The 70804-nt window shown below is 44.5% G+C and overlaps 14 non-coding genes across 14 annotated transcripts; all 14 read left to right on the forward strand.

Annotated features, from left to right (window-relative positions):
* Window positions 1-503: 503 nt before the first annotated feature.
* On the forward strand, window positions 504-610 carry LOC138568629 (U6 spliceosomal RNA). Its single transcript, XR_011302947.1, has one exon. It is a non-coding gene; the product is annotated as a U6 spliceosomal RNA (small nuclear RNA).
* Window positions 611-9044: 8434 nt separating this feature from the next.
* On the forward strand, window positions 9045-9151 carry LOC138568630 (U6 spliceosomal RNA). The gene has a single exon (XR_011302948.1). It is a non-coding gene; the product is annotated as a U6 spliceosomal RNA (small nuclear RNA).
* Window positions 9152-14587: 5436 nt separating this feature from the next.
* LOC138568631 (U6 spliceosomal RNA) lies at window positions 14588-14694 on the forward strand. Its single transcript, XR_011302949.1, has one exon. It is a non-coding gene; the product is annotated as a U6 spliceosomal RNA (small nuclear RNA).
* A 2426-nt stretch (window positions 14695-17120) lies between these two features.
* Window positions 17121-17227, forward strand: LOC138568632 (U6 spliceosomal RNA). The gene has a single exon (XR_011302950.1). It is a non-coding gene; the product is annotated as a U6 spliceosomal RNA (small nuclear RNA).
* Window positions 17228-19653: 2426 nt separating this feature from the next.
* LOC138568633 (U6 spliceosomal RNA) lies at window positions 19654-19760 on the forward strand. Its single transcript, XR_011302951.1, has one exon. It is a non-coding gene; the product is annotated as a U6 spliceosomal RNA (small nuclear RNA).
* Window positions 19761-25192: 5432 nt separating this feature from the next.
* On the forward strand, window positions 25193-25299 carry LOC138568634 (U6 spliceosomal RNA). The gene has a single exon (XR_011302952.1). It is a non-coding gene; the product is annotated as a U6 spliceosomal RNA (small nuclear RNA).
* A 5428-nt stretch (window positions 25300-30727) lies between these two features.
* LOC138568635 (U6 spliceosomal RNA) lies at window positions 30728-30834 on the forward strand. Its single transcript, XR_011302953.1, has one exon. It is a non-coding gene; the product is annotated as a U6 spliceosomal RNA (small nuclear RNA).
* A 5424-nt stretch (window positions 30835-36258) lies between these two features.
* On the forward strand, window positions 36259-36365 carry LOC138567953 (U6 spliceosomal RNA). The gene has a single exon (XR_011302330.1). It is a non-coding gene; the product is annotated as a U6 spliceosomal RNA (small nuclear RNA).
* A 5432-nt stretch (window positions 36366-41797) lies between these two features.
* On the forward strand, window positions 41798-41904 carry LOC138568636 (U6 spliceosomal RNA). Its single transcript, XR_011302954.1, has one exon. It is a non-coding gene; the product is annotated as a U6 spliceosomal RNA (small nuclear RNA).
* Window positions 41905-47340: 5436 nt separating this feature from the next.
* Window positions 47341-47447, forward strand: LOC138568637 (U6 spliceosomal RNA). Its single transcript, XR_011302956.1, has one exon. It is a non-coding gene; the product is annotated as a U6 spliceosomal RNA (small nuclear RNA).
* A 5432-nt stretch (window positions 47448-52879) lies between these two features.
* Window positions 52880-52986, forward strand: LOC138568638 (U6 spliceosomal RNA). Its single transcript, XR_011302957.1, has one exon. It is a non-coding gene; the product is annotated as a U6 spliceosomal RNA (small nuclear RNA).
* A 5435-nt stretch (window positions 52987-58421) lies between these two features.
* On the forward strand, window positions 58422-58528 carry LOC138568639 (U6 spliceosomal RNA). Its single transcript, XR_011302958.1, has one exon. It is a non-coding gene; the product is annotated as a U6 spliceosomal RNA (small nuclear RNA).
* Window positions 58529-63968: 5440 nt separating this feature from the next.
* On the forward strand, window positions 63969-64075 carry LOC138568640 (U6 spliceosomal RNA). The gene has a single exon (XR_011302959.1). It is a non-coding gene; the product is annotated as a U6 spliceosomal RNA (small nuclear RNA).
* A 5438-nt stretch (window positions 64076-69513) lies between these two features.
* Window positions 69514-69620, forward strand: LOC138568641 (U6 spliceosomal RNA). Its single transcript, XR_011302960.1, has one exon. It is a non-coding gene; the product is annotated as a U6 spliceosomal RNA (small nuclear RNA).
* Window positions 69621-70804: the final 1184 nt, after the last annotated feature.

Raw genomic sequence — 70804 nt, forward strand, 5'->3', positions numbered from 1 at the left:
CTTAAATCAGCAGCAAAGTTAAAATTGAAATCAGCCTCAGAATCTTTTAAAGGACGGTCCAACATCTGTTGCTTACAGGGCTCAATCGGACACCCTCTGGTGCTGACGCCTTACCCACCTCCTGTTCTTGCCTTGTCCTTGATACAGCCATGGGCCCACATACACTCAGAGGTACAGAGTTTTTCTCATGTCTATGGGTCTATTGTGATGCTCTCAGGCTTGCATCACCCAGCCATTGTGATGGGGAGGGGGTGTCATTTTGCAAGCACCCTGGAGCATTAATCTTTCTATCTTTAAATATAATTGGCATTAAACTAAAACCCTTAAGGACCAGATCAATACAGCAGCAACGAATGCTTATTCATTGTTGTTTGCCTCTTCATTTCATACCACCCGATATCTAAATGGTGTTTGGACTTTCTGCCCTCTGACATAAGGACATTTGGAATGGCAAACCTTTGACCTGAGATCCTAATGAATGGTTTGATTGACTCTCCCTTTGCGCTTGCTTCTGCAACACATGTACTAATATTGGAATGATAATGGGAAAATTAAATTGGCCCCTGCTCTAAAGGATGACACGCACATTCGTAAAGCATTCACTATTTTTGGCACATGACAGGACAGAAACTTTCTTAATTTGCAAGTCTTTATTTTTTAATAGATCTTTTTTAATGAAGATTGAAATTGTATGTTCATTCATATTACACGACAACACAATACATTTTGCGCCAAATTCAACACTAATGCCTCAGGAGCCTTTTACTTGTGAATCCTCTTGACTGAATGAACAGCCACGTCCCCTTGAATTTCTTGACTTGTACTTTTAGAAGTGGCATGCTTCTTTTGTTTTTTTTATTCCATTCTACCAAACTCAGTATTATCACTTTCCCCCTTGTTCTGCACTCCAGCGTAAACTGCTTTGAGGTGATATTTGCAAAGATCGCTCTGAACTACAGCTTTACTTGCTTCTGGGCCTTAATCTTTAATTGGAGCTGAGCAGTGTACTCCGGACGTGGCTGCTTATAGTTGGTTGATTTCTTTTTTGATTTCTGTAACTTTCAAACAGTCCCATTGTGAAATACCATTGTCACAATGTGCTGCAGTGCATGAAAACTTAAAATTAATGGGAGGATTGAGGGAGAGGGAGAGGGGGGAAGAGAGAGGGCGGGAGGGTGGGAAGGAGTGAGGGAGGGAGGGAGGGAGGGAGGGAGGGAGGGAGGAGAGAGAGACAGAGAGAGAGAAAACAAAGAAAATATGGTATTCGGGGGCTATGTGTTTGCATGGAAAAGATTTTAGGCTTTTAATCAAGTGGAAAGGGGCTCTGTGGCTGGTATCTCAGCCTGTTGATGCTTTGTTGAGTTGCTTGGAACATGCAAGGAAGGAGACCTGAAGCACTCCCGACCAGGTTGCATGTCTCCAAGTTACTGAAATCCCACAGACCTCCTCCCTGTGCCACAAAGTTCTGGGCACTGAGCTCTGCAGTTGTTTCCCACAGGTCGCCAAGTGCCCCAGATTTACTTTCTCATAGTTGCTAGTTACTGCTACCCCACCTCGACCACTATATTTTCCCCAGATACTTGCTACTGTGGAGTAAGCAGGGCTAAGAGAGAGGGAGAGGGGGCGTGCCTATGCAAATCATCTGCCAGTATGCTTCCTGGGAGGTCATTCCATCTCACAAGCTGACACCTGGGCAGTGGCAGGTAATTTGGAGAACAGACATATTCGGACAGGCCACAGAGCAAAGGCTGGGCCGTTGATTGAGGATCCATTTAGCCATGTCTCCCTAAGTTACCGAGGTCCAGAAAAATTCCACCCTCAGCTCTTATAGAGAGGTCCTTGGCCGATCGTGGCCGATCAGGGCAGTGAAGGGTCAGGGGTGACTGCACACTGCCTCACTTTTTCACTGCTTTCTACAGCGGTAATGCCTTTGCAGAAGGGGCCTGTACAAGTGATGTTGTCCTGCGCTATGGGAAAGTGACATTTATCCACTGACATTAACCAAATTACTTGCGCTGTTCAACGCACATACATGCAGAGAAATAATTTTATATTTTTTGGGGAAGGTGTAGAGGGTTCTGCTGATGATTCTTTTAAGCTGTCTGCTACTCTTGTTTTTACATAGAGTCTTTCCTCCCCAGGAATGTTTTACGGCCTACTGTATGTCCCTCCCTTACAACGAAAAATCTGTTGAAAGCACAGAGGTACATAGGAATGGATCTGTTAAGAAATGAAACAAAAAGCCTGGAAAAATGTGGAAACGGGTAGGATTTGGACTTACAATTAACTAACAGTTAGATGTGCTATCCCTTGACCCACTGACCCCCTTTCCTTTTGTGTAATCCTTTTTTTCTCAGTAGGGTTTTCCAAAGTGGATTTCATATAAAAGATCCTAGACCTGCATTCTGTGGCACACATGCCTCATATCCCGTTGCCCTTGATAAACTCACTTCATCTCTCACCAATATAAGCTGTAAAAGATTTTCAGGGCTTAGCCAAGCAAACTAGACGCGGGTCGAAGGTTGAGCAATCCTTTAATCAGCAGCAAAGTTAACATTGAAATCAGCCTCAGAATCTCTTAAAGGATGGTCCAATATCTGTTGCTGGCAGCGCGCAATGGGGCAGCCTGGGTGCTGACACCTTAAGCCATCTCCTGTTCTTGCCTTGTCCTTGATCCAGCCATGGGCCCACATACACTCAGAGGTACAGAGTGTTTCTCATGTCTATGGGTCTTCTGTGATGCTCTTACGCTTGCATCACACAGCCATCGTGATGGGGAGGGGGTGTCGATTTGCAAGCACCCTTGAGCATGAATCTTTTTATCTTTAAATATAATTGGCATTAAACCAAACCCTTTAGGACCAGATCAATACAGCAGCAAAGAATGCTGATGAATTGCTGTTTGCCGCTTAATCCCATAACATCCGACTTCTAAATGGGGTTTGGTCAAATGTTTGCCATAACAAATGTCCTTATGTCAAAGAGCAGAAAGTCCAGAGGTCCTAATCAATGGTTTGGTTGGCTCTCCCTTTGCGCTTGCCTTAAGGCGTCAGCACCAGAGGCTGCCCGATTGCGCCCTGCAAGCAACCAGTGTTGGCCCATCCTTTAAGAGATTCTGAGGCTGATTTCAATGTTATTTTTGCTGCTGATTTAAGGATTGCTCAACCTTCAGCCCACGTTTAGTTTCCTTGGCTATGCCCTTGACATCTTTTACAGCTTGTATTGGTGGGAGATGATGTGAGTTTATCAAGAGCAACGGGATATGAGGCATGTGGGCCATAAAAAACAGGTCTAGGATCATTTTTATAAGAAAGTCTCTTTAAGTAGGGAACTTTGGACAACCCTGCTGAGAGCGAAAGGATTACACAAAAGGTAGGGGTGTCAGTGGGTCAAGGGATAGCACATCTGACTGTGAATCAGTTTATTGTAAGTCCAAATCCTACCTGTTTCAACATGTTTCCAGGCTTTTTGTTTCATTTCTTAACTGAACTTAACTTCCTATGTACCTCAGCAAAACATGTACTAATATTGGAATGAAAATGGCAAAATTGAATTGGCCCCTGCTTCAAAGGATGACACGCACATTCGTAAAGCATTCACTATTTTTGGCACACGACAGGACAGAAACTTTCTTAATCTGCAAGTCTTTATTTTTTAATACATCTTTTTTAATGAAGATTGAAATTGTATGTTCATACATATTACACGACAACACAATACATTTTGCGCCAAATTCAACACTAATGCCTCGGGAGCCGTTTACTTGTGAGTCCTATTGACTGAATGAACAGCCCCACCACCTTCAATTTCTTGACTTGTACTTTTAGAAGTGGCACGCTGCTTTTGTTTTTTTATCCCATTCTACCAAACTCGGTATTATCACTTTTCCCCCTTGTTGTGCACTCCAGCGTAAACTGCTTTAAGGTGCTATTTGCAAACATCGCTCTGAACTACAGCTTTACTTGCTTCTAGGCCTTAATCTTTAATTGTGGCTGAGCAGTGTACTCCGGATTTGGCTGCTTTTAGTTGGTTGATTCTTTTTTGATTTCTGTAACTTTCAAACAGTCCCATTGTGAATTACCATTGTCGCAATGTGCTGCAGTGCAGGGAAACTTAAAAGTAATGGTAGGGAGAGGACGAGGGAGAGGGAGGGGGGTTGTGGGTGGTGGAAAGGAGGGAGGGAGGGAGGGAGAGAGGGAGGGAGGGAGGGAGGGAGGGAGGAGAGAGAGACAGAGAGAGAGAAAACAAAGAAAATATGGTATTCGGGGGCTATGTGTTTGCATGGAAAAGATTTTAGGCTTTTAATCAAGTGGAAAGGGGCTCTGTGGCTGGTATCTCAGCCTGTTGATGCTTTGTTGAGTTGCTTGGAACATGCAAGGAAGGAGACCTGAAGCACTCCCGACCAGGTTGCATGTCTCCAAGTTACTGAAATCCCACAGACCTCCTCCCTGTGCCACAAAGTTCTGGGCACTGAGCTCTGCAGTTGTTTCCCACAGGTCGCCAAGTGCCCCAGATTTACTTTCTCATAGTTGCTAGTTACTGCTACCCCACCTCGACCACTATATTTTCCCCAGATACTTGCTACTGTGGAGTAAGCAGGGCTAAGAGAGAGGGAGAGGGGGTGTGCCTATGCAAATCATCTGCCAGTATGCTTCCTGGGAGGTCATTCCATCTCACAAGCTGACACCTGGGCAGTGGCAGGTAATTTGGAGAACAGACATATTCGGACAGGCCACAGAGCAAAGGCTGGGCCGTTGATTGAGGATCCATTTAGCCATGTCTCCCTAAGTTACCGAGGTCCAGAAAAATTCCACCCTCAGCTCTTATAGAGAGGTCCTTGGCCGATCGTGGCCGATCAGGGCAGTGAAGGGTCAGGGGTGACAGCACACTGCCTCACTTTTTCACTGCTTTCTACAGCGGTAATGCCTTTGCAGAAGGGGCCTGTACAAGTGATGTTGTCCTGCGCTATGGGAAAGTGACATTTATCCACTGACATTAACCAAATTACTTGCGCTGTTCAACGCACATACATGCAGAGAAATAATTTTATATTTTTTGGGGAAGGTGTAGAGGGTTCTGCTGATGATTCTTTTAAGCTGTCTGCTACTCTTGTTTTTACATAGAGTCTTTCCTCCCCAGGAATGTTTTACGGCCTACTGTATGTCCCTCCCTTACAACGAAAAATCTGTTGAAAGCACAGAGGTACATAGGAATGGATCTGTTAAGAAATGAAACAAAAAGCCTGGAAAAATGTGGAAACGGGTAGGATTTGGACTTACAATTAACTAACAGTTAGATGTGCTATCCCTTGACCCACTGACCCCCTTTCCTTTTGTGTAATCCTTTTTTTCTCAGTAGGGTTTTCCAAAGTGGATTTCATATAAAAGATCCTAGACCTGCATTCTGTGGCACACATGCCTCATATCCCGTTGCCCTTGATAAACTCACTTCATCTCTCACCAATATAAGCTGTAAAAGATTTTCAGGGCTTAGCCAAGCAAACTAGACGCGGGTCGAAGGTTGAGCAATCCTTTAATCAGCAGCAAAGTTAACATTGAAATCAGCCTCAGAATCTCTTAAAGGATGGTCCAATATCTGTTGCTGGCAGCGCGCAATGGGGCAGCCTGGGTGCTGACACCTTAAGCCATCTCCTGTTCTTGCCTTGTCCTTGATCCAGCCATGGGCCCACATACACTCAGAGGTACAGAGTGTTTCTCATGTCTATGGGTCTTCTGTGATGCTCTTACGCTTGCATCACACAGCCATCGTGATGGGGAGGGGGTGTCGATTTGCAAGCACCCTTGAGCATGAATCTTTTTATCTTTAAATATAATTGGCATTAAACCAAACCCTTTAGGACCAGATCAATACAGCAGCAAAGAATGCTGATGAATTGCTGTTTGCCGCTTAATCCCATAACATCCGACTTCTAAATGGGGTTTGGTCAAATGTTTGCCATAACAAATGTCCTTATGTCAAAGAGCAGAAAGTCCAGAGGTCCTAATCAATGGTTTGGTTGGCTCTCCCTTTGCGCTTGCCTTAAGGCGTCAGCACCAGAGGCTGCCCGATTGCGCCCTGCAAGCAACCAGTGTTGGCCCATCCTTTAAGAGATTCTGAGGCTGATTTCAATGTTATTTTTGCTGCTGATTTAAGGATTGCTCAACCTTCAGCCCACGTTTAGTTTCCTTGGCTATGCCCTTGACATCTTTTACAGCTTGTATTGGTGGGAGATGATGTGAGTTTATCAAGAGCAACGGGATATGAGGCATGTGGGCCATAAAAAACAGGTCTAGGATCATTTTTATAAGAAAGTCTCTTTAAGTAGGGAACTTTGGACAACCCTGCTGAGAGCGAAAGGATTACACAAAAGGTAGGGGTGTCAGTGGGTCAAGGGATAGCACATCTGACTGTGAATCAGTTTATTGTAAGTCCAAATCCTACCTGTTTCAACATGTTTCCAGGCTTTTTGTTTCATTTCTTAACTGAACTTAACTTCCTATGTACCTCAGCAAAACATGTACTAATATTGGAATGAAAATGGGAAAATTGAATTGGCCCCTGCTTCAAAGGATGACACGCACATTCGTAAAGCATTCACTATTTTTGGCACACGACAGGACAGAAACTTTCTTAATCTGCAAGTCTTTATTTTTTAATACATCTTTTTTAATGAAGATTGAAATTGTATGTTCATACATATTACACGACAACACAATACATTTTGCGCCAAATTCAACACTAATGCCTCGGGAGCCGTTTACTTGTGAGTCCTATTGACTGAATGAACAGCCCCACCACCTTCAATTTCTTGACTTGTACTTTTAGAAGTGGCACGCTGCTTTTGTTTTTTTATCCCATTCTACCAAACTCGGTATTATCACTTTTCCCCCTTGTTGTGCACTCCAGCGTAAACTGCTTTAAGGTGCTATTTGCAAACATCGCTCTGAACTACAGCTTTACTTGCTTCTAGGCCTTAATCTTTAATTGTGGCTGAGCAGTGTACTCCGGATTTGGCTGCTTTTAGTTGGTTGATTCTTTTTTGATTTCTGTAACTTTCAAACAGTCCCATTGTGAATTACCATTGTCGCAATGTGCTGCAGTGCAGGGAAACTTAAAAGTAATGGTAGGGAGAGGACGAGGGAGAGGGAGGGGGGTTGTGGGTGGTGGAAAGGAGGGAGGGAGGGAGGGAGAGAGGGAGGGAGGGAGGGAGGGAGGGAGGAGAGAGAGACAGAGAGAGAGAAAACAAAGAAAATATGGTATTCGGGGGCTATGTGTTTGCATGGAAAAGATTTTAGGCTTTTAATCAAGTGGAAAGGGGCTCTGTGGCTGGTATCTCAGCCTGTTGATGCTTTGTTGAGTTGCTTGGAACATGCAAGGAAGGAGACCTGAAGCACTCCCGACCAGGTTGCATGTCTCCAAGTTACTGAAATCCCACAGACCTCCTCCCTGTGCCACAAAGTTCTGGGCACTGAGCTCTGCAGTTGTTTCCCACAGGTCGCCAAGTGCCCCAGATTTACTTTCTCATAGTTGCTAGTTACTGCTACCCCACCTCGACCACTATATTTTCCCCAGATACTTGCTACTGTGGAGTAAGCAGGGCTAAGAGAGAGGGAGAGGGGGTGTGCCTATGCAAATCATCTGCCAGTATGCTTCCTGGGAGGTCATTCCATCTCACAAGCTGACACCTGGGCAGTGGCAGGTAATTTGGAGAACAGACATATTCGGACAGGCCACAGAGCAAAGGCTGGGCCGTTGATTGAGGATCCATTTAGCCATGTCTCCCTAAGTTACCGAGGTCCAGAAAAATTCCACCCTCAGCTCTTATAGAGAGGTCCTTGGCCGATCGTGGCCGATCAGGGCAGTGAAGGGTCAGGGGTGACTGCACACTGCCTCACTTTTTCACTGCTTTCTACAGCGGTAATGCCTTTGCAGAAGGGGCCTGTACAAGTGATGTTGTCCTGCGCTATGGGAAAGTGACATTTATCCACTGACATTAACCAAATTACTTGCGCTGTTCAACGCACATACATGCAGAGAAATAATTTTATATTTTTTGGGGAAGGTGTAGAGGGTTCTGCTGATGATTCTTTTAAGCTGTCTGCTACTCTTGCTTTTACATAGTCTTTCCTGCCCAGGAATGTTTTACGGCCTACTGTATGTCCCTCCCTTACAACGAAAAATCTGTTGAAAGCACAGAGGTACATAGGAATGGATCTGTTAAAAAATGAAACAGAAAGCCAGGAACATGTCGAAACTGGTAGTGTTTGGATTTAGCACATTTGACTGTGAGTCAGTTTATTGTATCAGTTGACCCACTGACCCCCTTACCTCCTGTGTAATACTTTTGCTCTCGGTAGGGTTGTCCAAAGTTCCCTTCTTAAGTGGCTTTCTTATAAAAAATACTAGACCTGCTTTTTGTGGCACACAAGCCTCATATCCCGTTGCAGTTGATAAACTCACATCATCTCCCACCAGTACAAGCTGTAAAGGAATTCCAGGGCTTATCCAAACAAACTAGACGTGGGTCAAGGTTGAGCAATCCTTAAATCAGCAGCAAAGTTAAAATTGAAATCAGCCTCAGAATCTTTTAAAGGACGGTCCAACATCTGTTGCTTACAGGGCTCAATCGGACACCCTCTGGTGCTGACGCCTTACCCACCTCCTGTTCTTGCCTTGTCCTTGATACAGCCATGGGCCCACATACACTCAGAGGTACAGAGTTTTTCTCATGTCTATGGGTCTATTGTGATGCTCTCAGGCTTGCATCACCCAGCCATTGTGATGGGGAGGGGGTGTCATTTTGCAAGCACCCTGGAGCATTAATCTTTCTATCTTTAAATATAATTGGCATTAAACTAAAACCCTTAAGGACCAGATCAATACAGCAGCAACGAATGCTTATTCATTGTTGTTTGCCTCTTCATTTCATACCACCCGATATCTAAATGGTGTTTGGACTTTCTGCCCTCTGACATAAGGACATTTGGAATGGCAAACCTTTGACCTGAGATCCTAATGAATGGTTTGATTGACTCTCCCTTTGCGCTTGCTTCTGCAACACATGTACTAATATTGGAATGATAATGGGAAAATTAAATTGGCCCCTGCTCTAAAGGATGACACGCACATTCGTAAAGCATTCACTATTTTTGGCACATGACAGGACAGAAACTTTCTTAATTTGCAAGTCTTTATTTTTTAATAGATCTTTTTTAATGAAGATTGAAATTGTATGTTCATTCATATTACACGACAACACAATACATTTTGCGCCAAATTCAACACTAATGCCTCAGGAGCCTTTTACTTGTGAATCCTCTTGACTGAATGAACAGCCACGTCCCCTTGAATTTCTTGACTTGTACTTTTAGAAGTGGCATGCTTCTTTTGTTTTTTTTATTCCATTCTACCAAACTCAGTATTATCACTTTCCCCCTTGTTCTGCACTCCAGCGTAAACTGCTTTGAGGTGATATTTGCAAAGATCGCTCTGAACTACAGCTTTACTTGCTTCTGGGCCTTAATCTTTAATTGGAGCTGAGCAGTGTACTCCGGACGTGGCTGCTTATAGTTGGTTGATTTCTTTTTTGATTTCTGTAACTTTCAAACAGTCCCATTGTGAAATACCATTGTCACAATGTGCTGCAGTGCATGAAAACTTAAAATTAATGGGAGGATTGAGGGAGAGGGAGAGGGGGGAAGAGAGAGGGCGGGAGGGTGGGAAGGAGTGAGGGAGGGAGGGAGGGAGGGAGGGAGGGAGGGAGGAGAGAGAGACAGAGAGAGAGAAAACAAAGAAAATATGGTATTCGGGGGCTATGTGTTTGCATGGAAAAGATTTTAGGCTTTTAATCAAGTGGAAAGGGGCTCTGTGGCTGGTATCTCAGCCTGTTGATGCTTTGTTGAGTTGCTTGGAACATGCAAGGAAGGAGACCTGAAGCACTCCCGACCAGGTTGCATGTCTCCAAGTTACTGAAATCCCACAGACCTCCTCCCTGTGCCACAAAGTTCTGGGCACTGAGCTCTGCAGTTGTTTCCCACAGGTCGCCAAGTGCCCCAGATTTACTTTCTCATAGTTGCTAGTTACTGCTACCCCACCTCGACCACTATATTTTCCCCAGATACTTGCTACTGTGGAGTAAGCAGGGCTAAGAGAGAGGGAGAGGGGGTGTGCCTATGCAAATCATCTGCCAGTATGCTTCCTGGGAGGTCATTCCATCTCACAAGCTGACACCTGGGCAGTGGCAGGTAATTTGGAGAACAGACATATTCGGACAGGCCACAGAGCAAAGGCTGGGCCGTTGATTGAGGATCCATTTAGCCATGTCTCCCTAAGTTACCGAGGTCCAGAAAAATTCCACCCTCAGCTCTTATAGAGAGGTCCTTGGCCGATCGTGGCCGATCAGGGCAGTGAAGGGTCAGGGGTGACTGCACACTGCCTCACTTTTTCACTGCTTTCTACAGCGGTAATGCCTTTGCAGAAGGGGCCTGTACAAGTGATGTTGTCCTGCGCTATGGGAAAGTGACATTTATCCACTGACATTAACCAAATTACTTGCGCTGTTCAACGCACATACATGCAGAGAAATAATTTTATATTTTTTGGGGAAGGTGTAGAGGGTTCTGCTGATGATTCTTTTAAGCTGTCTGCTACTCTTGTTTTTACATAGAGTCTTTCCTCCCCAGGAATGTTTTACGGCCTACTGTATGTCCCTCCCTTACAACGAAAAATCTGTTGAAAGCACAGAGGTACATAGGAATGGATCTGTTAAGAAATGAAACAAAAAGCCTGGAAAAATGTGGAAACGGGTAGGATTTGGACTTACAATTAACTAACAGTTAGATGTGCTATCCCTTGACCCACTGACCCCCTTTCCTTTTGTGTAATCCTTTTTTTCTCAGTAGGGTTTTCCAAAGTGGATTTCATATAAAAGATCCTAGACCTGCATTCTGTGGCACACATGCCTCATATCCCGTTGCCCTTGATAAACTCACTTCATCTCTCACCAATATAAGCTGTAAAAGATTTTCAGGGCTTAGCCAAGCAAACTAGACGCGGGTCGAAGGTTGAGCAATCCTTTAATCAGCAGCAAAGTTAACATTGAAATCAGCCTCAGAATCTCTTAAAGGATGGTCCAATATCTGTTGCTGGCAGCGCGCAATGGGGCAGCCTGGGTGCTGACACCTTAAGCCATCTCCTGTTCTTGCCTTGTCCTTGATCCAGCCATGGGCCCACATACACTCAGAGGTACAGAGTGTTTCTCATGTCTATGGGTCTTCTGTGATGCTCTTACGCTTGCATCACACAGCCATCGTGATGGGGAGGGGGTGTCGATTTGCAAGCACCCTTGAGCATGAATCTTTTTATCTTTAAATATAATTGGCATTAAACCAAACCCTTTAGGACCAGATCAATACAGCAGCAAAGAATGCTGATGAATTGCTGTTTGCCGCTTAATCCCATAACATCCGACTTCTAAATGGGGTTTGGTCAAATGTTTGCCATAACAAATGTCCTTATGTCAAAGAGCAGAAAGTCCAGAGGTCCTAATCAATGGTTTGGTTGGCTCTCCCTTTGCGCTTGCCTTAAGGCGTCAGCACCAGAGGCTGCCCGATTGCGCCCTGCAAGCAACCAGTGTTGGCCCATCCTTTAAGAGATTCTGAGGCTGATTTCAATGTTATTTTTGCTGCTGATTTAAGGATTGCTCAACCTTCAGCCCACGTTTAGTTTCCTTGGCTATGCCCTTGACATCTTTTACAGCTTGTATTGGTGGGAGATGATGTGAGTTTATCAAGAGCAACGGGATATGAGGCATGTGGGCCATAAAAAACAGGTCTAGGATCATTTTTATAAGAAAGTCTCTTTAAGTAGGGAACTTTGGACAACCCTGCTGAGAGCGAAAGGATTACACAAAAGGTAGGGGTGTCAGTGGGTCAAGGGATAGCACATCTGACTGTGAATCAGTTTATTGTAAGTCCAAATCCTACCTGTTTCAACATGTTTCCAGGCTTTTTGTTTCATTTCTTAACTGAACTTAACTTCCTATGTACCTCAGCAAAACATGTACTAATATTGGAATGAAAATGGGAAAATTGAATTGGCCCCTGCTTCAAAGGATGACACGCACATTCGTAAAGCATTCACTATTTTTGGCACACGACAGGACAGAAACTTTCTTAATCTGCAAGTCTTTATTTTTTAATACATCTTTTTTAATGAAGATTGAAATTGTATGTTCATACATATTACACGACAACACAATACATTTTGCGCCAAATTCAACACTAATGCCTCGGGAGCCGTTTACTTGTGAGTCCTATTGACTGAATGAACAGCCCCACCACCTTCAATTTCTTGACTTGTACTTTTAGAAGTGGCACGCTGCTTTTGTTTTTTTATCCCATTCTACCAAACTCGGTATTATCACTTTTCCCCCTTGTTGTGCACTCCAGCGTAAACTGCTTTAAGGTGCTATTTGCAAACATCGCTCTGAACTACAGCTTTACTTGCTTCTAGGCCTTAATCTTTAATTGTGGCTGAGCAGTGTACTCCGGATTTGGCTGCTTTTAGTTGGTTGATTCTTTTTTGATTTCTGTAACTTTCAAACAGTCCCATTGTGAATTACCATTGTCGCAATGTGCTGCAGTGCAGGGAAACTTAAAAGTAATGGTAGGGAGAGGACGAGGGAGAGGGAGGGGGGTTGTGGGTGGTGGAAAGGAGGGAGGGAGGGAGGGAGAGAGGGAGAGAGGGAGGGAGGGAGGGAGGAGAGAGAGACAGAGAGAGAGAAAACAAAGAAAATATGGTATTCGGGGGCTATGTGTTTGCATGGAAAAGATTTTAGGCTTTTAATCAAGTGGAAAGGGGCTCTGTGGCTGGTATCTCAGCCTGTTGATGCTTTGTTGAGTTGCTTGGAACATGCAAGGAAGGAGACCTGAAGCACTCCCGACCAGGTTGCATGTCTCCAAGTTACTGAAATCCCACAGACCTCCTCCCTGTGCCACAAAGTTCTGGGCACTGAGCTCTGCAGTTGTTTCCCACAGGTCGCCAAGTGCCCCAGATTTACTTTCTCATAGTTGCTAGTTACTGCTACCCCACCTCGACCACTATATTTTCCCCAGATACTTGCTACTGTGGAGTAAGCAGGGCTAAGAGAGAGGGAGAGGGGGTGTGCCTATGCAAATCATCTGCCAGTATGCTTCCTGGGAGGTCATTCCATCTCACAAGCTGACACCTGGGCAGTGGCAGGTAATTTGGAGAACAGACATATTCGGACAGGCCACAGAGCAAAGGCTGGGCCGTTGATTGAGGATCCATTTAGCCATGTCTCCCTAAGTTACCGAGGTCCAGAAAAATTCCACCCTCAGCTCTTATAGAGAGGTCCTTGGCCGATCGTGGCCGATCAGGGCAGTGAAGGGTCAGGGGTGACTGCACACTGCCTCACTTTTTCACTGCTTTCTACAGCGGTAATGCCTTTGCAGAAGGGGCCTGTACAAGTGATGTTGTCCTGCGCTATGGGAAAGTGACATTTATCCACTGACATTAACCAAATTACTTGCGCTGTTCAACGCACATACATGCAGAGAAATAATTTTATATTTTTTGGGGAAGGTGTAGAGGGTTCTGCTGATGATTCTTTTAAGCTGTCTGCTACTCTTGCTTTTACATAGTCTTTCCTGCCCAGGAATGTTTTACGGCCTACTGTATGTCCCTCCCTTACAACGAAAAATCTGTTGAAAGCACAGAGGTACATAGGAATGGATCTGTTAAAAAATGAAACAGAAAGCCAGGAACATGTCGAAACTGGTAGTGTTTGGATTTAGCACATTTGACTGTGAGTCAGTTTATTGTATCAGTTGACCCACTGACCCCCTTACCTCCTGTGTAATACTTTTGCTCTCGGTAGGGTTGTCCAAAGTTCCCTTCTTAAGTGGCTTTCTTATAAAAAATACTAGACCTGCTTTTTGTGGCACACAAGCCTCATATCCCGTTGCAGTTGATAAACTCACATCATCTCCCACCAGTACAAGCTGTAAAGGAATTCCAGGGCTTATCCAAACAAACTAGACGTGGGTCAAGGTTGAGCAATCCTTAAATCAGCAGCAAAGTTAAAATTGAAATCAGCCTCAGAATCTTTTAAAGGACGGTCCAACATCTGTTGCTTACAGGGCTCAATCGGACACCCTCTGGTGCTGACGCCTTACCCACCTCCTGTTCTTGCCTTGTCCTTGATACAGCCATGGGCCCACATACACTCAGAGGTACAGAGTTTTTCTCATGTCTATGGGTCTATTGTGATGCTCTCAGGCTTGCATCACCCAGCCATTGTGATGGGGAGGGGGTGTCATTTTGTAAGCACCCTGGAGCATTAATCTTTCTATCTTTAAATATAATTGGCATTAAACTAAAACCCTTAAGGACCAGATCAATACAGCAGCAACGAATGCTTATTCATTGTTGTTTGCCTCTTCATTTCATACCACCCGATATCTAAATGGTGTTTGGACTTTCTGCCCTCTGACATAAGGACATTTGGAATGGCAAACCTTTGACCTGAGATCCTAATGAATGGTTTGATTGACTCTCCCTTTGCGCTTGCTTCTGCAACACATGTACTAATATTGGAATGATAATGGGAAAATTAAATTGGCCCCTGCTCTAAAGGATGACACGCACATTCGTAAAGCATTCACTATTTTTGGCACATGACAGGACAGAAACTTTCTTAATTTGCAAGTCTTTATTTTTTAATAGATCTTTTTTAATGAAGATTGAAATTGTATGTTCATTCATATTACACGACAACACAATACATTTTGCGCCAAATTCAACACTAATGCCTCAGGAGCCTTTTACTTGTGAATCCTCTTGACTGAATGAACAGCCACGTCCCCTTGAATTTCTTGACTTGTACTTTTAGAAGTGGCATGCTTCTTTTGTTTTTTTTATTCCATTCTACCAAACTCAGTATTATCACTTTCCCCCTTGTTCTGCACTCCAGCGTAAACTGCTTTGAGGTGATATTTGCAAAGATCGCTCTGAACTACAGCTTTACTTGCTTCTGGGCCTTAATCTTTAATTGGAGCTGAGCAGTGTACTCCGGACGTGGCTGCTTATAGTTGGTTGATTTCTTTTTTGATTTCTGTAACTTTCAAACAGTCCCATTGTGAAATACCATTGTCACAATGTGCTGCAGTGCATGAAAACTTAAAATTAATGGGAGGATTGAGGGAGAGGGAGAGGGGGGAAGAGAGAGGGCGGGAGGGTGGGAAGGAGTGAGGGAGGGAGGGAGGGAGGGAGGAGAGAGAGACAGAGAGAGAGAAAACAAAGAAAATATGGTATTCGGGGGCTATGTGTTTGCATGGAAAAGATTTTAGGCTTTTAATCAAGTGGAAAGGGGCTCTGTGGCTGGTATCTCAGCCTGTTGATGCTTTGTTGAGTTGCTTGGAACATGCAAGGAAGGAGACCTGAAGCACTCCCGACCAGGTTGCATGTCTCCAAGTTACTGAAATCCCACAGACCTCCTCCCTGTGCCACAAAGTTCTGGGCACTGAGCTCTGCAGTTGTTTCCCACAGGTCGCCAAGTGCCCCAGATTTACTTTCTCATAGTTGCTAGTTACTGCTACCCCACCTCGACCACTATATTTTCCCCAGATACTTGCTACTGTGGAGTAAGCAGGGCTAAGAGAGAGGGAGAGGGGGTGTGCCTATGCAAATCATCTGCCAGTATGCTTCCTGGGAGGTCATTCCATCTCACAAGCTGACACCTGGGCAGTGGCAGGTAATTTGGAGAACAGACATATTCGGACAGGCCACAGAGCAAAGGCTGGGCCGTTGATTGAGGATCCATTTAGCCATGTCTCCCTAAGTTACCGAGGTCCAGAAAAATTCCACCCTCAGCTCTTATAGAGAGGTCCTTGGCCGATCGTGGCCGATCAGGGCAGTGAAGGGTCAGGGGTGACTGCACACTGCCTCACTTTTTCACTGCTTTCTACAGCGGTAATGCCTTTGCAGAAGGGGCCTGTACAAGTGATGTTGTCCTGCGCTATGGGAAAGTGACATTTATCCACTGACATTAACCAAATTACTTGCGCTGTTCAACGCACATACATGCAGAGAAATAATTTTATATTTTTTGGGGAAGGTGTAGAGGGTTCTGCTGATGATTCTTTTAAGCTGTCTGCTACTCTTGCTTTTACATAGTCTTTCCTGCCCAGGAATGTTTTACGGCCTACTGTATGTCCCTCCCTTACAACGAAAAATCTGTTGAAAGCACAGAGGTACATAGGAATGGATCTGTTAAAAAATGAAACAGAAAGCCAGGAACATGTCGAAACTGGTAGTGTTTGGATTTAGCACATTTGACTGTGAGTCAGTTTATTGTATCAGTTGACCCACTGACCCCCTTACCTCCTGTGTAATACTTTTGCTCTCGGTAGGGTTGTCCAAAGTTCCCTTCTTAAGTGGCTTTCTTATAAAAAATACTAGACCTGCTTTTTGTGGCACACAAGCCTCATATCCCGTTGCAGTTGATAAACTCACATCATCTCCCACCAGTACAAGCTGTAAAGGAATTCCAGGGCTTATCCAAACAAACTAGACGTGGGTCAAGGTTGAGCAATCCTTAAATCAGCAGCAAAGTTAAAATTGAAATCAGCCTCAGAATCTTTTAAAGGACGGTCCAACATCTGTTGCTTACAGGGCTCAATCGGACACCCTCTGGTGCTGACGCCTTACCCACCTCCTGTTCTTGCCTTGTCCTTGATACAGCCATGGGCCCACATACACTCAGAGGTACAGAGTTTTTCTCATGTCTATGGGTCTATTGTGATGCTCTCAGGCTTGCATCACCCAGCCATTGTGATGGGGAGGGGGTGTCATTTTGCAAGCACCCTGGAGCATTAATCTTTCTATCTTTAAATATAATTGGCATTAAACTAAAACCCTTAAGGACCAGATCAATACAGCAGCAACGAATGCTTATTCATTGTTGTTTGCCTCTTCATTTCATACCACCCGATATCTAAATGGTGTTTGGACTTTCTGCCCTCTGACATAAGGACATTTGGAATGGCAAACCTTTGACCTGAGATCCTAATGAATGGTTTGATTGACTCTCCCTTTGCGCTTGCTTCTGCAACACATGTACTAATATTGGAATGATAATGGGAAAATTAAATTGGCCCCTGCTCTAAAGGATGACACGCACATTCGTAAAGCATTCACTATTTTTGGCACATGACAGGACAGAAACTTTCTTAATTTGCAAGTCTTTATTTTTTAATAGATCTTTTTTAATGAAGATTGAAATTGTATGTTCATTCATATTACACGACAACACAATACATTTTGCGCCAAATTCAACACTAATGCCTCAGGAGCCTTTTACTTGTGAATCCTCTTGACTGAATGAACAGCCACGTCCCCTTGAATTTCTTGACTTGTACTTTTAGAAGTGGCATGCTTCTTTTGTTTTTTTTATTCCATTCTACCAAACTCAGTATTATCACTTTCCCCCTTGTTCTGCACTCCAGCGTAAACTGCTTTGAGGTGATATTTGCAAAGATCGCTCTGAACTACAGCTTTACTTGCTTCTGGGCCTTAATCTTTAATTGGAGCTGAGCAGTGTACTCCGGACGTGGCTGCTTATAGTTGGTTGATTTCTTTTTTGATTTCTGTAACTTTCAAACAGTCCCATTGTGAAATACCATTGTCACAATGTGCTGCAGTGCATGAAAACTTAAAATTAATGGGAGGATTGAGGGAGAGGGAGAGGGGGGAAGAGAGAGGGCGGGAGGGTGGGAAGGAGTGAGGGAGGGAGGGAGGGAGGGAGGAGAGAGAGACAGAGAGAGAGAAAACAAAGAAAATATGGTATTCGGGGGCTATGTGTTTGCATGGAAAAGATTTTAGGCTTTTAATCAAGTGGAAAGGGGCTCTGTGGCTGGTATCTCAGCCTGTTGATGCTTTGTTGAGTTGCTTGGAACATGCAAGGAAGGAGACCTGAAGCACTCCCGACCAGGTTGCATGTCTCCAAGTTACTGAAATCCCACAGACCTCCTCCCTGTGCCACAAAGTTCTGGGCACTGAGCTCTGCAGTTGTTTCCCACAGGTCGCCAAGTGCCCCAGATTTACTTTCTCATAGTTGCTAGTTACTGCTACCCCACCTCGACCACTATATTTTCCCCAGATACTTGCTACTGTGGAGTAAGCAGGGCTAAGAGAGAGGGAGAGGGGGTGTGCCTATGCAAATCATCTGCCAGTATGCTTCCTGGGAGGTCATTCCATCTCACAAGCTGACACCTGGGCAGTGGCAGGTAATTTGGAGAACAGACATATTCGGACAGGCCACAGAGCAAAGGCTGGGCCGTTGATTGAGGATCCATTTAGCCATGTCTCCCTAAGTTACCGAGGTCCAGAAAAATTCCACCCTCAGCTCTTATAGAGAGGTCCTTGGCCGATCGTGGCCGATCAGGGCAGTGAAGGGTCAGGGGTGACTGCACACTGCCTCACTTTTTCACTGCTTTCTACAGCGGTAATGCCTTTGCAGAAGGGGCCTGTACAAGTGATGTTGTCCTGCGCTATGGGAAAGTGACATTTATCCACTGACATTAACCAAATTACTTGCGCTGTTCAACGCACATACATGCAGAGAAATAATTTTATATTTTTTGGGGAAGGTGTAGAGGGTTCTGCTGATGATTCTTTTAAGCTGTCTGCTACTCTTGCTTTTACATAGTCTTTCCTGCCCAGGAATGTTTTACGGCCTACTGTATGTCCCTCCCTTACAACGAAAAATCTGTTGAAAGCACAGAGGTACATAGGAATGGATCTGTTAAAAAATGAAACAGAAAGCCAGGAACATGTCGAAACTGGTAGTGTTTGGATTTAGCACATTTGACTGTGAGTCAGTTTATTGTATCAGTTGACCCACTGACCCCCTTACCTCCTGTGTAATACTTTTGCTCTCGGTAGGGTTGTCCAAAGTTCCCTTCTTAAGTGGCTTTCTTATAAAAAATACTAGACCTGCTTTTTGTGGCACACAAGCCTCATATCCCGTTGCAGTTGATAAACTCACATCATCTCCCACCAGTACAAGCTGTAAAGGAATTCCAGGGCTTATCCAAACAAACTAGACGTGGGTCAAGGTTGAGCAATCCTTAAATCAGCAGCAAAGTTAAAATTGAAATCAGCCTCAGAATCTTTTAAAGGACGGTCCAACATCTGTTGCTTACAGGGCTCAATCGGACACCCTCTGGTGCTGACGCCTTACCCACCTCCTGTTCTTGCCTTGTCCTTGATACAGCCATGGGCCCACATACACTCAGAGGTACAGAGTTTTTCTCATGTCTATGGGTCTATTGTGATGCTCTCAGGCTTGCATCACCCAGCCATTGTGATGGGGAGGGGGTGTCATTTTGCAAGCACCCTGGAGCATTAATCTTTCTATCTTTAAATATAATTGGCATTAAACTAAAACCCTTAAGGACCAGATCAATACAGCAGCAACGAATGCTTATTCATTGTTGTTTGCCTCTTCATTTCATACCACCCGATATCTAAATGGTGTTTGGACTTTCTGCCCTCTGACATAAGGACATTTGGAATGGCAAACCTTTGACCTGAGATCCTAATGAATGGTTTGATTGACTCTCCCTTTGCGCTTGCTTCTGCAACACATGTACTAATATTGGAATGATAATGGGAAAATTAAATTGGCCCCTGCTCTAAAGGATGACACGCACATTCGTAAAGCATTCACTATTTTTGGCACATGACAGGACAGAAACTTTCTTAATTTGCAAGTCTTTATTTTTTAATAGATCTTTTTTAATGAAGATTGAAATTGTATGTTCATTCATATTACACGACAACACAATACATTTTGCGCCAAATTCAACACTAATGCCTCAGGAGCCTTTTACTTGTGAATCCTCTTGACTGAATGAACAGCCACGTCCCCTTGAATTTCTTGACTTGTACTTTTAGAAGTGGCATGCTTCTTTTGTTTTTTTTATTCCATTCTACCAAACTCAGTATTATCACTTTCCCCCTTGTTCTGCACTCCAGCGTAAACTGCTTTGAGGTGATATTTGCAAAGATCGCTCTGAACTACAGCTTTACTTGCTTCTGGGCCTTAATCTTTAATTGGAGCTGAGCAGTGTACTCCGGACGTGGCTGCTTATAGTTGGTTGATTTCTTTTTTGATTTCTGTAACTTTCAAACAGTCCCATTGTGAAATACCATTGTCACAATGTGCTGCAGTGCATGAAAACTTAAAATTAATGGGAGGATTGAGGGAGAGGGAGAGGGGGGAAGAGAGAGGGCGGGAGGGTGGGAAGGAGTGAGGGAGGGAGGGAGGGAGGGAGGGAGGGAGGAGAGAGAGACAGAGAGAGAGAAAACAAAGAAAATATGGTATTCGGGGGCTATGTGTTTGCATGGAAAAGATTTTAGGCTTTTAATCAAGTGGAAAGGGGCTCTGTGGCTGGTATCTCAGCCTGTTGATGCTTTGTTGAGTTGCTTGGAACATGCAAGGAAGGAGACCTGAAGCACTCCCGACCAGGTTGCATGTCTCCAAGTTACTGAAATCCCACAGACCTCCTCCCTGTGCCACAAAGTTCTGGGCACTGAGCTCTGCAGTTGTTTCCCACAGGTCGCCAAGTGCCCCAGATTTACTTTCTCATAGTTGCTAGTTACTGCTACCCCACCTCGACCACTATATTTTCCCCAGATACTTGCTACTGTGGAGTAAGCAGGGCTAAGAGAGAGGGAGAGGGGGTGTGCCTATGCAAATCATCTGCCAGTATGCTTCCTGGGAGGTCATTCCATCTCACAAGCTGACACCTGGGCAGTGGCAGGTAATTTGGAGAACAGACATATTCGGACAGGCCACAGAGCAAAGGCTGGGCCGTTGATTGAGGATCCATTTAGCCATGTCTCCCTAAGTTACCGAGGTCCAGAAAAATTCCACCCTCAGCTCTTATAGAGAGGTCCTTGGCCGATCGTGGCCGATCAGGGCAGTGAAGGGTCAGGGGTGACTGCACACTGCCTCACTTTTTCACTGCTTTCTACAGCGGTAATGCCTTTGCAGAAGGGGCCTGTACAAGTGATGTTGTCCTGCGCTATGGGAAAGTGACATTTATCCACTGACATTAACCAAATTACTTGCGCTGTTCAACGCACATACATGCAGAGAAATAATTTTATATTTTTTGGGGAAGGTGTAGAGGGTTCTGCTGATGATTCTTTTAAGCTGTCTGCTACTCTTGTTTTTACATAGAGTCTTTCCTCCCCAGGAATGTTTTACGGCCTACTGTATGTCCCTCCCTTACAACGAAAAATCTGTTGAAAGCACAGAGGTACATAGGAATGGATCTGTTAAGAAATGAAACAAAAAGCCTGGAAAAATGTGGAAACGGGTAGGATTTGGACTTACAATTAACTAACAGTTAGATGTGCTATCCCTTGACCCACTGACCCCCTTTCCTTTTGTGTAATCCTTTTTTTCTCAGTAGGGTTTTCCAAAGTGGATTTCATATAAAAGATCCTAGACCTGCATTCTGTGGCACACATGCCTCATATCCCGTTGCCCTTGATAAACTCACTTCATCTCTCACCAATATAAACTGTAAAAGATTTTCAGGGCTTAGCCAAGCAAACTAGACGCGGGTCGAAGGTTGAGCAATCCTTTAATCAGCAGCAAAGTTAACATTGAAATCAGCCTCAGAATCTCTTAAAGGATGGTCCAATATCTGTTGCTGGCAGCGCGCAATGGGGCAGCCTGGGTGCTGACACCTTAAGCCATCTCCTGTTCTTGCCTTGTCCTTGATCCAGCCATGGGCCCACATACACTCAGAGGTACAGAGTGTTTCTCATGTCTATGGGTCTTCTGTGATGCTCTTACGCTTGCATCACACAGCCATCGTGATGGGGAGGGGGTGTCGATTTGCAAGCACCCTTGAGCATGAATCTTTTTATCTTTAAATATAATTGGCATTAAACCAAACCCTTTAGGACCAGATCAATACAGCAGCAAAGAATGCTGATGAATTGCTGTTTGCCGCTTAATCCCATAACATCCGACTTCTAAATGGGGTTTGGTCAAATGTTTGCCATAACAAATGTCCTTATGTCAAAGAGCAGAAAGTCCAGAGGTCCTAATCAATGGTTTGGTTGGCTCTCCCTTTGCGCTTGCCTTAAGGCGTCAGCACCAGAGGCTGCCCGATTGCGCCCTGCAAGCAACCAGTGTTGGCCCATCCTTTAAGAGATTCTGAGGCTGATTTCAATGTTATTTTTGCTGCTGATTTAAGGATTGCTCAACCTTCAGCCCACGTTTAGTTTCCTTGGCTATGCCCTTGACATCTTTTACAGCTTGTATTGGTGGGAGATGATGTGAGTTTATCAAGAGCAACGGGATATGAGGCATGTGGGCCATAAAAAACAGGTCTAGGATCATTTTTATAAGAAAGTCTCTTTAAGTAGGGAACTTTGGACAACCCTGCTGAGAGCGAAAGGATTACACAAAAGGTAGGGGTGTCAGTGGGTCAAGGGATAGCACATCTGACTGTGAATCAGTTTATTGTAAGTCCAAATCCTACCTGTTTCAACATGTTTCCAGGCTTTTTGTTTCATTTCTTAACTGAACTTAACTTCCTATGTACCTCAGCAAAACATGTACTAATATTGGAATGAAAATGGGAAAATTGAATTGGCCCCTGCTTCAAAGGATGACATGCACATTCGTAAAGCATTCACTATTTTTGGCACACGACAGGACAGAAACTTTCTTAATCTGCAAGTCTTTATTTTTTAATACATCTTTTTTAATGAAGATTGAAATTGTATGTTCATACATATTACACGACAACACAATACATTTTGCGCCAAATTCAACACTAATGCCTCGGGAGCCGTTTACTTGTGAGTCCTATTGACTGAATGAACAGCCCCACCACCTTCAATTTCTTGACTTGTACTTTTAGAAGTGGCACGCTGCTTTTGTTTTTTTATCCCATTCTACCAAACTCGGTATTATCACTTTTCCCCCTTGTTGTGCACTCCAGCGTAAACTGCTTTAAGGTGCTATTTGCAAACATCGCTCTGAACTACAGCTTTACTTGCTTCTAGGCCTTAATCTTTAATTGTGGCTGAGCAGTGTACTCCGGATTTGGCTGCTTTTAGTTGGTTGATTCTTTTTTGATTTCTGTAACTTTCAAACAGTCCCATTGTGAATTACCATTGTCGCAATGTGCTGCAGTGCAGGGAAACTTAAAAGTAATGGTAGGGAGAGGACGAGGGAGAGGGAGGGGGGTTGTGGGTGGTGGAAAGGAGGGAGGGAGGGAGGGAGAGAGGGAGAGAGGGAGGGAGGGAGGGAGGAGAGAGAGACAGAGAGAGAGAAAACAAAGAAAATATGGTATTCGGGGGCTATGTGTTTGCATGGAAAAGATTTTAGGCTTTTAATCAAGTGGAAAGGGGCTCTGTGGCTGGTATCTCAGCCTGTTGATGCTTTGTTGAGTTGCTTGGAACATGCAAGGAAGGAGACCTGAAGCACTCCCGACCAGGTTGCATGTCTCCAAGTTACTGAAATCCCACAGACCTCCTCCCTGTGCCACAAAGTTCTGGGCACTGAGCTCTGCAGTTGTTTCCCACAGGTCGCCAAGTGCCCCAGATTTACTTTCTCATAGTTGCTAGTTACTGCTACCCCACCTCGACCACTATATTTTCCCCAGATACTTGCTACTGTGGAGTAAGCAGGGCTAAGAGAGAGGGAGAGGGGGTGTGCCTATGCAAATCATCTGCCAGTATGCTTCCTGGGAGGTCATTCCATCTCACAAGCTGACACCTGGGCAGTGGCAGGTAATTTGGAGAACAGACATATTCGGACAGGCCACAGAGCAAAGGCTGGGCCGTTGATTGAGGATCCATTTAGCCATGTCTCCCTAAGTTACCGAGGTCCAGAAAAATTCCACCCTCAGCTCTTATAGAGAGGTCCTTGGCCGATCGTGGCCGATCAGGGCAGTGAAGGGTCAGGGGTGACTGCACACTGCCTCACTTTTTCACTGCTTTCTACAGCGGTAATGCCTTTGCAGAAGGGGCCTGTACAAGTGATGTTGTCCTGCGCTATGGGAAAGTGACATTTATCCACTGACATTAACCAAATTACTTGCGCTGTTCAACGCACATACATGCAGAGAAATAATTTTATATTTTTTGGGGAAGGTGTAGAGGGTTCTGCTGATGATTCTTTTAAGCTGTCTGCTACTCTTGCTTTTACATAGTCTTTCCTGCCCAGGAATGTTTTACGGCCTACTGTATGTCCCTCCCTTACAACGAAAAATCTGTTGAAAGCACAGAGGTACATAGGAATGGATCTGTTAAAAAATGAAACAGAAAGCCAGGAACATGTCGAAACTGGTAGTGTTTGGATTTAGCACATTTGACTGTGAGTCAGTTTATTGTATCAGTTGACCCACTGACCCCCTTACCTCCTGTGTAATACTTTTGCTCTCGGTAGGGTTGTCCAAAGTTCCCTTCTTAAGTGGCTTTCTTATAAAAAATACTAGACCTGCTTTTTGTGGCACACAAGCCTCATATCCCGTTGCAGTTGATAAACTCACATCATCTCCCACCAGTACAAGCTGTAAAGGAATTCCAGGGCTTATCCAAACAAACTAGACGTGGGTCAAGGTTGAGCAATCCTTAAATCAGCAGCAAAGTTAAAATTGAAATCAGCCTCAGAATCTTTTAAAGGACGGTCCAACATCTGTTGCTTACAGGGCTCAATCGGACACCCTCTGGTGCTGACGCCTTACCCACCTCCTGTTCTTGCCTTGTCCTTGATACAGCCATGGGCCCACATACACTCAGAGGTACAGAGTTTTTCTCATGTCTATGGGTCTATTGTGATGCTCTCAGGCTTGCATCACCCAGCCATTGTGATGGGGAGGGGGTGTCATTTTGCAAGCACCCTGGAGCATTAATCTTTCTATCTTTAAATATAATTGGCATTAAACTAAAACCCTTAAGGACCAGATCAATACAGCAGCAACGAATGCTTATTCATTGTTGTTTGCCTCTTCATTTCATACCACCCGATATCTAAATGGTGTTTGGACTTTCTGCCCTCTGACATAAGGACATTTGGAATGGCAAACCTTTGACCTGAGATCCTAATGAATGGTTTGATTGACTCTCCCTTTGCGCTTGCTTCTGCAACACATGTACTAATATTGGAATGATAATGGGAAAATTAAATTGGCCCCTGCTCTAAAGGATGACACGCACATTCGTAAAGCATTCACTATTTTTGGCACATGACAGGACAGAAACTTTCTTAATTTGCAAGTCTTTATTTTTTAATAGATCTTTTTTAATGAAGATTGAAATTGTATGTTCATTCATATTACACGACAACACAATACATTTTGCGCCAAATTCAACACTAATGCCTCAGGAGCCTTTTACTTGTGAATCCTCTTGACTGAATGAACAGCCACGTCCCCTTGAATTTCTTGACTTGTACTTTTAGAAGTGGCATGCTTCTTTTGTTTTTTTTATTCCATTCTACCAAACTCAGTATTATCACTTTCCCCCTTGTTCTGCACTCCAGCGTAAACTGCTTTGAGGTGATATTTGCAAAGATCGCTCTGAACTACAGCTTTACTTGCTTCTGGGCCTTAATCTTTAATTGGAGCTGAGCAGTGTACTCCGGACGTGGCTGCTTATAGTTGGTTGATTTCTTTTTTGATTTCTGTAACTTTCAAACAGTCCCATTGTGAAATACCATTGTCACAATGTGCTGCAGTGCATGAAAACTTAAAATTAATGGGAGGATTGAGGGAGAGGGAGAGGGGGGAAGAGAGAGGGCGGGAGGGTGGGAAGGAGTGAGGGAGGGAGGGAGGGAGGGAGGGAGGAGAGAGAGACAGAGAGAGAGAAAACAAAGAAAATATGGTATTCGGGGGCTATGTGTTTGCATGGAAAAGATTTTAGGCTTTTAATCAAGTGGAAAGGGGCTCTGTGGCTGGTATCTCAGCCTGTTGATGCTTTGTTGAGTTGCTTGGAACATGCAAGGAAGGAGACCTGAAGCACTCCCGACCAGGTTGCATGTCTCCAAGTTACTGAAATCCCACAGACCTCCTCCCTGTGCCACAAAGTTCTGGGCACTGAGCTCTGCAGTTGTTTCCCACAGGTCGCCAAGTGCCCCAGATTTACTTTCTCATAGTTGCTAGTTACTGCTACCCCACCTCGACCACTATATTTTCCCCAGATACTTGCTACTGTGGAGTAAGCAGGGCTAAGAGAGAGGGAGAGGGGGTGTGCCTATGCAAATCATCTGCCAGTATGCTTCCTGGGAGGTCATTCCATCTCACAAGCTGACACCTGGGCAGTGGCAGGTAATTTGGAGAACAGACATATTCGGACAGGCCACAGAGCAAAGGCTGGGCCGTTGATTGAGGATCCATTTAGCCATGTCTCCCTAAGTTACCGAGGTCCAGAAAAATTCCACCCTCAGCTCTTATAGAGAGGTCCTTGGCCGATCGTGGCCGATCAGGGCAGTGAAGGGTCAGGGGTGACTGCACACTGCCTCACTTTTTCACTGCTTTCTACAGCGGTAATGCCTTTGCAGAAGGGGCCTGTACAAGTGATGTTGTCCTGCGCTATGGGAAAGTGACATTTATCCACTGACATTAACCAAATTACTTGCGCTGTTCAACGCACATACATGCAGAGAAATAATTTTATATTTTTTGGGGAAGGTGTAGAGGGTTCTGCTGATGATTCTTTTAAGCTGTCTGCTACTCTTGTTTTTACATAGAGTCTTTCCTCCCCAGGAATGTTTTACGGCCTACTGTATGTCCCTCCCTTACAACGAAAAATCTGTTGAAAGCACAGAGGTACATAGGAATGGATCTGTTAAGAAATGAAACAAAAAGCCTGGAAAAATGTGGAAACGGGTAGGATTTGGACTTACAATTAACTAACAGTTAGATGTGCTATCCCTTGACCCACTGACCCCCTTTCCTTTTGTGTAATCCTTTTTTTCTCAGTAGGGTTTTCCAAAGTGGATTTCATATAAAAGATCCTAGACCTGCATTCTGTGGCACACATGCCTCATATCCCGTTGCCCTTGATAAACTCACTTCATCTCTCACCAATATAAACTGTAAAAGATTTTCAGGGCTTAGCCAAGCAAACTAGACGCGGGTCGAAGGTTGAGCAATCCTTTAATCAGCAGCAAAGTTAACATTGAAATCAGCCTCAGAATCTCTTAAAGGATGGTCCAATATCTGTTGCTGGCAGCGCGCAATGGGGCAGCCTGGGTGCTGACACCTTAAGCCATCTCCTGTTCTTGCCTTGTCCTTGATCCAGCCATGGGCCCACATACACTCAGAGGTACAGAGTGTTTCTCATGTCTATGGGTCTTCTGTGATGCTCTTACGCTTGCATCACACAGCCATCGTGATGGGGAGGGGGTGTCGATTTGCAAGCACCCTTGAGCATGAATCTTTTTATCTTTAAATATAATTGGCATTAAACCAAACCCTTTAGGACCAGATCAATACAGCAGCAAAGAATGCTGATGAATTGCTGTTTGCCGCTTAATCCCATAACATCCGACTTCTAAATGGGGTTTGGTCAAATGTTTGCCATAACAAATGTCCTTATGTCAAAGAGCAGAAAGTCCAGAGGTCCTAATCAATGGTTTGGTTGGCTCTCCCTTTGCGCTTGCCTTAAGGCGTCAGCACCAGAGGCTGCCCGATTGCGCCCTGCAAGCAACCAGTGTTGGCCCATCCTTTAAGAGATTCTGAGGCTGATTTCAATGTTATTTTTGCTGCTGATTTAAGGATTGCTCAACCTTCAGCCCACGTTTAGTTTCCTTGGCTATGCCCTTGACATCTTTTACAGCTTGTATTGGTGGGAGATGATGTGAGTTTATCAAGAGCAACGGGATATGAGGCATGTGGGCCATAAAAAACAGGTCTAGGATCATTTTTATAAGAAAGTCTCTTTAAGTAGGGAACTTTGGACAACCCTGCTGAGAGCGAAAGGATTACACAAAAGGTAGGGGTGTCAGTGGGTCAAGGGATAGCACATCTGACTGTGAATCAGTTTATTGTAAGTCCAAATCCTACCTGTTTCAACATGTTTCCAGGCTTTTTGTTTCATTTCTTAACTGAACTTAACTTCCTATGTACCTCAGCAAAACATGTACTAATATTGGAATGAAAATGGGAAAATTGAATTGGCCCCTGCTTCAAAGGATGACACGCACATTCGTAAAGCATTCACTATTTTTGGCACACGACAGGACAGAAACTTTCTTAATCTGCAAGTCTTTATTTTTTAATACATCTTTTTTAATGAAGATTGAAATTGTATGTTCATACATATTACACGACAACACAATACATTTTGCGCCAAATTCAACACTAATGCCTCGGGAGCCGTTTACTTGTGAGTCCTATTGACTGAATGAACAGCCCCACCACCTTCAATTTCTTGACTTGTACTTTTAGAAGTGGCACGCTGCTTTTGTTTTTTTATCCCATTCTACCAAACTCGGTATTATCACTTTTCCCCCTTGTTGTGCACTCCAGCGTAAACTGCTTTAAGGTGCTATTTGCAAACATCGCTCTGAACTACAGCTTTACTTGCTTCTAGGCCTTAATCTTTAATTGTGGCTGAGCAGTGTACTCCGGATTTGGCTGCTTTTAGTTGGTTGATTCTTTTTTGATTTCTGTAACTTTCAAACAGTCCCATTGTGAATTACCATTGTCGCAATGTGCTGCAGTGCAGGGAAACTTAAAAGTAATGGTAGGGAGAGGACGAGGGAGAGGGAGGGGGGTTGTGGGTGGTGGAAAGGAGGGAGGGAGGGAGGGAGAGAGGGAGAGAGGGAGGGAGGGAGGGAGGAGAGAGAGACAGAGAGAGAGAAAACAAAGAAAATATGGTATTCGGGGGCTATGTGTTTGCATGGAAAAGATTTTAGGCTTTTAATCAAGTGGAAAGGGGCTCTGTGGCTGGTATCTCAGCCTGTTGATGCTTTGTTGAGTTGCTTGGAACATGCAAGGAAGGAGACCTGAAGCACTCCCGACCAGGTTGCATGTCTCCAAGTTACTGAAATCCCACAGACCTCCTCCCTGTGCCACAAAGTTCTGGGCACTGAGCTCTGCAGTTGTTTCCCACAGGTCGCCAAGTGCCCCAGATTTACTTTCTCATAGTTGCTAGTTACTGCTACCCCACCTCGACCACTATATTTTCCCCAGATACTTGCTACTGTGGAGTAAGCAGGGCTAAGAGAGAGGGAGAGGGGGTGTGCCTATGCAAATCATCTGCCAGTATGCTTCCTGGGAGGTCATTCCATCTCACAAGCTGACACCTGGGCAGTGGCAGGTAATTTGGAGAACAGACATATTCGGACAGGCCACAGAGCAAAGGCTGGGCCGTTGATTGAGGATCCATTTAGCCATGTCTCCCTAAGTTACCGAGGTCCAGAAAAATTCCACCCTCAGCTCTTATAGAGAGGTCCTTGGCCGATCGTGGCCGATCAGGGCAGTGAAGGGTCAGGGGTGACTGCACACTGCCTCACTTTTTCACTGCTTTCTACAGCGGTAATGCCTTTGCAGAAGGGGCCTGTACAAGTGATGTTGTCCTGCGCTATGGGAAAGTGACATTTATCCACTGACATTAACCAAATTACTTGCGCTGTTCAACGCACATACATGCAGAGAAATAATTTTATATTTTTTGGGGAAGGTGTAGAGGGTTCTGCTGATGATTCTTTTAAGCTGTCTGCTACTCTTGCTTTTACATAGTCTTTCCTGCCCAGGAATGTTTTACGGCCTACTGTATGTCCCTCCCTTACAACGAAAAATCTGTTGAAAGCACAGAGGTACATAGGAATGGATCTGTTAAAAAATGAAACAGAAAGCCAGGAACATGTCGAAACTGGTAGTGTTTGGATTTAGCACATTTGACTGTGAGTCAGTTTATTGTATCAGTTGACCCACTGACCCCCTTACCTCCTGTGTAATACTTTTGCTCTCGGTAGGGTTGTCCAAAGTTCCCTTCTTAAGTGGCTTTCTTATAAAAAATACTAGACCTGCTTTTTGTGGCACACAAGCCTCATATCCCGTTGCAGTTGATAAACTCACATCATCTCCCACCAGTACAAGCTGTAAAGGAATTCCAGGGCTTATCCAAACAAACTAGACGTGGGTCAAGGTTGAGCAATCCTTAAATCAGCAGCAAAGTTAAAATTGAAATCAGCCTCAGAATCTTTTAAAGGACGGTCCAACATCTGTTGCTTACAGGGCTCAATCGGACACCCTCTGGTGCTGACGCCTTACCCACCTCCTGTTCTTGCCTTGTCCTTGATACAGCCATGGGCCCACATACACTCAGAGGTACAGAGTTTTTCTCATGTCTATGGGTCTATTGTGATGCTCTCAGGCTTGCATCACCCAGCCATTGTGATGGGGAGGGGGTGTCATTTTGCAAGCACCCTGGAGCATTAATCTTTCTATCTTTAAATATAATTGGCATTAAACTAAAACCCTTAAGGACCAGATCAATACAGCAGCAACGAATGCTTATTCATTGTTGTTTGCCTCTTCATTTCATACCACCCGATATCTAAATGGTGTTTGGACTTTCTGCCCTCTGACATAAGGACATTTGGAATGGCAAACCTTTGACCTGAGATCCTAATGAATGGTTTGATTGACTCTCCCTTTGCGCTTGCTTCTGCAACACATGTACTAATATTGGAATGATAATGGGAAAATTAAATTGGCCCCTGCTCTAAAGGATGACACGCACATTCGTAAAGCATTCACTATTTTTGGCACATGACAGGACAGAAACTTTCTTAATTTGCAAGTCTTTATTTTTTAATAGATCTTTTTTAATGAAGATTGAAATTGTATGTTCATTCATATTACACGACAACACAATACATTTTGCGCCAAATTCAACACTAATGCCTCAGGAGCCTTTTACTTGTGAATCCTCTTGACTGAATGAACAGCCACGTCCCCTTGAATTTCTTGACTTGTACTTTTAGAAGTGGCATGCTTCTTTTGTTTTTTTTATTCCATTCTACCAAACTCAGTATTATCACTTTCCCCCTTGTTCTGCACTCCAGCGTAAACTGCTTTGAGGTGATATTTGCAAAGATCGCTCTGAACTACAGCTTTACTTGCTTCTGGGCCTTAATCTTTAATTGGAGCTGAGCAGTGTACTCCGGACGTGGCTGCTTATAGTTGGTTGATTTCTTTTTTGATTTCTGTAACTTTCAAACAGTCCCATTGTGAAATACCATTGTCACAATGTGCTGCAGTGCATGAAAACTTAAAATTAATGGGAGGATTGAGGGAGAGGGAGAGGGGGGAAGAGAGAGGGCGGGAGGGTGGGAAGGAGTGAGGGAGGGAGGGAGGGAGGGAGGGAGGAGAGAGAGACAGAGAGAGAGAAAACAAAGAAAATATGGTATTCGGGGGCTATGTGTTTGCATGGAAAAGATTTTAGGCTTTTAATCAAGTGGAAAGGGGCTCTGTGGCTGGTATCTCAGCCTGTTGATGCTTTGTTGAGTTGCTTGGAACATGCAAGGAAGGAGACCTGAAGCACTCCCGACCAGGTTGCATGTCTCCAAGTTACTGAAATCCCACAGACCTCCTCCCTGTGCCACAAAGTTCTGGGCACTGAGCTCTGCAGTTGTTTCCCACAGGTCGCCAAGTGCCCCAGATTTACTTTCTCATAGTTGCTAGTTACTGCTACCCCACCTCGACCACTATATTTTCCCCAGATACTTGCTACTGTCGAGTAAGCAGGGCTAAGAGAGAGGGAGAGGGGGTGTGCCTATGCAAATCATCTGCCAGTATGCTTCCTGGGAGGTCATTCCATCTCACAAGCTGACACCTGGGCAGTGGCAGGTAATTTGGAGAACAGACATATTCGGACAGGCCACAGAGCAAAGGCTGGGCCGTTGATTGAGGATCCATTTAGCCATGTCTCCCTAAGTTACCGAGGTCCAGAAAAATTCCACCCTCAGCTCTTATAGAGAGGTCCTTGGCCGATCGTGGCCGATCAGGGCAGTGAAGGGTCAGGGGTGACTGCACACTGCCTCACTTTTTCACTGCTTTCTACAGCGGTAATGCCTTTGCAGAAGGGGCCTGTACAAGTGATGTTGTCCTGCGCTATGGGAAAGTGACATTTATCCACTGACATTAACCAAATTACTTGCGCTGTTCAACGCACATACATGCAGAGAAATAATTTTATATTTTTTGGGGAAGGTGTAGAGGGTTCTGCTGATGATTCTTTTAAGCTGTCTGCTACTCTTGTTTTTACATAGAGTCTTTCCTCCCCAGGAATGTTTTACGGCCTACTGTATGTCCCTCCCTTACAACGAAAAATCTGTTGAAAGCACAGAGGTACATAGGAATGGATCTGTTAAGAAATGAAACAAAAAGCCTGGAAAAATGTGGAAACGGGTAGGATTTGGACTTACAATTAACTAACAGTTAGATGTGCTATCCCTTGACCCACTGACCCCCTTTCCTTTTGTGTAATCCTTTTTTTCTCAGTAGGGTTTTCCAAAGTGGATTTCATATAAAAGATCCTAGACCTGCATTCTGTGGCACACATGCCTCATATCCCGTTGCCCTTGATAAACTCACTTCATCTCTCACCAATATAAGCTGTAAAAGATTTTCAGGGCTTAGCCAAGCAAACTAGACGCGGGTCGAAGGTTGAGCAATCCTTTAATCAGCAGCAAAGTTAACATTGAAATCAGCCTCAGAATCTCTTAAAGGATGGTCCAATATCTGTTGCTGGCAGCGCGCAATGGGGCAGCCTGGGTGCTGACACCTTAAGCCATCTCCTGTTCTTGCCTTGTCCTTGATCCAGCCATGGGCCCACATACACTCAGAGGTACAGAGTGTTTCTCATGTCTATGGGTCTTCTGTGATGCTCTTACGCTTGCATCACACAGCCATCGTGATGGGGAGGGGGTGTCGATTTGCAAGCACCCTTGAGCATGAATCTTTTTATCTTTAAATATAATTGGCATTAAACCAAACCCTTTAGGACCAGATCAATACAGCAGCAAAGAATGCTGATGAATTGCTGTTTGCCGCTTAATCCCATAACATCCGACTTCTAAATGGGGTTTGGTCAAATGTTTGCCATAACAAATGTCCTTATGTCAAAGAGCAGAAAGTCCAGAGGTCCTAATCAATGGTTTGGTTGGCTCTCCCTTTGCGCTTGCCTTAAGGCGTCAGCACCAGAGGCTGCCCGATTGCGCCCTGCAAGCAACCAGTGTTGGCCCATCCTTTAAGAGATTCTGAGGCTGATTTCAATGTTATTTTTGCTGCTGATTTAAGGATTGCTCAACCTTCAGCCCACGTTTAGTTTCCTTGGCTATGCCCTTGACATCTTTTACAGCTTGTATTGGTGGGAGATGATGTGAGTTTATCAAGAGCAACGGGATATGAGGCATGTGGGCCATAAAAAACAGGTCTAGGATCATTTTTATAAGAAAGTCTCTTTAAGTAGGGAACTTTGGACAACCCTGCTGAGAGCGAAAGGATTACACAAAAGGTAGGGGTGTCAGTGGGTCAAGGGATAGCACATCTGACTGTGAATCAGTTTATTGTAAGTCCAAATCCTACCTGTTTCAACATGTTTCCAGGCTTTTTGTTTCATTTCTTAACTGAACTTAACTTCCTATGTACCTCAGCAAAACATGTACTAATATTGGAATGAAAATGGGAAAATTGAATTGGCCCCTGCTTCAAAGGATGACACGCACATTCGTAAAGCATTCACTATTTTTGGCACACGACAGGACAGAAACTTTCTTAATCTGCAAGTCTTTATTTTTTAATACATCTTTTTTAATGAAGATTGAAATTGTATGTTCATACATATTACACGACAACACAATACATTTTGCGCCAAATTCAACACTAATGCCTCGGGAGCCGTTTACTTGTGAGTCCTATTGACTGAATGAACAGCCCCACCACCTTCAATTTCTTGACTTGTACTTTTAGAAGTGGCACGCTGCTTTTGTTTTTTTATCCCATTCTACCAAACTCGGTATTATCACTTTTCCCCCTTGTTGTGCACTCCAGCGTAAACTGCTTTAAGGTGCTATTTGCAAACATCGCTCTGAACTACAGCTTTACTTGCTTCTAGGCCTTAATCTTTAATTGTGGCTGAGCAGTGTACTCCGGATTTGGCTGCTTTTAGTTGGTTGATTCTTTTTTGATTTCTGTAACTTTCAAACAGTCCCATTGTGAATTACCATTGTCGCAATGTGCTGCAGTGCAGGGAAACTTAAAAGTAATGGTAGGGAGAGGACGAGGGAGAGGGAGGGGGGTTGTGGGTGGTGGAAAGGAGGGAGGGAGGGAGGGAGAGAGGGAGGGAGGGAGGGAGGGAGGAGAGAGAGACAGAGAGAGAGAAAACAAAGAAAATATGGTATTCGGGGGCTATGTGTTTGCATGGAAAAGATTTTAGGCTTTTAATCAAGTGGAAAGGGGCTCTGTGGCTGGTATCTCAGCCTGTTGATGCTTTGTTGAGTTGCTTGGAACATGCAAGGAAGGAGACCTGAAGCACTCCCGACCAGGTTGCATGTCTCCCATTTACTGAAATCCCACAGACCTCCTCCCTGTGCCACAAAGTTCTGGGCACTGAGCTCTGCAGTTGTTTCCCACAGGTCGCCAAGTGCCCCAGATTTACTTTCTCATAGTTGCTAGTTACTGCTACCCCACCTCGACCACTATATTTTCCCCAGATACTTGCTACTGTGGAGTAAGCAGGGCTAAGAGAGAGGGAGAGGGGGTGTGCCTATGCAAATCATCTGCCAGTATGCTTCCTGGGAGGTCATTCCATCTCACAAGCTGACACCTGGGCAGTGGCAGGTAATTTGGAGAACAGACATATTCGGACAGGCCACAGAGCAAAGGCTGGGCCGTTGATTGAGGATCCATTTAGCCATGTCTCCCTAAGTTACCGAGGTCCAGAAAAATTCCACCCTCAGCTCTTATAGAGAGGTCCTTGGCCGATCGTGGCCGATCAGGGCAGTGAAGGGTCAGGGGTGACTGCACACTGCCTCACTTTTTCACTGCTTTCTACAGCGGTAATGCCTTTGCAGAAGGGGCCTGTACAAGTGATGTTGTCCTGCGCTATGGGAAAGTGACATTTATCCACTGACATTAACCAAATTACTTGCGCTGTTCAACGCACATACATGCAGAGAAATAATTTTATATTTTTTGGGGAAGGTGTAGAGGGTTCTGCTGATGATTCTTTTAAGCTGTCTGCTACTCTTGCTTTTACATAGTCTTTCCTGCCCAGGAATGTTTTACGGCCTACTGTATGTCCCTCCCTTACAACGAAAAATCTGTTGAAAGCACAGAGGTACATAGGAATGGATCTGTTAAAAAATGAAACAGAAAGCCAGGAACATGTCGAAACTGGTAGTGTTTGGATTTAGCACATTTGACTGTGAGTCAGTTTATTGTATCAGTTGACCCACTGACCCCCTTACCTCCTGTGTAATACTTTTGCTCTCGGTAGGGTTGTCCAAAGTTCCCTTCTTAAGTGGCTTTCTTATAAAAAATACTAGACCTGCTTTTTGTGGCACACAAGCCTCATATCCCGTTGCAGTTGATAAACTCACATCATCTCCCACCAGTACAAGCTGTAAAGGAATTCCAGGGCTTATCCAAACAAACTAGACGTGGGTCAAGGTTGAGCAATCCTTAAATCAGCAGCAAAGTTAAAATTGAAATCAGCCTCAGAATCTTTTAAAGGACGGTCCAACATCTGTTGCTTACAGGGCTCAATCGGACACCCTCTGGTGCTGACGCCTTACCCACCTCCTGTTCTTGCCTTGTCCTTGATACAGCCATGGGCCCACATACACTCAGAGGTACAGAGTTTTTCTCATGTCTATGGGTCTATTGTGATGCTCTCAGGCTTGCATCACCCAGCCATTGTGATGGGGAGGGGGTGTCATTTTGCAAGCACCCTGGAGCATTAATCTTTCTATCTTTAAATATAATTGGCATTAAACTAAAACCCTTAAGGACCAGATCAATACAGCAGCAACGAATGCTTATTCATTGTTGTTTGCCTCTTCATTTCATACCACCCGATATCTAAATGGTGTTTGGACTTTCTGCCCTCTGACATAAGGACATTTGGAATGGCAAACCTTTGACCTGAGATCCTAATGAATGGTTTGATTGACTCTCCCTTTGCGCTTGCTTCTGCAACACATGTACTAATATTGGAATAATAATGGGAAAATTAAATTGGCCCCTGCTCTAAAGGATGACACGCACATTCGTAAAGCATTCACTATTTTTGGCACATGACAGGACAGAAACTTTCTTAATTTGCAAGTCTTTATTTTTTAATAGATCTTTTTTAATGAAGATTGAAATTGTATGTTCATTCATATTACACGACAACACAATACATTTTGCGCCAAATTCAACACTAATGCCTCAGGAGCCTTTTACTTGTGAATCCTCTTGACTGAATGAACAGCCACGTCCCCTTGAATTTCTTGACTTGTACTTTTAGAAGTGGCATGCTTCTTTTGTTTTTTTTATTCCATTCTACCAAACTCAGTATTATCACTTTCCCCCTTGTTCTGCACTCCAGCGTAAACTGCTTTGAGGTGATATTTGCAAAGATCGCTCTGAACTACAGCTTTACTTGCTTCTGGGCCTTAATCTTTAATTGGAGCTGAGCAGTGTACTCCGGACGTGGCTGCTTATAGTTGGTTGATTTCTTTTTTGATTTCTGTAACTTTCAAACAGTCCCATTGTGAAATACCATTGTCACAATGTGCTGCAGTGCATGAAAACTTAAAATTAATGGGAGGATTGAGGGAGAGGGAGAGGGGGGAAGAGAGAGGGCGGGAGGGTGGGAAGGAGTGAGGGAGGGAGGGAGGGAGGGAGGGAGGAGAGAGAGACAGAGAGAGAGAAAACAAAGAAAATATGGTATTCGGGGGCTATGTGTTTGCATGGAAAAGATTTTAGGCTTTTAATCAAGTGGAAAGGGGCTCTGTGGCTGGTATCTCAGCCTGTTGATGCTTTGTTGAGTTGCTTGGAACATGCAAGGAAGGAGACCTGAAGCACTCCCGACCAGGTTGCATGTCTCCAAGTTACTGAAATCCCACAGACCTCCTCCCTGTGCCACAAAGTTCTGGGCACTGAGCTCTGCAGTTGTTTCCCACAGGTCGCCAAGTGCCCCAGATTTACTTTCTCATAGTTGCTAGTTACTGCTACCCCACCTCGACCACTATATTTTCCCCAGATACTTGCTACTGTGGAGTAAGCAGGGCTAAGAGAGAGGGAGAGGGGGTGTGCCTATGCAAATCATCTGCCAGTATGCTTCCTGGGAGGTCATTCCATCTCACAAGCTGACACCTGGGCAGTGGCAGGTAATTTGGAGAACAGACATATTCGGACAGGCCACAGAGCAAAGGCTGGGCCGTTGATTGAGGATCCATTTAGCCATGTCTCCCTAAGTTACCGAGGTCCAGAAAAATTCCACCCTCAGCTCTTATAGAGAGGTCCTTGGCCGATCGTGGCCGATCAGGGCAGTGAAGGGTCAGGGGTGACTGCACACTGCCTCACTTTTTCACTGCTTTCTACAGCGGTAATGCCTTTGCAGAAGGGGCCTGTACAAGTGATGTTGTCCTGCGCTATGGGAAAGTGACATTTATCCACTGACATTAACCAAATTACTTGCGCTGTTCAACGCACATACATGCAGAGAAATAATTTTATATTTTTTGGGGAAGGTGTAGAGGGTTCTGCTGATGATTCTTTTAAGCTGTCTGCTACTCTTGTTTTTACATAGAGTCTTTCCTCCCCAGGAATGTTTTACGGCCTACTGTATGTCCCTCCCTTACAACGAAAAATCTGTTGAAAGCACAGAGGTACATAGGAATGGATCTGTTAAGAAATGAAACAAAAAGCCTGGAAAAATGTGGAAACGGGTAGGATTTGGACTTACAATTAACTAACAGTTAGATGTGCTATCCCTTGACCCACTGACCCCCTTTCCTTTTGTGTAATCCTTTTTTTCTCAGTAGGGTTTTCCAAAGTGGATTTCATATAAAAGATCCTAGACCTGCCTTCTGTGGCACACATGCCTCATATCCCGTTGCCCTTGATAAACTCACTTCATCTCTCACCAATATAAGCTGTAAAAGATTTTCAGGGCTTAGCCAAGCAAACTAGACGCGGGTCGAAGGTTGAGCAATCCTTTAATCAGCAGCAAAGTTAACATTGAAATCAGCCTCAGAATCTCTTAAAGGATGGTCCAATATCTGTTGCTGGCAGCGCGCAATGGGGCAGCCTGGGTGCTGACACCTTAAGCCATCTCCTGTTCTTGCCTTGTCCTTGATCCAGCCATGGGCCCACATACACTCAGAGGTACAGAGTGTTTCTCATGTCTATGGGTCTTCTGTGATGCTCTTACGCTTGCATCACACAGCCATCGTGATGGGGAGGGGGTGTCGATTTGCAAGCACCCTTGAGCATGAATCTTTTTATCTTTAAATATAATTGGCATTAAACCAAACCCTTTAGGACCAGATCAATACAGCAGCAAAGAATGCTGATGAATTGCTGTTTGCCGCTTAATCCCATAACATCCGACTTCTAAATGGGGTTTGGTCAAATGTTTGCCATAACAAATGTCCTTATGTCAAAGAGCAGAAAGTCCAGAGGTCCTAATCAATGGTTTGGTTGGCTCTCCCTTTGCGCTTGCCTTAAGGCGTCAGCACCAGAGGCTGCCCGATTGCGCCCTGCAAGCAACCAGTGTTGGCCCATCCTTTAAGAGATTCTGAGGCTGATTTCAATGTTATTTTTGCTGCTGATTTAAGGATTGCTCAACCTTCAGCCCACGTTTAGTTTCCTTGGCTATGCCCTTGACATCTTTTACAGCTTGTATTGGTGGGAGATGATGTGAGTTTATCAAGAGCAACGGGATATGAGGCATGTGGGCCATAAAAAACAGGTCTAGGATCATTTTTATAAGAAAGTCTCTTTAAGTAGGGAACTTTGGACAACCCTGCTGAGAGCGAAAGGATTACACAAAAGGTAGGGGTGTCAGTGGGTCAAGGGATAGCACATCTGACTGTGAATCAGTTTATTGTAAGTCCAAATCCTACCTGTTTCAACATGTTTCCAGGCTTTTTGTTTCATTTCTTAACTGAACTTAACTTCCTATGTACCTCAGCAAAACATGTACTAATATTGGAATGAAAATGGGAAAATTGAATTGGCCCCTGCTTCAAAGGATGACACGCACATTCGTAAAGCATTCACTATTTTTGGCACACGACAGGACAGAAACTTTCTTAATCTGCAAGTCTTTATTTTTTAATACATCTTTTTTAATGAAGATTGAAATTGTATGTTCATACATATTACACGACAACACAATACATTTTGCGCCAAATTCAACACTAATGCCTCGGGAGCCGTTTACTTGTGAGTCCTATTGACTGAATGAACAGCCCCACCACCTTCAATTTCTTGACTTGTACTTTTAGAAGTGGCACGCTGCTTTTGTTTTTTTATCCCATTCTACCAAACTCGGTATTATCACTTTTCCCCCTTGTTGTGCACTCCAGCGTAAACTGCTTTAAGGTGCTATTTGCAAACATCGCTCTGAACTACAGCTTTACTTGCCTCTAGGCCTTAATCTTTAATTGTGGCTGAGCAGTGTACTCCGGATTTGGCTGCTTTTAGTTGGTTGATTCTTTTTTGATTTCTGTAACTTTCAAACAGTCCCATTGTGAATTACCATTGTCGCAATGTGCTGCAGTGCAGGGAAACTTAAAAGTAATGGTAGGGAGAGGACGAGGGAGAGGGAGGGGGGTTGTGGGTGGTGGAAAGGAGGGAGGGAGGGAGGGAGAGAGGGAGGGAGGGAGGGAGGGAGGGAGGGAGGAGAGAGAGACAGAGAGAGAGAAAACAAAGAAAATATGGTATTCGGGGGCTATGTGTTTGCATGGAAAAGATTTTAGGCTTTTAATCAAGTGGAAAGGGGCTCTGTGGCTGGTATCTCAGCCTGTTGATGCTTTGTTGAGTTGCTTGGAACATGCAAGGAAGGAGACCTGAAGCACTCCCGACCAGGTTGCATGTCTCCAAGTTACTGAAATCCCACAGACCTCCTCCCTGTGCCACAAAGTTCTGGGCACTGAGCTCTGCAGTTGTTTCCCACAGGTCGCCAAGTGCCCCAGATTTACTTTCTCATAGTTGCTAGTTACTGCTACCCCACCTCGACCACTATATTTTCCCCAGATACTTGCTACTGTGGAGTAAGCAGGGCTAAGAGAGAGGGAGAGGGGGTGTGCCTATGCAAATCATCTGCCAGTATGCTTCCTGGGAGGTCATTCCATCTCACAAGCTGACACCTGGGCAGTGGCAGGTAATTTGGAGAACAGACATATTCGGACAGGCCACAGAGCAAAGGCTGGGCCGTTGATTGAGGATCCATTTAGCCATGTCTCCCTAAGTTACCGAGGTCCAGAAAAATTCCACCCTCAGCTCTTATAGAGAGGTCCTTGGCCGATCGTGGCCGATCAGGGCAGTGAAGGGTCAGGGGTGACTGCACACTGCCTCACTTTTTCACTGCTTTCTACAGCGGTAATGCCTTTGCAGAAGGGGCCTGTACAAGTGATGTTGTCCTGCGCTATGGGAAAGTGACATTTATCCACTGACATTAACCAAATTACTTGCGCTGTTCAACGCACATACATGCAGAGAAATAATTTTATATTTTTTGGGGAAGGTGTAGAGGGTTCTGCTGATGATTCTTTTAAGCTGTCTGCTACTCTTGCTTTTACATAGTCTTTCCTGCCCAGGAATGTTTTACGGCCTACTGTATGTCCCTCCCTTACAACGAAAAATCTGTTGAAAGCACAGAGGTACATAGGAATGGATCTGTTAAAAAATGAAACAGAAAGCCAGGAACATGTCGAAACTGGTAGTGTTTGGATTTAGCACATTTGACTGTGAGTCAGTTTATTGTATCAGTTGACCCACTGACCCCCTTACCTCCTGTGTAATACTTTTGCTCTCGGTAGGGTTGTCCAAAGTTCCCTTCTTAAGTGGCTTTCTTATAAAAAATACTAGACCTGCTTTTTGTGGCACACAAGCCTCATATCCCGTTGCAGTTGATAAACTCACATCATCTCCCACCAGTACAAGCTGTAAAGGAATTCCAGGGCTTATCCAAACAAACTAGACGTGGGTCAAGGTTGAGCAATCCTTAAATCAGCAGCAAAGTTAAAATTGAAATCAGCCTCAGAATCTTTTAAAGGACGGTCCAACATCTGTTGCTTACAGGGCTCAATCGGACACCCTCTGGTGCTGACGCCTTACCCACCTCCTGTTCTTGCCTTGTCCTTGATACAGCCATGGGCCCACATACACTCAGAGGTACAGAGTTTTTCTCATGTCTATGGGTCTATTGTGATGCTCTCAGGCTTGCATCACCCAGCCATTGTGATGGGGAGGGGGTGTCATTTTGCAAGCACCCTGGAGCATTAATCTTTCTATCTTTAAATATAATTGGCATTAAACTAAAACCCTTAAGGACCAGATCAATACAGCAGCAACGAATGCTTATTCATTGTTGTTTGCCTCTTCATTTCATACCACCCGATATCTAAATGGTGTTTGGACTTTCTGCCCTCTGACATAAGGACATTTGGAATGGCAAACCTTTGACCTGAGATCCTAATGAATGGTTTGATTGACTCTCCCTTTGCGCTTGCTTCTGCAACACATGTACTAATATTGGAATGATAATGGGAAAATTAAATTGGCCCCTGCTCTAAAGGATGACACGCACATTCGTAAAGCATTCACTATTTTTGGCACATGACAGGACAGAAACTTTCTTAATTTGCAAGTCTTTATTTTTTAATAGATCTTTTTTAATGAAGATTGAAATTGTATGTTCATTCATATTACACGACAACACAATACATTTTGCGCCAAATTCAACACTAATGCCTCAGGAGCCTTTTACTTGTGAATCCTCTTGACTGAATGAACAGCCACGTCCCCTTGAATTTCTTGACTTGTACTTTTAGAAGTGGCATGCTTCTTTTGTTTTTTTTATTCCATTCTACCAAACTCAGTATTATCACTTTCCCCCTTGTTCTGCACTCCAGCGTAAACTGCTTTGAGGTGATATTTGCAAAGATCGCTCTGAACTACAGCTTTACTTGCTTCTGGGCCTTAATCTTTAATTGGAGCTGAGCAGTGTACTCCGGACGTGGCTGCTTATAGTTGGTTGATTTCTTTTTTGATTTCTGTAACTTTCAAACAGTCCCATTGTGAAATACCATTGTCACAATGTGCTGCAGTGCATGAAAACGTAAAATTAATGGGAGGATTGAGGGAGAGGGAGAGGGGGGAAGAGAGAGGGCGGGAGGGTGGGAAGGAGTGAGGGAGGGAGGGAGGGAGGGAGGGAGGAGAGAGAGACAGAGAGAGAGAAAACAAAGAAAATATGGTATTCGGGGGCTATGTGTTTGCATGGAAAAGATTTTAGGCTTTTAATCAAGTGGAAAGGGGCTCTGTGGCTGGTATCTCAGCCTGTTGATGCTTTGTTGAGTTGCTTGGAACATGCAAGGAAGGAGACCTGAAGCACTCCCGACCAGGTTGCATGTCTCCAAGTTACTGAAATCCCACAGACCTCCTCCCTGTGCCACAAAGTTCTGGGCACTGAGCTCTGCAGTTGTTTCCCACAGGTCGCCAAGTGCCCCAGATTTACTTTCTCATAGTTGCTAGTTACTGCTACCCCACCTCGACCACTATATTTTCCCCAGATACTTGCTACTGTGGAGTAAGCAGGGCTAAGAGAGAGGGAGAGGGGGTGTGCCTATGCAAATCATCTGCCAGTATGCTTCCTGGGAGGTCATTCCATCTCACAAGCTGACACCTGGGCAGTGGCAGGTAATTTGGAGAACAGACATATTCGGACAGGCCACAGAGCAAAGGCTGGGCCGTTGATTGAGGATCCATTTAGCCATGTCTCCCTAAGTTACCGAGGTCCAGAAAAATTCCACCCTCAGCTCTTATAGAGAGGTCCTTGGCCGATCGTGGCCGATCAGGGCAGTGAAGGGTCAGGGGTGACTGCACACTGCCTCACTTTTTCACTGCTTTCTACAGCGGTAATGCCTTTGCAGAAGGGGCCTGTACAAGTGATGTTGTCCTGCGCTATGGGAAAGTGACATTTATCCACTGACATTAACCAAATTACTTGCGCTGTTCAACGCACATACATGCAGAGAAATAATTTTATATTTTTTGGGGAAGGTGTAGAGGGTTCTGCTGATGATTCTTTTAAGCTGTCTGCTACTCTTGTTTTTACATAGAGTCTTTCCTCCCCAGGAATGTTTTACGGCCTACTGTATGTCCCTCCCTTACAACGAAAAATCTGTTGAAAGCACAGAGGTACATAGGAATGGATCTGTTAAGAAATGAAACAAAAAGCCTGGAAAAATGTGGAAACGGGTAGGATTTGGACTTACAATTAACTAACAGTTAGATGTGCTATCCCTTGACCCACTGACCCCCTTTCCTTTTGTGTAATCCTTTTTTTCTCAGTAGGGTTTTCCAAAGTGGATTTCATATAAAAGATCCTAGACCTGCATTCTGTGGCACACATGCCTCATATCCCGTTGCCCTTGATAAACTCACTTCATCTCTCACCAATATAAGCTGTAAAAGATTTTCAGGGCTTAGCCAAGCAAACTAGACGCGGGTCGAAGGTTGAGCAATCCTTTAATCAGCAGCAAAGTTAACATTGAAATCAGCCTCAGAATCTCTTAAAGGATGGTCCAATATCTGTTGCTGGCAGCGCGCAATGGGGCAGCCTGGGTGCTGACACCTTAAGCCATCTCCTGTTCTTGCCTTGTCCTTGATCCAGCCATGGGCCCACATACACTCAGAGGTACAGAGTGTTTCTCATGTCTATGGGTCTTCTGTGATGCTCTTACGCTTGCATCACACAGCCATCGTGATGGGGAGGGGGTGTCGATTTGCAAGCACCCTTGAGCATGAATCTTTTTATCTTTAAATATAATTGGCATTAAACCAAACCCTTTAGGACCAGATCAATACAGCAGCAAAGAATGCTGATGAATTGCTGTTTGCCGCTTAATCCCATAACATCCGACTTCTAAATGGGGTTTGGTCAAATGTTTGCCATAACAAATGTCCTTATGTCAAAGAGCAGAAAGTCCAGAGGTCCTAATCAATGGTTTGGTTGGCTCTCCCTTTGCGCTTGCCTTAAGGCGTCAGCACCAGAGGCTGCCCGATTGCGCCCTGCAAGCAACCAGTGTTGGCCCATCCTTTAAGAGATTCTGAGGCTGATTTCAATGTTATTTTTGCTGCTGATTTAAGGATTGCTCAACCTTCAGCCCACGTTCAGTTTCCTTGGCTATGCCCTTGACATCTTTTACAGCTTGTATTGGTGGGAGATGATGTGAGTTTATCAAGAGCAACGGGATATGAGGCATGTGGGCCATAAAAAACAGGTCTAGGATCATTTTTATAAGAAAGTCTCTTTAAGTAGGGAACTTTGGACAACCCTGCTGAGAGCGAAAGGATTACACAAAAGGTAGGGGTGTCAGTGGGTCAAGGGATAGCACATCTGACTGTGAATCAGTTTATTGTAAGTCCAAATCCTACCTGTTTCAACATGTTTCCAGGCTTTTTGTTTCATTTCTTAACTGAACTTAACTTCCTATGTACCTCAGCAAAACATGTACTAATATTGGAATGAAAATGGGAAAATTGAATTGGCCCCTGCTTCAAAGGATGACACGCACATTCGTAAAGCATTCACTATTTTTGGCACACGACAGGACAGAAACTTTCTTAATCTGCAAGTCTTTATTTTTTAATACATCTTTTTTAATGAAGATTGAAATTGTATGTTCATACATATTACACGACAACACAATACATTTTGCGCCAAATTCAACACTAATGCCTCGGGAGCCGTTTACTTGTGAGTCCTATTGACTGAATGAACAGCCCCACCACCTTCAATTTCTTGACTTGTACTTTTAGAAGTGGCACGCTGCTTTTGTTTTTTTATCCCATTCTACCAAACTCGGTATTATCACTTTTCCCCCTTGTTGTGCACTCCAGCGTAAACTGCTTTAAGGTGCTATTTGCAAACATCGCTCTGAACTACAGCTTTACTTGCTTCTAGGCCTTAATCTTTAATTGTGGCTGAGCAGTGTACTCCGGATTTGGCTGCTTTTAGTTGGTTGATTCTTTTTTGATTTCTGTAACTTTCAAACAGTCCCATTGTGAATTACCATTGTCGCAATGTGCTGCAGTGCAGGGAAACTTAAAAGTAATGGTAGGGAGAGGACGAGGGAGAGGGAGGGGGGTTGTGGGTGGTGGAAAGGAGGGAGGGAGGGAGGGAGAGAGGGAGGGAGGGAGGGAGGGAGGGAGGGAGGGAGGAGAGAGAGACAGAGAGAGAGAAAACAAAGAAAATATGGTATTCGGGGGCTATGTGTTTGCATGGAAAAGATTTTAGGCTTTTAATCAAGTGGAAAGGGGCTCTGTGGCTGGTATCTCAGCCTGTTGATGCTTTGTTGAGTTGCTTGGAACATGCAAGGAAGGAGACCTGAAGCACTCCCGACCAGGTTGCATGTCTCCAAGTTACTGAAATCCCACAGACCTCCTCCCTGTGCCACAAAGTTCTGGGCACTGAGCTCTGCAGTTGTTTCCCACAGGTCGCCAAGTGCCCCAGATTTACTTTCTCATAGTTGCTAGTTACTGCTACCCCACCTCGACCACTATATTTTCCCCAGATACTTGCTACTGTGGAGTAAGCAGGGCTAAGAGAGAGGGAGAGGGGGTGTGCCTATGCAAATCATCTGCCAGTATGCTTCCTGGGAGGTCATTCCATCTCACAAGCTGACACCTGGGCAGTGGCAGGTAATTTGGAGAACAGACATATTCGGACAGGCCACAGAGCAAAGGCTGGGCCGTTGATTGAGGATCCATTTAGCCATGTCTCCCTAAGTTACCGAGGTCCAGAAAAATTCCACCCTCAGCTCTTATAGAGAGGTCCTTGGCCGATCGTGGCCGATCAGGGCAGTGAAGGGTCAGGGGTGACTGCACACTGCCTCACTTTTTCACTGCTTTCTACAGCGGTAATGCCTTTGCAGAAGGGGCCTGTACAAGTGATGTTGTCCTGCGCTATGGGAAAGTGACATTTATCCACTGACATTAACCAAATTACTTGCGCTGTTCAACGCACATACATGCAGAGAAATAATTTTATATTTTTTGGGGAAGGTGTAGAGGGTTCTGCTGATGATTCTTTTAAGCTGTCTGCTACTCTTGCTTTTACATAGTCTTTCCTGCCCAGGAATGTTTTACGGCCTACTGTATGTCCCTCCCTTACAACGAAAAATCTGTTGAAAGCACAGAGGTACATAGGAATGGATCTGTTAAAAAATGAAACAGAAAGCCAGGAACATGTCGAAACTGGTAGTGTTTGGATTTAGCACATTTGACTGTGAGTCAGTTTATTGTATCAGTTGACCCACTGACCCCCTTACCTCCTGTGTAATACTTTTGCTCTCGGTAGGGTTGTCCAAAGTTCCCTTCTTAAGTGGCTTTCTTATAAAAAATACTAGACCTGCTTTTTGTGGCACACAAGCCTCATATCCCGTTGCAGTTGATAAACTCACATCATCTCCCACCAGTACAAGCTGTAAAGGAATTCCAGGGCTTATCCAAACAAACTAGACGTGGGTCAAGGTTGAGCAATCCTTAAATCAGCAGCAAAGTTAAAATTGAAATCAGCCTCAGAATCTTTTAAAGGACGGTCCAACATCTGTTGCTTACAGGGCTCAATCGGACACCCTCTGGTGCTGACGCCTTACCCACCTCCTGTTCTTGCCTTGTCCTTGATACAGCCATGGGCCCACATACACTCAGAGGTACAGAGTTTTTCTCATGTCTATGGGTCTATTGTGATGCTCTCAGGCTTGCATCACCCAGCCATTGTGATGGGGAGGGGGTGTCATTTTGCAAGCACCCTGGAGCATTAATCTTTCTATCTTTAAATATAATTGGCATTAAACTAAAACCCTTAAGGACCAGATCAATACAGCAGCAACGAATGCTTATTCATTGTTGTTTGCCTCTTCATTTCATACCACCCGATATCTAAATGGTGTTTGGACTTTCTGCCCTCTGACATAAGGACATTTGGAATGGCAAACCTTTGACCTGAGATCCTAATGAATGGTTTGATTGACTCTCCCTTTGCGCTTGCTTCTGCAACACATGTACTAATATTGGAATGATAATGGGAAAATTAAATTGGCCCCTGCTCTAAAGGATGACACGCACATTCGTAAAGCATTCACTATTTTTGGCACATGACAGGACAGAAACTTTCTTAATTTGCAAGTCTTTATTTTTTAATAGATCTTTTTTAATGAAGATTGAAATTGTATGTTCATTCATATTACACGACAACACAATACATTTTGCGCCAAATTCAACACTAATGCCTCAGGAGCCTTTTACTTGTGAATCCTCTTGACTGAATGAACAGCCACGTCCCCTTGAATTTCTTGACTTGTACTTTTAGAAGTGGCATGCTTCTTTTGTTTTTTTTATTCCATTCTACCAAACTCAGTATTATCACTTTCCCCCTTGTTCTGCACTCCAGCGTAAACTGCTTTGAGGTGATATTTGCAAAGATCGCTCTGAACTACAGCTTTACTTGCTTCTGGGCCTTAATCTTTAATTGGAGCTGAGCAGTGTACTCCGGACGTGGCTGCTTATAGTTGGTTGATTTCTTTTTTGATTTCTGTAACTTTCAAACAGTCCCATTGTGAAATACCATTGTCACAATGTGCTGCAGTGCATGAAAACGTAAAATTAATGGGAGGATTGAGGGAGAGGGAGAGGGGGGAAGAGAGAGGGCGGGAGGGTGGGAAGGAGTGAGGGAGGGAGGGAGGGAGGGAGGGAGGAGAGAGAGACAGAGAGAGAGAAAACAAAGAAAATATGGTATTCGGGGGCTATGTGTTTGCATGGAAAAGATTTTAGGCTTTTAATCAAGTGGAAAGGGGCTCTGTGGCTGGTATCTCAGCCTGTTGATGCTTTGTTGAGTTGCTTGGAACATGCAAGGAAGGAGACCTGAAGCACTCCCGACCAGGTTGCATGTCTCCAAGTTACTGAAATCCCACAGACCTCCTCCCTGTGCCACAAAGTTCTGGGCACTGAGCTCTGCAGTTGTTTCCCACAGGTCGCCAAGTGCCCCAGATTTACTTTCTCATAGTTGCTAGTTACTGCTACCCCACCTCGACCACTATATTTTCCCCAGATACTTGCTACTGTGGAGTAAGCAGGGCTAAGAGAGAGGGAGAGGGGGTGTGCCTATGCAAATCATCTGCCAGTATGCTTCCTGGGAGGTCATTCCATCTCACAAGCTGACACCTGGGCAGTGGCAGGTAATTTGGAGAACAGACATATTCGGACAGGCCACAGAGCAAAGGCTGGGCCGTTGATTGAGGATCCATTTAGCCATGTCTCCCTAAGTTACCGAGGTCCAGAAAAATTCCACCCTCAGCTCTTATAGAGAGGTCCTTGGCCGATCGTGGCCGATCAGGGCAGTGAAGGGTCAGGGGTGACTGCACACTGCCTCACTTTTTCACTGCTTTCTACAGCGGTAATGCCTTTGCAGAAGGGGCCTGTACAAGTGATGTTGTCCTGCGCTATGGGAAAGTGACATTTATCCACTGACATTAACCAAATTACTTGCGCTGTTCAACGCACATACATGCAGAGAAATAATTTTATATTTTTTGGGGAAGGTGTAGAGGGTTCTGCTGATGATTCTTTTAAGCTGTCTGCTACTCTTGTTTTTACATAGAGTCTTTCCTCCCCAGGAATGTTTTACGGCCTACTGTATGTCCCTCCCTTACAACGAAAAATCTGTTGAAAGCACAGAGGTACATAGGAATGGATCTGTTAAGAAATGAAACAAAAAGCCTGGAAAAATGTGGAAACGGGTAGGATTTGGACTTACAATTAACTAACAGTTAGATGTGCTATCCCTTGACCCACTGACCCCCTTTCCTTTTGTGTAATCCTTTTTTTCTCAGTAGGGTTTTCCAAAGTGGATTTCATATAAAAGATCCTAGACCTGCATTCTGTGGCACACATGCCTCATATCCCGTTGCCCTTGATAAACTCACTTCATCTCTCACCAATATAAGCTGTAAAAGATTTTCAGGGCTTAGCCAAGCAAACTAGACGCGGGTCGAAGGTTGAGCAATCCTTTAATCAGCAGCAAAGTTAACATTGAAATCAGCCTCAGAATCTCTTAAAGGATGGTCCAATATCTGTTGCTGGCAGCGCGCAATGGGGCAGCCTGGGTGCTGACACCTTAAGCCATCTCCTGTTCTTGCCTTGTCCTTGATCCAGCCATGGGCCCACATACACTCAGAGGTACAGAGTGTTTCTCATGTCTATGGGTCTTCTGTGATGCTCTTACGCTTGCATCACACAGCCATCGTGATGGGGAGGGGGTGTCGATTTGCAAGCACCCTTGAGCATGAATCTTTTTATCTTTAAATATAATTGGCATTAAACCAAACCCTTTAGGACCAGATCAATACAGCAGCAAAGAATGCTGATGAATTGCTGTTTGCCGCTTAATCCCATAACATCCGACTTCTAAATGGGGTTTGGTCAAATGTTTGCCATAACAAATGTCCTTATGTCAAAGAGCAGAAAGTCCAGAGGTCCTAATCAATGGTTTGGTTGGCTCTCCCTTTGCGCTTGCCTTAAGGCGTCAGCACCAGAGGCTGCCCGATTGCGCCCTGCAAGCAACCAGTGTTGGCCCATCCTTTAAGAGATTCTGAGGCTGATTTCAATGTTATTTTTGCTGCTGATTTAAGGATTGCTCAACCTTCAGCCCACGTTCAGTTTCCTTGGCTATGCCCTTGACATCTTTTACAGCTTGTATTGGTGGGAGATGATGTGAGTTTATCAAGAGCAACGGGATATGAGGCATGTGGGCCATAAAAAACAGGTCTAGGATCATTTTTATAAGAAAGTCTCTTTAAGTAGGGAACTTTGGACAACCCTGCTGAGAGCGAAAGGATTACACAAAAGGTAGGGGTGTCAGTGGGTCAAGGGATAGCACATCTGACTGTGAATCAGTTTATTGTAAGTCCAAATCCTACCTGTTTCAACATGTTTCCAGGCTTTTTGTTTCATTTCTTAACTGAACTTAACTTCCTATGTACCTCAGCAAAACATGTACTAATATTGGAATGAAAATGGGAAAATTGAATTGGCCCCTGCTTCAAAGGATGACACGCACATTCGTAAAGCATTCACTATTTTTGGCACACGACAGGACAGAAACTTTCTTAATCTGCAAGTCTTTATTTTTTAATACATCTTTTTTAATGAAGATTGAAATTGTATGTTCATACATATTACACGACAACACAATACATTTTGCGCCAAATTCAACACTAATGCCTCGGGAGCCGTTTACTTGTGAGTCCTATTGACTGAATGAACAGCCCCACCACCTTCAATTTCTTGACTTGTACTTTTAGAAGTGGCACGCTGCTTTTGTTTTTTTATCCCATTCTACCAAACTCGGTATTATCACTTTTCCCCCTTGTTGTGCACTCCAGCGTAAACTGCTTTAAGGTGCTATTTGCAAACATCGCTCTGAACTACAGCTTTACTTGCCTCTAGGCCTTAATCTTTAATTGTGGCTGAGCAGTGTACTCCGGATTTGGCTGCTTTTAGTTGGTTGATTCTTTTTTGATTTCTGTAACTTTCAAACAGTCCCATTGTGAATTACCATTGTCGCAATGTGCTGCAGTGCAGGGAAACTTAAAAGTAATGGTAGGGAGAGGACGAGGGAGAGGGAGGGGGGTTGTGGGTGGTGGAAAGGAGGGAGGGAGGGAGGGAGAGAGGGAGGGAGGGAGGGAGGGAGGGAGGGAGGAGAGAGAGACAGAGAGAGAGAAAACAAAGAAAATATGGTATTCGGGGGCTATGTGTTTGCATGGAAAAGATTTTAGGCTTTTAATCAAGTGGAAAGGGGCTCTGTGGCTGGTATCTCAGCCTGTTGATGCTTTGTTGAGTTGCTTGGAACATGCAAGGAAGGAGACCTGAAGCACTCCCGACCAGGTTGCATGTCTCCAAGTTACTGAAATCCCACAGACCTCCTCCCTGTGCCACAAAGTTCTGGGCACTGAGCTCTGCAGTTGTTTCCCACAGGTCGCCAAGTGCCCCAGATTTACTTTCTCATAGTTGCTAGTTACTGCTACCCCACCTCGACCACTATATTTTCCCCAGATACTTGCTACTGTGGAGTAAGCAGGGCTAAGAGAGAGGGAGAGGGGGTGTGCCTATGCAAATCATCTGCCAGTATGCTTCCTGGGAGGTCATTCCATCTCACAAGCTGACACCTGGGCAGTGGCAGGTAATTTGGAGAACAGACATATTCGGACAGGCCACAGAGCAAAGGCTGGGCCGTTGATTGAGGATCCATTTAGCCATGTCTCCCTAAGTTACCGAGGTCCAGAAAAATTCCACCCTCAGCTCTTATAGAGAGGTCCTTGGCCGATCGTGGCCGATCAGGGCAGTGAAGGGTCAGGGGTGACTGCACACTGCCTCACTTTTTCACTGCTTTCTACAGCGGTAATGCCTTTGCAGAAGGGGCCTGTACAAGTGATGTTGTCCTGCGCTATGGGAAAGTGACATTTATCCACTGACATTAACCAAATTACTTGCGCTGTTCAACGCACATACATGCAGAGAAATAATTTTATATTTTTTGGGGAAGGTGTAGAGGGTTCTGCTGATGATTCTTTTAAGCTGTCTGCTACTCTTGCTTTTACATAGTCTTTCCTGCCCAGGAATGTTTTACGGCCTACTGTATGTCCCTCCCTTACAACGAAAAATCTGTTGAAAGCACAGAGGTACATAGGAATGGATCTGTTAAAAAATGAAACAGAAAGCCAGGAACATGTCGAAACTGGTAGTGTTTGGATTTAGCACATTTGACTGTGAGTCAGTTTATTGTATCAGTTGACCCACTGACCCCCTTACCTCCTGTGTAATACTTTTGCTCTCGGTAGGGTTGTCCAAAGTTCCCTTCTTAAGTGGCTTTCTTATAAAAAATACTAGACCTGCTTTTTGTGGCACACAAGCCTCATATCCCGTTGCAGTTGATAAACTCACATCATCTCCCACCAGTACAAGCTGTAAAGGAATTCCAGGGCTTATCCAAACAAACTAGACGTGGGTCAAGGTTGAGCAATCCTTAAATCAGCAGCAAAGTTAAAATTGAAATCAGCCTCAGAATCTTTTAAAGGACGGTCCAACATCTGTTGCTTACAGGGCTCAATCGGACACCCTCTGGTGCTGACGCCTTACCCACCTCCTGTTCTTGCCTTGTCCTTGATACAGCCATGGGCCCACATACACTCAGAGGTACAGAGTTTTTCTCATGTCTATGGGTCTATTGTGATGCTCTCAGGCTTGCATCACCCAGCCATTGTGATGGGGAGGGGGTGTCATTTTGCAAGCACCCTGGAGCATTAATCTTTCTATCTTTAAATATAATTGGCATTAAACTAAAACCCTTAAGGACCAGATCAATACAGCAGCAACGAATGCTTATTCATTGTTGTTTGCCTCTTCATTTCATACCACCCGATATCTAAATGGTGTTTGGACTTTCTGCCCTCTGACATAAGGACATTTGGAATGGCAAACCTTTGACCTGAGATCCTAATGAATGGTTTGATTGACTCTCCCTTTGCGCTTGCTTCTGCAACACATGTACTAATATTGGAATGATAATGGGAAAATTAAATTGGCCCCTGCTCTAAAGGATGACACGCACATTCGTAAAGCATTCACTATTTTTGGCACATGACAGGACAGAAACTTTCTTAATTTGCAAGTCTTTATTTTTTAATAGATCTTTTTTAATGAAGATTGAAATTGTATGTTCATTCATATTACACGACAACACAATACATTTTGCGCCAAATTCAACACTAATGCCTCAGGAGCCTTTTACTTGTGAATCCTCTTGACTGAATGAACAGCCACGTCCCCTTGAATTTCTTGACTTGTACTTTTAGAAGTGGCATGCTTCTTTTGTTTTTTTTATTCCATTCTACCAAACTCAGTATTATCACTTTCCCCCTTGTTCTGCACTCCAGCGTAAACTGCTTTGAGGTGATATTTGCAAAGATCGCTCTGAACTACAGCTTTACTTGCTTCTGGGCCTTAATCTTTAATTGGAGCTGAGCAGTGTACTCCGGACGTGGCTGCTTATAGTTGGTTGATTTCTTTTTTGATTTCTGTAACTTTCAAACAGTCCCATTGTGAAATACCATTGTCACAATGTGCTGCAGTGCATGAAAACGTAAAATTAATGGGAGGATTGAGGGAGAGGGAGAGGGGGGAAGAGAGAGGGCGGGAGGGTGGGAAGGAGTGAGGGAGGGAGGGAGGGAGGGAGGGAGGAGAGAGAGACAGAGAGAGAGAAAACAAAGAAAATATGGTATTCGGGGGCTATGTGTTTGCATGGAAAAGATTTTAGGCTTTTAATCAAGTGGAAAGGGGCTCTGTGGCTGGTATCTCAGCCTGTTGATGCTTTGTTGAGTTGCTTGGAACATGCAAGGAAGGAGACCTGAAGCACTCCCGACCAGGTTGCATGTCTCCAAGTTACTGAAATCCCACAGACCTCCTCCCTGTGCCACAAAGTTCTGGGCACTGAGCTCTGCAGTTGTTTCCCACAGGTCGCCAAGTGCCCCAGATTTACTTTCTCATAGTTGCTAGTTACTGCTACCCCACCTCGACCACTATATTTTCCCCAGATACTTGCTACTGTGGAGTAAGCAGGGCTAAGAGAGAGGGAGAGGGGGTGTGCCTATGCAAATCATCTGCCAGTATGCTTCCTGGGAGGTCATTCCATCTCACAAGCTGACACCTGGGCAGTGGCAGGTAATTTGGAGAACAGACATATTCGGACAGGCCACAGAGCAAAGGCTGGGCCGTTGATTGAGGATCCATTTAGCCATGTCTCCCTAAGTTACCGAGGTCCAGAAAAATTCCACCCTCAGCTCTTATAGAGAGGTCCTTGGCCGATCGTGGCCGATCAGGGCAGTGAAGGGTCAGGGGTGACTGCACACTGCCTCACTTTTTCACTGCTTTCTACAGCGGTAATGCCTTTGCAGAAGGGGCCTGTACAAGTGATGTTGTCCTGCGCTATGGGAAAGTGACATTTATCCACTGACATTAACCAAATTACTTGCGCTGTTCAACGCACATACATGCAGAGAAATAATTTTATATTTTTTGGGGAAGGTGTAGAGGGTTCTGCTGATGATTCTTTTAAGCTGTCTGCTACTCTTGTTTTTACATAGAGTCTTTCCTCCCCAGGAATGTTTTACGGCCTACTGTATGTCCCTCCCTTACAACGAAAAATCTGTTGAAAGCACAGAGGTACATAGGAATGGATCTGTTAAGAAATGAAACAAAAAGCCTGGAAAAATGTGGAAACGGGTAGGATTTGGACTTACAATTAACTAACAGTTAGATGTGCTATCCCTTGACCCACTGACCCCCTTTCCTTTTGTGTAATCCTTTTTTTCTCAGTAGGGTTTTCCAAAGTGGATTTCATATAAAAGATCCTAGACCTGCATTCTGTGGCACACATGCCTCATATCCCGTTGCCCTTGATAAACTCACTTCATCTCTCACCAATATAAGCTGTAAAAGATTTTCAGGGCTTAGCCAAGCAAACTAGACGCGGGTCGAAGGTTGAGCAATCCTTTAATCAGCAGCAAAGTTAACATTGAAATCAGCCTCAGAATCTCTTAAAGGATGGTCCAATATCTGTTGCTGGCAGCGCGCAATGGGGCAGCCTGGGTGCTGACACCTTAAGCCATCTCCTGTTCTTGCCTTGTCCTTGATCCAGCCATGGGCCCACATACACTCAGAGGTACAGAGTGTTTCTCATGTCTATGGGTCTTCTGTGATGCTCTTACGCTTGCATCACACAGCCATCGTGATGGGGAGGGGGTGTCGATTTGCAAGCACCCTTGAGCATGAATCTTTTTATCTTTAAATATAATTGGCATTAAACCAAACCCTTTAGGACCAGATCAATACAGCAGCAAAGAATGCTGATGAATTGCTGTTTGCCGCTTAATCCCATAACATCCGACTTCTAAATGGGGTTTGGTCAAATGTTTGCCATAACAAATGTCCTTATGTCAAAGAGCAGAAAGTCCAGAGGTCCTAATCAATGGTTTGGTTGGCTCTCCCTTTGCGCTTGCCTTAAGGCGTCAGCACCAGAGGCTGCCCGATTGCGCCCTGCAAGCAACCAGTGTTGGCCCATCCTTTAAGAGATTCTGAGGCTGATTTCAATGTTATTTTTGCTGCTGATTTAAGGATTGCTCAACCTTCAGCCCACGTTTAGTTTCCTTGGCTATGCCCTTGACATCTTTTACAGCTTGTATTGGTGGGAGATGATGTGAGTTTATCAAGAGCAACGGGATATGAGGCATGTGGGCCATAAAAAACAGGTCTAGGATCATTTTTATAAGAAAGTCTCTTTAAGTAGGGAACTTTGGACAACCCTGCTGAGAGCGAAAGGATTACACAAAAGGTAGGGGTGTCAGTGGGTCAAGGGATAGCACATCTGACTGTGAATCAGTTTATTGTAAGTCCAAATCCTACCTGTTTCAACATGTTTCCAGGCTTTTTGTTTCATTTCTTAACTGAACTTAACTTCCTATGTACCTCAGCAAAACATGTACTAATATTGGAATGAAAATGGGAAAATTGAATTGGCCCCTGCTTCAAAGGATGACACGCACATTCGTAAAGCATTCACTATTTTTGGCACACGACAGGACAGAAACTTTCTTAATCTGCAAGTCTTTATTTTTTAATACATCTTTTTTAATGAAGATTGAAATTGTATGTTCATACATATTACACGACAACACAATACATTTTGCGCCAAATTCAACACTAATGCCTCGGGAGCCGTTTACTTGTGAGTCCTATTGACTGAATGAACAGCCCCACCACCTTCAATTTCTTGACTTGTACTTTTAGAAGTGGCACGCTGCTTTTGTTTTTTTATCCCATTCTACCAAACTCGGTATTATCACTTTTCCCCCTTGTTGTGCACTCCAGCGTAAACTGCTTTAAGGTGCTATTTGCAAACATCGCTCTGAACTACAGCTTTACTTGCTTCTAGGCCTTAATCTTTAATTGTGGCTGAGCAGTGTACTCCGGATTTGGCTGCTTTTAGTTGGTTGATTCTTTTTTGATTTCTGTAACTTTCAAACAGTCCCATTGTGAATTACCATTGTCGCAATGTGCTGCAGTGCAGGGAAACTTAAAAGTAATGGTAGGGAGAGGACGAGGGAGAGGGAGGGGGTTGTGGGTGGTGGAAAGGAGGGAGGGAGGGAGGGAGAGAGGGAGGGAGGGAGGGAGGGAGGGAGGGAGGGAGGAGAGAGAGACAGAGAGAGAGAAAACAAAGAAAATATGGTATTCGGGGGCTATGTGTTTGCATGGAAAAGATTTTAGGCTTTTAATCAAGTGGAAAGGGGCTCTGTGGCTGGTATCTCAGCCTGTTGATGCTTTGTTGAGTTGCTTGGAACATGCAAGGAAGGAGACCTGAAGCACTCCCGACCAGGTTGCATGTCTCCAAGTTACTGAAATCCCACAGACCTCCTCCCTGTGCCACAAAGTTCTGGGCACTGAGCTCTGCAGTTGTTTCCCACAGGTCGCCAAGTGCCCCAGATTTACTTTCTCATAGTTGCTAGTTACTGCTACCCCACCTCGACCACTATATTTTCCCCAGATACTTGCTACTGTGGAGTAAGCAGGGCTAAGAGAGAGGGAGAGGGGGTGTGCCTATGCAAATCATCTGCCAGTATGCTTCCTGGGAGGTCATTCCATCTCACAAGCTGACACCTGGGCAGTGGCAGGTAATTTGGAGAACAGACATATTCGGACAGGCCACAGAGCAAAGGCTGGGCCGTTGATTGAGGATCCATTTAGCCATGTCTCCCTAAGTTACCGAGGTCCAGAAAAATTCCACCCTCAGCTCTTATAGAGAGGTCCTTGGCCGATCGTGGCCGATCAGGGCAGTGAAGGGTCAGGGGTGACTGCACACTGCCTCACTTTTTCACTGCTTTCTACAGCGGTAATGCCTTTGCAGAAGGGGCCTGTACAAGTGATGTTGTCCTGCGCTATGGGAAAGTGACATTTATCCACTGACATTAACCAAATTACTTGCGCTGTTCAACGCACATACATGCAGAGAAATAATTTTATATTTTTTGGGGAAGGTGTAGAGGGTTCTGCTGATGATTCTTTTAAGCTGTCTGCTACTCTTGCTTTTACATAGTCTTTCCTGCCCAGGAATGTTTTACGGCCTACTGTATGTCCCTCCCTTACAACGAAAAATCTGTTGAAAGCACAGAGGTACATAGGAATGGATCTGTTAAAAAATGAAACAGAAAGCCAGGAACATGTCGAAACTGGTAGTGTTTGGATTTAGCACATTTGACTGTGAGTCAGTTTATTGTATCAGTTGACCCACTGACCCCCTTACCTCCTGTGTAATACTTTTGCTCTCGGTAGGGTTGTCCAAAGTTCCCTTCTTAAGTGGCTTTCTTATAAAAAATACTAGACCTGCTTTTTGTGGCACACAAGCCTCATATCCCGTTGCAGTTGATAAACTCACATCATCTCCCACCAGTACAAGCTGTAAAGGAATTCCAGGGCTTATCCAAACAAACTAGACGTGGGTCAAGGTTGAGCAATCCTTAAATCAGCAGCAAAGTTAAAATTGAAATCAGCCTCAGAATCTTTTAAAGGACGGTCCAACATCTGTTGCTTACAGGGCTCAATCGGACACCCTCTGGTGCTGACGCCTTACCCACCTCCTGTTCTTGCCTTGTCCTTGATACAGCCATGGGCCCACATACACTCAGAGGTACAGAGTTTTTCTCATGTCTATGGGTCTATTGTGATGCTCTCAGGCTTGCATCACCCAGCCATTGTGATGGGGAGGGGGTGTCATTTTGCAAGCACCCTGGAGCATTAATCTTTCTATCTTTAAATATAATTGGCATTAAACTAAAACCCTTAAGGACCAGATCAATACAGCAGCAACGAATGCTTATTCATTGTTGTTTGCCTCTTCATTTCATACCACCCGATATCTAAATGGTGTTTGGACTTTCTGCCCTCTGACATAAGGACATTTGGAATGGCAAACCTTTGACCTGAGATCCTAATGAATGGTTTGATTGACTCTCCCTTTGCGCTTGCTTCTGCAACACATGTACTAATATTGGAATGATAATGGGAAAATTAAATTGGCCCCTGCTCTAAAGGATGACACGCACATTCGTAAAGCATTCACTATTTTTGGCACATGACAGGACAGAAACTTTCTTAATTTGCAAGTCTTTATTTTTTAATAGATCTTTTTTAATGAAGATTGAAATTGTATGTTCATTCATATTACACGACAACACAATACATTTTGCGCCAAATTCAACACTAATGCCTCAGGAGCCTTTTACTTGTGAATCCTCTTGACTGAATGAACAGCCACGTCCCCTTGAATTTCTTGACTTGTACTTTTAGAAGTGGCATGCTTCTTTTGTTTTTTTTATTCCATTCTACCAAACTCAGTATTATCACTTTCCCCCTTGTTCTGCACTCCAGCGTAAACTGCTTTGAGGTGATATTTGCAAAGATCGCTCTGAACTACAGCTTTACTTGCTTCTGGGCCTTAATCTTTAATTGGAGCTGAGCAGTGTACTCCGGACGTGGCTGCTTATAGTTGGTTGATTTCTTTTTTGATTTCTGTAACTTTCAAACAGTCCCATTGTGAAATACCATTGTCACAATGTGCTGCAGTGCATGAAAACTTAAAATTAATGGGAGGATTGAGGGAGAGGGAGAGGGGGGAAGAGAGAGGGCGGGAGGGTGGGAAGGAGTGAGGGAGGGAGGGAGGGAGGGAGGGAGGAGAGAGAGACAGAGAGAGAGAAAACAAAGAAAATATGGTATTCGGGGGCTATGTGTTTGCATGGAAAAGATTTTAGGCTTTTAATCAAGTGGAAAGGGGCTCTGTGGCTGGTATCTCAGCCTGTTGATGCTTTGTTGAGTTGCTTGGAACATGCAAGGAAGGAGACCTGAAGCACTCCCGACCAGGTTGCATGTCTCCAAGTTACTGAAATCCCACAGACCTCCTCCCTGTGCCACAAAGTTCTGGGCACTGAGCTCTGCAGTTGTTTCCCACAGGTCGCCAAGTGCCCCAGATTTACTTTCTCATAGTTGCTAGTTACTGCTACCCCACCTCGACCACTATATTTTCCCCAGATACTTGCTACTGTGGAGTAAGCAGGGCTAAGAGAGAGGGAGAGGGGGTGTGCCTATGCAAATCATCTGCCAGTATGCTTCCTGGGAGGTCATTCCATCTCACAAGCTGACACCTGGGCAGTGGCAGGTAATTTGGAGAACAGACATATTCGGACAGGCCACAGAGCAAAGGCTGGGCCGTTGATTGAGGATCCATTTAGCCATGTCTCCCTAAGTTACCGAGGTCCAGAAAAATTCCACCCTCAGCTCTTATAGAGAGGTCCTTGGCCGATCGTGGCCGATCAGGGCAGTGAAGGGTCAGGGGTGACTGCACACTGCCTCACTTTTTCACTGCTTTCTACAGCGGTAATGCCTTTGCAGAAGGGGCCTGTACAAGTGATGTTGTCCTGCGCTATGGGAAAGTGACATTTATCCACTGACATTAACCAAATTACTTGCGCTGTTCAACGCACATACATGCAGAGAAATAATTTTATATTTTTTGGGGAAGGTGTAGAGGGTTCTGCTGATGATTCTTTTAAGCTGTCTGCTACTCTTGTTTTTACATAGAGTCTTTCCTCCCCAGGAATGTTTTACGGCCTACTGTATGTCCCTCCCTTACAACGAAAAATCTGTTGAAAGCACAGAGGTACATAGGAATGGATCTGTTAAGAAATGAAACAAAAAGCCTGGAAAAATGTGGAAACGGGTAGGATTTGGACTTACAATTAACTAACAGTTAGATGTGCTATCCCTTGACCCACTGACCCCCTTTCCTTTTGTGTAATCCTTTTTTTCTCAGTAGGGTTTTCCAAAGTGGATTTCATATAAAAGATCCTAGACCTGCATTCTGTGGCACACATGCCTCATATCCCGTTGCCCTTGATAAACTCACTTCATCTCTCACCAATATAAGCTGTAAAAGATTTTCAGGGCTTAGCCAAGCAAACTAGACGCGGGTCGAAGGTTGAGCAATCCTTTAATCAGCAGCAAAGTTAACATTGAAATCAGCCTCAGAATCTCTTAAAGGATGGTCCAATATCTGTTGCTGGCAGCGCGCAATGGGGCAGCCTGGGTGCTGACACCTTAAGCCATCTCCTGTTCTTGCCTTGTCCTTGATCCAGCCATGGGCCCACATACACTCAGAGGTACAGAGTGTTTCTCATGTCTATGGGTCTTCTGTGATGCTCTTACGCTTGCATCACACAGCCATCGTGATGGGGAGGGGGTGTCGATTTGCAAGCACCCTTGAGCATGAATCTTTTTATCTTTAAATATAATTGGCATTAAACCAAACCCTTTAGGACCAGATCAATACAGCAGCAAAGAATGCTGATGAATTGCTGTTTGCCGCTTAATCCCATAACATCCGACTTCTAAATGGGGTTTGGTCAAATGTTTGCCATAACAAATGTCCTTATGTCAAAGAGCAGAAAGTCCAGAGGTCCTAATCAATGGTTTGGTTGGCTCTCCCTTTGCGCTTGCCTTAAGGCGTCAGCACCAGAGGCTGCCCGATTGCGCCCTGCAAGCAACCAGTGTTGGCCCATCCTTTAAGAGATTCTGAGGCTGATTTCAATGTTATTTTTGCTGCTGATTTAAGGATTGCTCAACCTTCAGCCCACGTTTAGTTTCCTTGGCTATGCCCTTGACATCTTTTACAGCTTGTATTGGTGGGAGATGATGTGAGTTTATCAAGAGCAACGGGATATGAGGCATGTGGGCCATAAAAAACAGGTCTAGGATCATTTTTATAAGAAAGTCTCTTTAAGTAGGGAACTTTGGACAACCCTGCTGAGAGCGAAAGGATTACACAAAAGGTAGGGGTGTCAGTGGGTCAAGGGATAGCACATCTGACTGTGAATCAGTTTATTGTAAGTCCAAATCCTACCTGTTTCAACATGTTTCCAGGCTTTTTGTTTCATTTCTTAACTGAACTTAACTTCCTATGTACCTCAGCAAAACATGTACTAATATTGGAATGAAAATGGGAAAATTGAATTGGCCCCTGCTTCAAAGGATGACACGCACATTCGTAAAGCATTCACTATTTTTGGCACACGACAGGACAGAAACTTTCTTAATCTGCAAGTCTTTATTTTTTAATACATCTTTTTTAATGAAGATTGAAATTGTATGTTCATACATATTACACGACAACACAATACATTTTGCGCCAAATTCAACACTAATGCCTCGGGAGCCGTTTACTTGTGAGTCCTATTGACTGAATGAACAGCCCCACCACCTTCAATTTCTTGACTTGTACTTTTAGAAGTGGCACGCTGCTTTTGTTTTTTTATCCCATTCTACCAAACTCGGTATTATCACTTTTCCCCCTTGTTGTGCACTCCAGCGTAAACTGCTTTAAGGTGCTATTTGCAAACATCGCTCTGAACTACAGCTTTACTTGCTTCTAGGCCTTAATCTTTAATTGTGGCTGAGCAGTGTACTCCGGATTTGGCTGCTTTTAGTTGGTTGATTCTTTTTTGATTTCTGTAACTTTCAAACAGTCCCATTGTGAATTACCATTGTCGCAATGTGCTGCAGTGCAGGGAAACTTAAAAGTAATGGTAGGGAGAGGACGAGGGAGAGGGAGGGGGGTTGTGGGTGGTGGAAAGGAGGGAGGGAGGGAGGGAGAGAGTGAGGGAGGGAGGGAGGGAGGGAGGGAGGGAGGGAGGAGAGAGAGACAGAGAGAGAGAAAACAAAGAAAATATGGTATTCGGGGGCTATGTGTTTGCATGGAAAAGATTTTAGGCTTTTAATCAAGTGGAAAGGGGCTCTGTGGCTGGTATCTCAGCCTGTTGATGCTTTGTTGAGTTGCTTGGAACATGCAAGGAAGGAGACCTGAAGCACTCCCGACCAGGTTGCATGTCTCCAAGTTACTGAAATCCCACAGACCTCCTCCCTGTGCCACAAAGTTCTGGGCACTGAGCTCTGCAGTTGTTTCCCACAGGTCGCCAAGTGCCCCAGATTTACTTTCTCATAGTTGCTAGTTACTGCTACCCCACCTCGACCACTATATTTTCCCCAGATACTTGCTACTGTGGAGTAAGCAGGGCTAAGAGAGAGGGAGAGGGGGTGTGCCTATGCAAATCATCTGCCAGTATGCTTCCTGGGAGGTCATTCCATCTCACAAGCTGACACCTGGGCAGTGGCAGGTAATTTGGAGAACAGACATATTCGGACAGGCCACAGAGCAAAGGCTGGGCCGTTGATTGAGGATCCATTTAGCCATGTCTCCCTAAGTTACCGAGGTCCAGAAAAATTCCACCCTCAGCTCTTATAGAGAGGTCCTTGGCCGATCGTGGCCGATCAGGGCAGTGAAGGGTCAGGGGTGACTGCACACTGCCTCACTTTTTCACTGCTTTCTACAGCGGTAATGCCTTTGCAGAAGGGGCCTGTACAAGTGATGTTGTCCTGCGCTATGGGAAAGTGACATTTATCCACTGACATTAACCAAATTACTTGCGCTGTTCAACGCACATACATGCAGAGAAATAATTTTATATTTTTTGGGGAAGGTGTAGAGGGTTCTGCTGATGATTCTTTTAAGCTGTCTGCTACTCTTGCTTTTACATAGTCTTTCCTGCCCAGGAATGTTTTACGGCCTACTGTATGTCCCTCCCTTACAACGAAAAATCTGTTGAAAGCACAGAGGTACATAGGAATGGATCTGTTAAAAAATGAAACAGAAAGCCAGGAACATGTCGAAACTGGTAGTGTTTGGATTTAGCACATTTGACTGTGAGTCAGTTTATTGTATCAGTTGACCCACTGACCCCCTTACCTCCTGTGTAATACTTTTGCTCTCGGTAGGGTTGTCCAAAGTTCCCTTCTTAAGTGGCTTTCTTATAAAAAATACTAGACCTGCTTTTTGTGGCACACAAGCCTCATATCCCGTTGCAGTTGATAAACTCACATCATCTCCCACCAGTACAAGCTGTAAAGGAATTCCAGGGCTTATCCAAACAAACTAGACGTGGGTCAAGGTTGAGCAATCCTTAAATCAGCAGCAAAGTTAAAATTGAAATCAGCCTCAGAATCTTTTAAAGGACGGTCCAACATCTGTTGCTTACAGGGCTCAATCGGACACCCTCTGGTGCTGACGCCTTACCCACCTCCTGTTCTTGCCTTGTCCTTGATACAGCCATGGGCCCACATACACTCAGAGGTACAGAGTTTTTCTCATGTCTATGGGTCTATTGTGATGCTCTCAGGCTTGCATCACCCAGCCATTGTGATGGGGAGGGGGTGTCATTTTGCAAGCACCCTGGAGCATTAATCTTTCTATCTTTAAATATAATTGGCATTAAACTAAAACCCTTAAGGACCAGATCAATACAGCAGCAACGAATGCTTATTCATTGTTGTTTGCCTCTTCATTTCATACCACCCGATATCTAAATGGTGTTTGGACTTTCTGCCCTCTGACATAAGGACATTTGGAATGGCAAACCTTTGACCTGAGATCCTAATGAATGGTTTGATTGACTCTCCCTTTGCGCTTGCTTCTGCAACACATGTACTAATATTGGAATGATAATGGGAAAATTAAATTGGCCCCTGCTCTAAAGGATGACACGCACATTCGTAAAGCATTCACTATTTTTGGCACATGACAGGACAGAAACTTTCTTAATTTGCAAGTCTTTATTTTTTAATAGATCTTTTTTAATGAAGATTGAAATTGTATGTTCATTCATATTACACGACAACACAATACATTTTGCGCCAAATTCAACACTAATGCCTCAGGAGCCTTTTACTTGTGAATCCTCTTGACTGAATGAACAGCCACGTCCCCTTGAATTTCTTGACTTGTACTTTTAGAAGTGGCATGCTTCTTTTGTTTTTTTTATTCCATTCTACCAAACTCAGTATTATCACTTTCCCCCTTGTTCTGCACTCCAGCGTAAACTGGTTTGAGGTGATATTTGCAAAGATCGCTCTGAACTACAGCTTTACTTGCTTCTGGGCCTTAATCTTTAATTGGAGCTGAGCAGTGTACTCCGGACGTGGCTGCTTATAGTTGGTTGATTTCTTTTTTGATTTCTGTAACTTTCAAACAGTCCCATTGTGAAATACCATTGTCACAATGTGCTGCAGTGCATGAAAACTTAAAATTAATGGGAGGATTGAGGGAGAGGGAGAGGGGGGAAGAGAGAGGGCGGGAGGGTGGGAAGGAGTGAGGGAGGGAGGGAGGGAGGGAGGGAGGAGAGAGAGACAGAGAGAGAGAAAACAAAGAAAATATGGTATTCGGGGGCTATGTGTTTGCATGGAAAAGATTTTAGGCTTTTAATCAAGTGGAAAGGGGCTCTGTGGCTGGTATCTCAGCCTGTTGATGCTTTGTTGAGTTGCTTGGAACATGCAAGGAAGGAGACCTGAAGCACTCCCGACCAGGTTGCATGTCTCCAAGTTACTGAAATCCCACAGACCTCCTCCCTGTGCCACAAAGTTCTGGGCACTGAGCTCTGCAGTTGTTTCCCACAGGTCGCCAAGTGCCCCAGATTTACTTTCTCATAGTTGCTAGTTACTGCTACCCCACCTCGACCACTATATTTTCCCCAGATACTTGCTACTGTGGAGTAAGCAGGGCTAAGAGAGAGGGAGAGGGGGTGTGCCTATGCAAATCATCTGCCAGTATGCTTCCTGGGAGGTCATTCCATCTCACAAGCTGACACCTGGGCAGTGGCAGGTAATTTGGAGAACAGACATATTCGGACAGGCCACAGAGCAAAGGCTGGGCCGTTGATTGAGGATCCATTTAGCCATGTCTCCCTAAGTTACCGAGGTCCAGAAAAATTCCACCCTCAGCTCTTATAGAGAGGTCCTTGGCCGATCGTGGCCGATCAGGGCAGTGAAGGGTCAGGGGTGACTGCACACTGCCTCACTTTTTCACTGCTTTCTACAGCGGTAATGCCTTTGCAGAAGGGGCCTGTACAAGTGATGTTGTCCTGCGCTATGGGAAAGTGACATTTATCCACTGACATTAACCAAATTACTTGCGCTGTTCAACGCACATACATGCAGAGAAATAATTTTATATTTTTTGGGGAAGGTGTAGAGGGTTCTGCTGATGATTCTTTTAAGCTGTCTGCTACTCTTGTTTTTACATAGAGTCTTTCCTCCCCAGGAATGTTTTACGGCCTACTGTATGTCCCTCCCTTACAACGAAAAATCTGTTGAAAGCACAGAGGTACATAGGAATGGATCTGTTAAGAAATGAAACAAAAAGCCTGGAAAAATGTGGAAACGGGTAGGATTTGGACTTACAATTAACTAACAGTTAGATGTGCTATCCCTTGACCCACTGACCCCCTTTCCTTTTGTGTAATCCTTTTTTTCTCAGTAGGGTTTTCCAAAGTGGATTTCATATAAAAGATCCTAGACCTGCCTTCTGTGGCACACATGCCTCATATCCCGTTGCCCTTGATAAACTCACTTCATCTCTCACCAATATAAGCTGTAAAAGATTTTCAGGGCTTAGCCAAGCAAACTAGACGCGGGTCGAAGGTTGAGCAATCCTTTAATCAGCAGCAAAGTTAACATTGAAATCAGCCTCAGAATCTCTTAAAGGATGGTCCAATATCTGTTGCTGGCAGCGCGCAATGGGGCAGCCTGGGTGCTGACACCTTAAGCCATCTCCTGTTCTTGCCTTGTCCTTGATCCAGCCATGGGCCCACATACACTCAGAGGTACAGAGTGTTTCTCATGTCTATGGGTCTTCTGTGATGCTCTTACGCTTGCATCACACAGCCATCGTGATGGGGAGGGGGTGTCGATTTGCAAGCACCCTTGAGCATGAATCTTTTTATCTTTAAATATAATTGGCATTAAACCAAACCCTTTAGGACCAGATCAATACAGCAGCAAAGAATGCTGATGAATTGCTGTTTGCCGCTTAATCCCATAACATCCGACTTCTAAATGGGGTTTGGTCAAATGTTTGCCATAACAAATGTCCTTATGTCAAAGAGCAGAAAGTCCAGAGGTCCTAATCAATGGTTTGGTTGGCTCTCCCTTTGCGCTTGCCTTAAGGCGTCAGCACCAGAGGCTGCCCGATTGCGCCCTGCAAGCAACCAGTGTTGGCCCATCCTTTAAGAGATTCTGAGGCTGATTTCAATGTTATTTTTGCTGCTGATTTAAGGATTGCTCAACCTTCAGCCCACGTTTAGTTTCCTTGGCTATGCCCTTGACATCTTTTACAGCTTGTATTGGTGGGAGATGATGTGAGTTTATCAAGAGCAACGGGATATGAGGCATGTGGGCCATAAAAAACAGGTCTAGGATCATTTTTATAAGAAAGTCTCTTTAAGTAGGGAACTTTGGACAACCCTGCTGAGAGCGAAAGGATTACACAAAAGGTAGGGGTGTCAGTGGGTCAAGGGATAGCACATCTGACTGTGAATCAGTTTATTGTAAGTCCAAATCCTACCTGTTTCAACATGTTTCCAGGCTTTTTGTTTCATTTCTTAACTGAACTTAACTTCCTATGTACCTCAGCAAAACATGTACTAATATTGGAATGAAAATGGGAAAATTGAATTGGCCCCTGCTTCAAAGGATGACACGCACATTCGTAAAGCATTCACTATTTTTGGCACACGACAGGACAGAAACTTTCTTAATCTGCAAGTCTTTATTTTTTAATACATCTTTTTTAATGAAGATTGAAATTGTATGTTCATACATATTACACGACAACACAATACATTTTGCGCCAAATTCAACACTAATGCCTCGGGAGCCGTTTACTTGTGAGTCCTATTGACTGAATGAACAGCCCCACCACCTTCAATTTCTTGACTTGTACTTTTAGAAGTGGCACGCTGCTTTTGTTTTTTTATCCCATTCTACCAAACTCGGTATTATCACTTTTCCCCCTTGTTGTGCACTCCAGCGTAAACTGCTTTAAGGTGCTATTTGCAAACATCGCTCTGAACTACAGCTTTACTTGCTTCTAGGCCTTAATCTTTAATTGTGGCTGAGCAGTGTACTCCGGATTTGGCTGCTTTTAGTTGGTTGATTCTTTTTTGATTTCTGTAACTTTCAAACAGTCCCATTGTGAATTACCATTGTCGCAATGTGCTGCAGTGCAGGGAAACTTAAAAGTAATGGTAGGGAGAGGACGAGGGAGAGGGAGGGGGGTTGTGGGTGGTGGAAAGGAGGGAGGGAGGGAGGGAGAGAGGGAGGGAGGGAGGGAGGGAGGGAGGGAGGGAGGAGAGAGAGACAGAGAGAGAGAAAACAAAGAAAATATGGTATTCGGGGGCTATGTGTTTGCATGGAAAAGATTTTAGGCTTTTAATCAAGTGGAAAGGGGCTCTGTGGCTGGTATCTCAGCCTGTTGATGCTTTGTTGAGTTGCTTGGAACATGCAAGGAAGGAGACCTGAAGCACTCCCGACCAGGTTGCATGTCTCCAAGTTACTGAAATCCCACAGACCTCCTCCCTGTGCCACAAAGTTCTGGGCACTGAGCTCTGCAGTTGTTTCCCACAGGTCGCCAAGTGCCCCAGATTTACTTTCTCATAGTTGCTAGTTACTGCTACCCCACCTCGACCACTATATTTTCCCCAGATACTTGCTACTGTGGAGTAAGCAGGGCTAAGAGAGAGGGAGAGGGGGTGTGCCTATGCAAATCATCTGCCAGTATGCTTCCTGGGAGGTCATTCCATCTCACAAGCTGACACCTGGGCAGTGGCAGGTAATTTGGAGAACAGACATATTCGGACAGGCCACAGAGCAAAGGCTGGGCCGTTGATTGAGGATCCATTTAGCCATGTCTCCCTAAGTTACCGAGGTCCAGAAAAATTCCACCCTCAGCTCTTATAGAGAGGTCCTTGGCCGATCGTGGCCGATCAGGGCAGTGAAGGGTCAGGGGTGACTGCACACTGCCTCACTTTTTCACTGCTTTCTACAGCGGTAATGCCTTTGCAGAAGGGGCCTGTACAAGTGATGTTGTCCTGCGCTATGGGAAAGTGACATTTATCCACTGACATTAACCAAATTACTTGCGCTGTTCAACGCACATACATGCAGAGAAATAATTTTATATTTTTTGGGGAAGGTGTAGAGGGTTCTGCTGATGATTCTTTTAAGCTGTCTGCTACTCTTGTTTTTACATAGAGTCTTTCCTCCCCAGGAATGTTTTACGGCCTACTGTATGTCCCTCCCTTACAACGAAAAATCTGTTGAAAGCACAGAGGTACATAGGAATGGATCTGTTAAAAAATGAAACAGAAAGCCAGGAACATGTCGAAACTGGTAGTGTTTGGATTTAGCACATTTGACTGTGAGTCAGTTTATTGTATCAGTTGACCCACTGACCCCCTTACCTCCTGTGTAATACTTTTGCTCTCGGTAGGGTTGTCCAAAGTTCCCTTCTTAAGTGGCTTTCTTATAAAAAATACTAGACCTGCTTTTTGTGGCACACAAGCCTCATATCCCGTTGCAGTTGATAAACTCACATCATCTCCCACCAGTACAAGCTGTAAAGGAATTCCAGGGCTTATCCAAACAAACTAGACGTGGGTCAAGGTTGAGCAATCCTTAAATCAGCAGCAAAGTTAAAATTGAAATCAGCCTCAGAATCTTTTAAAGGACGGTCCAACATCTGTTGCTTACAGGGCTCAATCGGACACCCTCTGGTGCTGACGCCTTACCCACCTCCTGTTCTTGCCTTGTCCTTGATACAGCCATGGGCCCACATACACTCAGAGGTACAGAGTTTTTCTCATGTCTATGGGTCTATTGTGATGCTCTCAGGCTTGCATCACCCAGCCATTGTGATGGGGAGGGGGTGTCATTTTGCAAGCACCCTGGAGCATTAATCTTTCTATCTTTAAATATAATTGGCATTAAACTAAAACCCTTAAGGACCAGATCAATACAGCAGCAACGAATGCTTATTCATTGTTGTTTGCCTCTTCATTTCATACCACCCGATATCTAAATGGTGTTTGGACTTTCTGCCCTCTGACATAAGGACATTTGGAATGGCAAACCTTTGACCTGAGATCCTAATGAATGGTTTGATTGACTCTCCCTTTGCGCTTGCTTCTGCAACACATGTACTAATATTGGAATGATAATGGGAAAATTAAATTGGCCCCTGCTCTAAAGGATGACACGCACATTCGTAAAGCATTCACTATTTTTGGCACATGACAGGACAGAAACTTTCTTAATTTGCAAGTCTTTATTTTTTAATAGATCTTTTTTAATGAAGATTGAAATTGTATGTTCATTCATATTACACGACAACACAATACATTTTGCGCCAAATTCAACACTAATGCCTCAGGAGCCTTTTACTTGTGAATCCTCTTGACTGAATGAACAGCCACGTCCCCTTGAATTTCTTGACTTGTACTTTTAGAAGTGGCATGCTTCTTTTGTTTTTTTTATTCCATTCTCCAAACTCAGTATTATCACTTTCCCCCTTGTTCTGCACTCCAGCGTAAACTGCTTTGAGGTGATATTTGCAAAGATCGCTCTGAACTACAGCTTTACTTGCTTCTGGGCCTTAATCTTTAATTGGAGCTGAGCAGTGTACTCCGGACGTGGCTGCTTATAGTTGGTTGATTTCTTTTTTGATTTCTGTAACTTTCAAACAGTCCCATTGTGAAATACCATTGTCACAATGTGCTGCAGTGCATGAAAACTTAAAATTAATGGGAGGATTGAGGGAGAGGGAGAGGGGGGAAGAGAGAGGGCGGGAGGGTGGGAAGGAGTGAGGGAGGGAGGGAGGGAGGGAGGAGAGAGAGACAGAGAGAGAGAAAACAAAGAAAATATGGTATTCGGGGGCTATGTGTTTGCATGGAAAAGATTTTAGGCTTTTAATCAAGTGGAAAGGGGCTCTGTGGCTGGTATCTCAGCCTGTTGATGCTTTGTTGAGTTGCTTGGAACATGCAAGGAAGGAGACCTGAAGCACTCCCGACCAGGTTGCATGTCTCCAAGTTACTGAAATCCCACAGACCTCCTCCCTGTGCCACAAAGTTCTGGGCACTGAGCTCTGCAGTTGTTTCCCACAGGTCGCCAAGTGCCCCAGATTTACTTTCTCATAGTTGCTAGTTACTGCTACCCCACCTCGACCACTATATTTTCCCCAGATACTTGCTACTGTGGAGTAAGCAGGGCTAAGAGAGAGGGAGAGGGGGTGTGCCTATGCAAATCATCTGCCAGTATGCTTCCTGGGAGGTCATTCCATCTCACAAGCTGACACCTGGGCAGTGGCAGGTAATTTGGAGAACAGACATATTCGGACAGGCCACAGAGCAAAGGCTGGGCCGTTGATTGAGGATCCATTTAGCCATGTCTCCCTAAGTTACCGAGGTCCAGAA

This window comes from Ambystoma mexicanum, chromosome 2p (genome assembly GCF_040938575.1).
Source record: "Ambystoma mexicanum isolate Mex_15411 chromosome 2p, UKY_AmexF1_1, whole genome shotgun sequence".
Taxonomy (NCBI): domain Eukaryota; kingdom Metazoa; phylum Chordata; class Amphibia; order Caudata; family Ambystomatidae; genus Ambystoma; species Ambystoma mexicanum.